The following is a 72,089-nucleotide window of genomic DNA, read 5'->3' as shown; positions in this document are numbered from 1 at the left end:
TTTCACTTATTTTTATAATACTTACTTGATACATGTTGCAACATATGCAACGAGAACTTCAGTTGTTTTTCTTCACAAATTCCTGGTACATAGAAGATGTGCAAACTGAATAAATTTGTAGCAAAAATATAAATATTATATTAATAACTGTCAATTTATTGCAAATAAAGATTGAAAACAATCATGTGATACGTCCAAGTAATTAAGCACCCTAATATAAATGAATTATACATATATAAACTTTGAATTGCATTTGGAATGATTTGTCATGTCAATTATGTTCAGGCATACCTAGTCTTTAGCTCAAGAGGAGATAAAATGTCAGGATTGATAAAATTATTTGAAGCTAAACATGTTGCAATTGATAGTTGCCCTGTTTTTTTGAAATGTAACTAAACATTGTGAGAATTGTATATGGAGGAATAGGGCTGTATGTCGCCTAAAACAGAGTAACTTACTTTTTTGTCAATTGAATGGTTGGATTTTTATCTATTAGAAAGTAAATAGTGTTTGAAATTTAAAATACAATTTCTTACCCATGAATTTTGTGACGTCATGGCTATAAATACAATGATTGGTTTTATCTTCATTGCCTAAAAACTGAGCTTCTCTAAAGAGGTGTGCGAAGTTCTCTCAAACTGTGACATTTATTAGATCATTCATGTGGCAAACATAATTTGTGAAAACAACAGAAATAATGTCTATATAGAAAAAAAAAAATTGAAGTTGATTAATATGATTGATAGACGTAAATAACAACAAAAATTAGTATGATTACCCATAGTCACAAAATTACTAAAAAATATAGGTAGATTATAACTTTACAGGAAATGAAGTTAAAGTTCAAGATTTGAGACAGCACAACCTTGAATCTATCCATTCAAGAACTATATAAGTTGCAAAATCTAGCTAAATCAAAGAGGTGCTCACCACTAATCTGCTTGCAGGTGTTTCCTCCTCTCAACCTCCCCAGAGGAACATGTGAACCTGGTATCTACAACAATAATATTTTTAAAAGATACCACAACCAATTACAGGACTTACATAGGAATAATTCTCATCAAAGCAAATAAGTAATTTATTGAAATTGACCTACTGCAAATGCATGAAGAAAAATACTTTCTATAAATTCAAAAGTTCAATAAATAACTAAAAACTTATTATGATGTATAATTGAGTGGAATAACTTGATTTAGAGTGACATTTATTTGTTTGAATATTTATAGCATGCATCAGCCAAAAAATAATTATAGCAGCTACAAAACTTTCACCAAATTAAGCAGATCCAATGTAGATCAAGCCAATCAAAATTCTCTTTCATTTAATAAGTAAAATAAAAAATTCTTGATCTAAAGAAAATAAAACATGCAAAATCAAGGGAAATAGTAGCTAAAATTTAAAATTTGGCACTGAAAAATAAAATTGTTAAATATATCCCAAACATTGTCTTGATTGCCAGATTCTCCAAACTCCACATTTGTACACCAGTATAATGAGAATCATCTTGATTGCAAATGATCAATGATAAAGTAGACAAATCATATTATATCAGGGGATAAGCAATCAAATCACAAATTAATTAAGTAATGTGAATCACAAAATGATTTCTCAAATAACCAAAATGGTTAGGAGTTATATAGCTGCTAGAGTTGAAATAAAGAGATTTTCCTGTGATCCCTTAAATAAGTGCTGTAATAACATTTGCCTAAATAAGATGCCCACTTTTGACGAAAAATTTCATACAACCATTGACAACAATAAGAAATATTCTTTTATCTATTTTCATTTTCAAGTGTCAGCATGATAGTCTTTACATAAAAATGACAAGAAGGTGCAAATTATTATGGCAAGGAAAAAAACACTATAACAAATGAAATGAGGTTATTCCCATTATAAAACAATAATATAGAATTCATCTCGTTGATTGCAAGGGAAAAGGTCTCATGTCTAATAGATAAAAATTAGATTGCCCAACAAACTTTTATTTCTATTTGGCTTTAAAGAAAATGAAGGGAAAAGGAAATTGCAAAATAATTATAAAAAAGAGGCTGAACTATGTTGTTATTATCAATTTGTTTATTCTCATGTTCAACCGTGGCGTCTTCAAAGTCTTTCAGTCTTTTATTTTTGGGGAAAACTTTCATAGTCTTATTTTGTAATATGCCATACCAGACTTATCTGCATCATTGTTTATGTGATAGGAAAATATCGGACTCTCAGATGAAGATTTTGTCTCCTACATAAACAAAGGGTGTGAGGTTGGCGCTTCCATTGTAGGAGGTTGTTGTGGAACTACTCCGGATTCTATCAGAGCCATATACAGGACACTTTCGCATAAATTGGCTGATGTACAGATTTAGTAATTAATTATAGAAGCTGGATATTATATATGCAACCGGGATGCTGAGGTGCCTTAACTTTAAGTTTCTACTTCTTTCCCTGTTTTAGTCTAAAGAGAATACCTGCCACAAGCTTTGCCTAATATTTGGTCTGAATTGCTTCTATATTATAGCTGCTAAGATTTTGGTTTCCGAAAGGGCATGCAGCTTCTATTAGTTTCTTGATCTAAAGAAAATAAAACATGCAAAATCAAAGGAAATAGTTAGCTGAAATTGAAATTTTTGCATTGAAAATTAAAATTGTTAAATATACCTCAAACATAATCTTGATTGCCAAATTCTCCAAACACCACATATGTAAACCACTATATGAGAATCATCTTGATTGCAAATGATCAATGATAAAGTAGACACATCATATTATAAGGGGATATGCAATCAAATTATGGATTAATTAAGTAATGCGAATCACAAAATGATTTCTCAAATATCCAAAATATTTAGGAGTTATATAGCTGCAATGATTACAGAGAAAAAGTCAACACTTTTAAATCTTTCATAGCACTAATATCAAAAGAATAAAGAACATTAAAATTCTCAAAATAGTTAATTATATGTGTTTCACGTATCTTTTGTCCAATTCTCTCTGACTAATAATATTGCTCAATAAATAATAGAAAAGACTTAGCATAGGAAGATTCATAAGCCATGAAATTTTTTCCATCCCTCCAACAACCATGTAGGTACAGAAAAATTCTAAATACTTCATTCATTCAAATTTTGAAATGTCTTGATGCCTAATGATCTTCTAAAAGTATACTTAGTTAAATATCTCTCTCTGTGATGACACCCGGAATTTATTTCTGCTCCCTAGGATTTACAACCACTAGGGCACCAACATTGTGTTCAGTCACGTGAAAAGAAATGAACTAAATAAGCATGCATATAAATTAGTCAATGACAATATTAAGATTTTATGAAAATCATAAAGATGCCCACCGATTTCACAGCATTGTGCACAGTGTCATCTTTAATGCACCAAAGCTAAAAGCCATCTACACCTTTACCTTTTGCTTTCAAAATGTTAGCAATGGTGGTACTCTCAAAGCCATGCTCTTCCATGAGTAGATGAAACAGATTAGAAGCGGGAAAAATAATTGGTCGCATTATTGGATTGACCACCCGAATGTGTTGCAAGACCGCGTTTTTTACGGTATTTCCATGCAAAAAAAGTTTGAACTGCCCCTTGCATTCTACCAGCTGTTACAATTGATTTGTTACAATTGGCGCATGGATGACAAAGCACTGACATCAAAACCCAGAAGCTAAATCAGAAAAAAAATTCACATACATTCGTCTAATACCAAGCATCCAAACTTTTAAAGCTTTATTCAAAAGTACAAAACAAAAAAAGACCTCACCTCTACATTGCATGTTCTCATCAACATGCAAAAGTAAATCAAAGAGCAAAGATTCAAATTGCAATTGTGGACATGTTTTCGATTGCGTTACATTTATCGCGATTGCGGATGTAATGGATATCATCGCAATCATTACGATTATCGTGGTCGTCATGAATTTATTTTTAAATTTGCACAACTTATTATAAAACATAGTAATTATAATTATAATCATAAAATTTTTTTTTCATGATTTTTAAAGTAATTAATGACACATTTTCTTATTTTATTTATATAAAAAAATTATTTACAATTTTTTAATATTATAGTAAAATATTCACATTTAAAAAATTAACAACATACAAATATTAAAACAACAAAATCATTAATAAAATCCTAATAAAAATAGAAATAAAAAATCAAATTAATATTAATCATTTAATATTTTATTTTTTTCATCTAAAATATGATATAATATACCTTTCAAATTTATATTAAACTCTTTCATGTCAAATTTTTCAATCAAAGTTAATTCTCAAAATTTTTCAATTTTATCCAATTATTTCTCCCTAAAATTTTGCCCCTAAATTAATAATATATATATATATATATTTTAGTTTGGTCAAGCATTGGCTGGTGCCTACCAAACTCTCCACTTCACTCAAATATTTCTTTCAAAATTCCCCTGCATCCTCTAAATCTTTCCACTCAAACTTCTTTCATGTTTTTCCCAATCTTTGCTTTCCACGAATCATCCACCAACCATGGCAGCCAACCAATCTCCAAGCTTCCACCTTAATCCAACTTTCCACCCAATGACTCATTTGATTCCTTTTTGGATCCAACTAGCATAGTCCGAAACCCATGTCCACAGAGTGCTCATAAATGAACTTTTGAAAATTTAAAGTTTCAAGCAAAATCTTTCTAAAGTCTAAGTTTTTTTAAGCCCTATACAATACAAATTTGCATACGAACAGGGAAGAAAAGGTAAATTTATGTGTTTTATTATTATTTGATTTCAACAAAATTTTCTTGATTTTTTATTGAGCCTGATTTTTTACTAAGTCATTATAAATCTATAATTTCTTTTTTGTGTTTGGGGCTTTATTTTGTTAAAGTTTGAAATTTTAATGCTTAAAGATGAAAAAAAAAATTTCATGAAAAAAAAATGGAAATAGAGCCAATTGTGTCCTGCTATTGTCGCTATTAGCCATTACGATGTTTTTTTCGACCACAATGAATCGCTAAAGATGTAAATTTTTTTCACACCCAATATCGGTTGAATAACGGTGATGGTGGGTATAGATTCCACTAAATAGCGGCCGCTATACTGTTATTGCACCGCTATTTGAATCCTAGGTCAAGAGCTAAAAAATTGAATTGGTTTCATCTTGTAAAAACAAAAGCAGAAAAATGAGGTTTTTCTTATGTCTTTTTTATTTGGCTTCATCAGCTTAAAATACAAAGAACCAAAGCCATATTTTTAAAACTGTAGAAGCTTTGAAAAACCCGAATAAGGCTCCACAGTGTAATAGATAACAATGGTTAAAAAAAAAAAACCCACTCTTTCTCCTTCCTTTGTTTCTCTCTCTCTATATTCCTCCATGTGACTCAAACAAATAAAAAATCTCAAAATAAAATAAAATGGAACAATATGAAAAAAATCATTCCGATTGATGCAGGCATTCAAACTTTAGAAGAAACTTCTTCTTCTTCTTCCTGTTCTATCACTTTTCTTCTCTTTCAATAGTCTAGAGTTTTCTTAAAGTTTTATCAATTTTTTTAATTTCAAAATTACTCCTAAATTACTTTTTAAGACAAATATAAGCTGGCCCTTAATTAAGAGAAGGGGACAACTTTTATATTATGTGTATATAATACTTTAATAATTTATATATCCAACATTTTTCCATGTACATAATCATCTCGATTTCTCTTCCTTGACAGTTATATATGTCAACAAAAAATTTTATTCCATGATTTAAAAAGGGTCCACTTTAATTAATTTGGTTGAAAATTTATACTATTCCATTTTTATACGAGATTCAGGTGATGAAATTAACAAAATAAACTTCAAAGTGAAAACGTTTCTTTCTTTAATTAATATAAATTGAATTGAATTCTTTTATTACCTTTTAATCGATGTAAACAGACTATATCCAAATCCATATATATAATCTACTATAGGGATATGAATGATCCTGTCTTAGTTACTAGATTAAATAAAAAAATAATTTTTTAAAAAAATACTAAAAATAGTATTTATAATTTTACAAAAACATTAAAATAATGGAAATATTGATATTTTAAAAAATCTAATTACTTTTATTTAATTATTGATATTATCCTTAAAATTTGAAATAAAGTATTTTTTACTTTGTCATATAATGAAAAATAAAACTAAATGAAAAATTTTAATGAAATATTCGTTAGTTTAGATGGTATATTTTATTTTCATCACTAAAATTGCATAAAAAAGTACAGTAGGATAGTGAAATTAGAGTAAATTTCAAGTATAATCACCCAACTTTGGTCATTTTTTTAACTAGGTCACTAAATTTCAATTTGTCACATTCAAATCATTAAAGTTTGCTAAATATCTCAAATTTAATCACTTAAATCAATATCATCCAAACAACTAACAGAAAAATGTTGTGACTGGTATGTAAGCTGCCAAATCAGAACATGTTTTAAGCCAATGTCATTTTTTTTTTTTCTCTACTGCTAATCGCTCTATTTGTACAATATGATCCTAAAAAGAATAGCCAAAAAATAAAAGCCATGTTTTGTTTTTTTTTTCTTTGGGTTTGTGTAGATTTGTAAATTGTATCCTTATGTTTTTGCTTCAAACCATCCCCAAATCAATCTCCGCAATGATCTCAACCACCGGCGATGACGTCGGTACATGACATCAAACGTTTCTTGTAAAAGGCAAATATAATGATAAAATCTTGCTGGCTCCCTTTTTGTTATGCAAGATTTTTCTTGAAGAAATCGCACTCCTAAGTTTAGGTATAGTTTCTGGTAAATAGTAGTTTGTATTATTTCCTTTTTCCTTCTTATTATGCTTTGTATGGCTATATATTGGTAAATTGTTCTAGTAAAATTTCTCATGGGAGCTTGACTCTTGCAAAAAAATCTAAGGCCCTCAGGCCCATGTGCCACAAACTTGTTCTTTGTTTCATTCGGGGATTTTTTTTTTCTTTGGGGCTTTACTAAACGAAGTGTAGATTTTATGGCGAATGCAAATGGAGTGATATTTAGTATTTAAAGGAAATTTGTCAGGTTTAAGTGATATTTATTTTGGTTTGATCATAGACGTAGGTGTCTTATATCTGTGATATAATTGTTTAATTTGATTTGTTATTATGGAGCCCACTCCAATCCAAAGCCATGTTTCATTTTGTAAGACCCGAGCTCGGAGTCTGGTCAAATGGAGGGGTTATCCAACTGATCAGATAAAAAAAAAAAGACAAAAAAAATTGAAATAATTGGCTAACATGGATTTTGGCTTACGTGTTAATTGATATTGTAGTCTACATAGTGTAAATACTGGATTTTGTTCGGTCTACTATTTTCATTTCTAATAATAATTTTAATAATAATAATAATAATATTGATTTAATTAAAATTAATTAATAAAAACAAAAAATAAAAATAAAAAAAAGAGAAAAGAAAATCGGGATGGCAGTGGTGCCTTGCACGGCACTATTGGCCACCTACCCTACTGTCATAACCATCCCTAGTCCCATCAGAATCCTTGCACCTTACCGACCCCAACTGCATAAAACCATTACCCATACCTTGCCAAGCGCATGCTTTACCTGCCATCACCATTCCTAGCCCTATAAAGCACCCAACATTTCCCCTTTTAGCTTTTCTCGAACTCTCAGACACAGAAGCACCAAAACTCAAACACCTAAAACTCCAAAAGCTTTCCCACACTCCCACCAGACTCACCCACTAGAAGACCGCAAACAGTCCCCAAACAGCCAAACAAAAAAACAAAAACAAAAACAAGTAGTCCTTTTTGTAGGGAGGAATCTCAGCTCCAAAGCTCTCCTGCAACAAAAAAAAAAACAAAATGTCATTTTGAGTTTTTTTTTTTTAAAAAAAGAAAACAAAATCTTCAAAGCCCGATTTGTTCATATCAGGACTGTTTCTGACAAAAAAGACATCGAATTTGAAAAGAGAAAGCCAATAAGAGCTTCTGGAAGAGTTTTTCTATTTTTTGATCATCGACAACCGTCGTCGACGGTGAACCTCAGCTACGGCCGACGCGGTGGCACGACGTCAAACTCCGGCTAAGGTCAGAGAGAATCCCTAAGCTCTGTAACTTTTTTTTTTTTTAGAAAAAGAGGAAAATGATCTAAAAAAAAAAGTTGGCTTTTTATATAAAAAAGAAAAGCTCAAAATGACGTCGTTTGGACCAAGAAGGATCCCTACATGCTCGTGACCCAACTCGAGATCCGTGCAACTGATTCGTTAACCCAATTTTTCCAACAGCTTTGAATCGGTTCAATCAGACAGGACCGAATCGGTTCAATCGAACTGCGCACCAAACCGACTCTTTTTCAGTCCAACCAAACCGTCGTTGATCGATCCGATTCAAGTAAAATTTTTTTTTATTTTTGTTATTTTAAATTTTACTATTAATGTTTATACATGATAAAATGTTTAATGTGTTAAAATAAATTTTGTTGTCTTTTATAATGGTAATAATAAAAATAAACCATGAATTCAAACTTTTGAACAATAAATAAAATAAATAAAAAAACTAAAAATGCTTAAAAAAATAATAATAAATAATAAGAATAGAATATTTTTATTTTTCCTACCTAGATGTTGGAGGAAATAAAAATATACCCCAAAATATAATTCGGCCTAGATGTTGGGGAATTATAAAATTTTTTTTTTAAAATTAAAAAATTTTAAAATAAGTATAATAATAATAATAATTTTTTATGAAAAGAAAATATATGAAATTTTTAATTAATTTTCAAAAATTATAAAAATAGAACTTACTTCAAAAATTCGCCTAGATGTTGGAGATTTTTAGATATGTTCGTGTTTTCGTTAAACCCTAAAATCTAAACCCTAAACCCTTCAAACCCTAAATTCAAACCCTAAAGTTAAACTCTAAACCCTAAAGTTAAACTCTAAACCCTTTAAACCCTAAAAATCCAAACCCCAAACCTGCAAACCCTAAAATTAAATCCCAAATCTCCAAACTCTACCATTTGAAACTCGAAAGCCTAACCCTAAAATCCAAAATCCCAAACCCTAAAATCCAAAGTTTTAAAATCCAAAATTTTAAAAACTTCAAATTTGGTATGCAGTCCCGAATCATTACCAAAAAATTATTCAAACTTTAAAATCTCGACCTAAGCCTTTACTCAAAACCATTTTGAAACTCTAAGGATACGTGTAAAAATCTCAAGTAGAGTAATTTGTTTCCGAATGCTGCCTAAATGATAGGGTACTTAGGAAACTTTATTCCATTAAGTTTTTCAGGTGAATCCTTAATCCAAAAAAGGCTAATAACTAATTAATAATAAAAGTATAATAATAAAATGAGATCTTAAATATAAATAATCACACCTAAGCTCTGTCTAGATGTTAGAGAGTTAAGGTGGTCTCATTATATTTAAGAATCCAATTTCAAATTTGCATTCCATCATCATACATAGCATCAATTGGCTTGCATACATTTATTTGTTATTGCTTGCACTTATTTGCACTTCTCTGTCTTTAATTTCTACTTGTTACTTGATAATATCATCATTTACTTTTTCATACAAAATGTTTTCTTATTTAATTTACTTACTTTCAAAAATGGGCAATTTTAAAACAAAATAAATATAACATTTTGAAGGAAATAATTTTTGGTACTTTGCCTAGATGTTGGAGAGTTACCAACAATTATCTTTTGCAAAAGATGTTATTTTTATTTTCAAGGGATGTCGTGGTAAATATCAGTCAAAAGTATTATCTTTAAAATTCTGCCTAGATGTTGGAGAATTTTAAAATAATTCTTTAACTTAGAGATTTTCTCGATAGTCCTAATAAAGAATTTTGATAAAATTAATTTAAAAAATATAAAAGAGAATTTATATTATTAAATATCAAATCAAAACCATTTCATCCAATATTGAAAATAATGCATGATTAAATGGTACCAATTTATGGGCGTTGTGGGGGTGCTAATCCTTCCCCACATGTAACTTACTCCCGAATACAATTTAGTTTTCTAGACCAAAATTTGTCTTTTTGATAAATTTTAAACCCACTTTTATAGTTTTATTAAAATGACAAACTTTTGGGTGACCAATTACACCTTAAAAAAGATTAGTGAAGACTCCCTTTTTGTTTTTCTCTATTGTAAACTTCTTTATGTTTGGCAGTCCCAAAACTGTTACGACAGCTTGGCAATTCCACTGGGGACTTTTGAGAGTCAAGCTAAAATTTTAACTATACGCTATTAATAGTTCTTGAATTTAATTGGTTTTGTTGATATTGAATTTAATTCCCTTTATTTTAATTTTTCAAAATATATATTCATACAAGTTAATAAATAAAATAAATTGTATGTTAGTTATTACTTTATTTTGATTCTATGTTTATGATTGATTTATGTTATTTTGACTAATACAATACTTTGCACACACTTTGTATATTCACTCGATGCATGAGCTCTAGACTCGGGCTCCATCCCTTTTAAGAGGAAATGAAGTAGCTACACTCTCATGAGGTGATAACCTCCGTATTTGCTAGTGAAACACTTACACTCAAATTGAACCTTTTCCATTCATAGCCTGTAATGGTTGAGGATCGGGGTGCCTTACTAATCTAGTGTGGACGTCAGTGAGAAACAATTTGAGAACCTTTAGATGAACAAATCCTCACTCAGCATATGGTGAACCTTAGTGGATCAGCCTTCGATGGAGCATTGCCTTTTGTTAAAATAAGAGAAAAGAATTTTCTTGAAGATTTTTTTTGACACATATTTCATTCTTTTGGTAGTTATCCAAAATTTACATTTTCATGAAATATTTTAGAATAAAATGATTTTTTTTAAACATTTGCCAACAAGCAAAAAGCAAAAAAAAAAAAAAAAAAGAGGCAAAAAAAAAAACATTTTCAAAGATTAAAGGTTTTTCTTAAATTTTTTTTTTATTGGCCAAATAAAGATTAATCTTCAAGTCCTAGTTATTTTGTGTGAAAAATTTTTTCTTTTTCTTTTTTCGAATATTGTTTCATCTTTCACACTTTCATTTGATCTTTGATGTACCCATATCCCATTCTCATGATAATAAGATAATACATGCATTGCATCTTATCCATGTCAATGTATAGTACATGCATCTCATGTTATGCACATGTTGATAAATGATACATGCCTTTCATACGCATTTTAATGGGTAGTGCACACATTCCATTTCATTACATATTTAAAGGTAGTATCAAGTTCACTAGGTTGGCATAACACAAGCATTGCATTCCATGTAAAAATATAACGTGCACTTGATAGGTTCATGCATTCCATATAAGTATGTTACATTAGTCATAGGTATACATCTCATCATTCATGTAAGTAAGTCATTGCATTTCATGCATATGATTCATGAATAGTAAGGTCATATGGAGTATACATTGCATTTCATATCTCACCATCCCTATAACATAACATTACATTCATTGCATATATGTTCATGGTTAACAAAAATTTTCATTTAGGTCCTTGTATGTATAGAAATTCATTGTCATAGGCATATATGCATTCCATGACATTCTTCAGTCATCATATTCATGTGTTCATAAACATAGTTTGTGTTATGTAAGTTAGAAATTATTTTTATGGCATTCATTCAGTAAGGGTAGTAATCTAGAATTTTTAGTCTAAGTCTCGGAATAAAAGGTCTATCTTAGTGGAAATTAGAGTGGCAAAAATGAGAGATCAACTGAAAGCAAAGATTAGTGCTTGAGAGTTGAATCAAAAGAAATTTTGGCTCGAGCTTCAGAAGATGAAACAATAGATGGCTCAATTGATAGAAATGGTTAAAGGTAGCGATGGAGTTGAGTTTGTTATTCCTCAAGGATCGTTGTCACTTTCATCAAGTCAAGATCAATCAGCTCTTGTTAGTTTCAGTACTTTTTTAGAGCATACTAAGGCATTGGGTGATTTGAACAATGATCAAAGTTTGGGTGAACTCAAGAGAGGAATAGGTAAACTAGCCATGCAAATGACTGAGCTCAAAGTTTGATTTCCAAGAATGAGTTATGTGGCTTCAAACAACCTTCACCAATTGTCCCGAGTCCAAATCGGCACCTAAGTCCTTCTTATGACTATTTCCAACCTCATTTCCAAGCACCTAGGATTAGGCCTTCAAATTTCATGCAACTTTCAAAAATTTCACACCTGAATCCATCACCTCATATTTCACAATCACTTGTTCAGCATGCTATCCTATCACCACTTTCTCAGCCTAACCTTGGACCCAGAGTTTCTCAATTCACTTTAAGACCAACTATACCACCATCTTTTTAGCAAAACAAACAAATCATAGGATAAAAAAACTTTAGCAACACTAAAGGAAAAGCCCTTATTGATCCAATACCCATGTCTTATACAGAGTTATACTCACTGCTCCTAGAAAACTACCTCATTGCCCTTATCCCTGCTAAACCTTGCAAACCACATTTCCTTAAATGGTAAACCCTAATGCCCGATGTGAATACATTTTGGTATCATGGGCCATTCTCTGGAAAACTGCACAACTGTGAAACATAAGGTGTAAGGACTGATGAAAGCCGAATATCTAGGTTTTGACATTAAAATGAAGCCAGTTATTGATAAAAAACCTTTCATTGATCCATACCAAGATAGTAGGCAGTGTTGCAGGCAATAGTAAGGTTGGCCATGATGATGAATAAAATGTAAACGTTTTTAAAGAAAAAGGTTATCCTTTCCAACAATCTTAGTCAATTATTTTTGGATTTCTTAGGCAAGATGAGAGGGAGTGAGAGCAGGTCTAGCACTTTTTGGCCCTAGCCCTGGCATGGTTCATGATGTGTAAACTTGATACTTTTAAGAATGAATGGACACTTCTTTTGACTTGAATTTTCTATGAATTGATGCCTCTGTCTATTTTTAATAATTATATGTCTAAAGAAGCCTATGAAAAAGTGATGGTTGTGAGTATGTATTCAACATAATTCTGAGGTGAAAGAAATGTCTGCAAGAGGGAATTTGAGCTTGTCCTTAACAATAATAAAATTTGACTTACACATCATACATCGTCTATTTAAATTCATTATTTTTCATGCTAGCTAAGGAAAAATATGATGATTGTGAATATACTTTTGTTAAACCTTCAAAGCCAAAAGATTTTTGATAATAAAATTCATGTCATGCATTTTTTACTTTTGATAATTAATAAAAGGTGTAAGGATAACTATCCTAGGAAATGAGATCAGTTAAGTCTGTGCACTTATACTACTTGAGTCGATACCAGAATCATGGAAAATAAAGATGTAAGTCAGATGGATAGAATAGAAAAGACCTAATGAGAGATCAAAGAAACAGTTATAGGAATACAACAGAACATAGACAAATAGTTGGCAAAATTAAATGAGATGTTAGCAAAATTGACAAAAAAAAAAAAGAAATTGTTGAAACACACATGACAGGGAGGAAATAGCTGTTGGGATACCATTGTATCTAGCTGGATTCATATATGTTCAAGACCCCCATATGCCGCAAGCATTTTTAGCAACCCATCAACCTTATACTGGCATTTCTATTAAGTTGCCTCCAATTTAGACAAATGTCAATCTCGAGCCTACTCATTATGACTCCATTGCTATGCCTAATATGGATCCTAAAGAATTAAAGAAATTGAAAAGGGTGTCAAATCCATCAAGAGATATGATGATGAAGGATAAATATGATCTGTTGAAAGAGAGACTGAAAGCAGTTGAAAGCCATGATATGTATGAGAGTGTTGATGCTAATGAGCTTACCCTAGTGCCTAATCTTGTTATTCCATCAAAATTCAAAGCCTCAGATTTCGAAAAGTATGATGGAATGAAATTCCCTTTAACACACATCACCATGTTCTGTCGAATGATGATAGGTTACACTCATAATGATAAGTTGTTAATCCATTACTTTCAAGATAGTCTCACTAGGTCTGCAACAAGATAATATGCTCAATTGGACCGAAATAAGATTTGCTCTTAGAATGATTTGGCTAGAGCCTTCGTAGTACAATATAAGCATGTTGAAGATATGGTGCTGATAGGATGTTATTGCAGAACATGAAGAAAAGGTTAGCTAAATCTTTTAAAAAATATGCATATAGATGGAGAGACATAGCAACCCAAGTACAACTACCCTTGTCAGAGAAAAAAATTATTGTTCTATTTGTCAATTCCTTGGACACTCTCTATCATAAAAAAATGATCGAGAATGTCTCAAAAAAAATTTTTGACATAGTGATTTCTGGCAAAATTATAGAAAATGCAGTCAAGAATGGCAAGATTAAGTTGAAAGATGCAATAGATGCAGTACATCAGAAAGTAATGAAGGGGAATTACAAGCAGTCACAATGGAAGGGCATCTACCCGATAGCTTCATCTCGTTTGATACATATCCTTTTCATCAACCTTATCACCTTGTCACAAGTAATATCTCTCATAACCCATATCCTTGCCAACCAAAGCAGTATTTGGGCTTTCAGCAAATTCCCATCCTCAAATGGCCATTCATGATCTTGTTGCTATATTTGAACCCACCATCTGACCAATAAAAAATCAAAAAAGGCCAAAGAATGATCAAGAGAAATTGTCCATCCCTATTTTTCACCTTTTGCCTTTACTAATAAAAGGTTAGTATCTCACTTCTATGCCTCTAAAAACAACACCAAATCCATTGGCAAAGGGTTATGATCCCAATGCCAATGTGATTATCATATGGGGGCAATCGATCATTCAATTGAAAAATACAGACAGCTGAAAGAAAAGGTTAAAGATTTAATCAACAGTGGTATTTGAACAATACCAGTTGACTCCATTCAATTGCCAAATGCAAGGAGTTGAGATGAAAAAGAAAGTCTCGAGTTCAAAAAAATGAAGATAAGATTTTTTTAAAAATATTTTCACTGTTTATGTATGACATGTGCATGGTGTCCTTATGAGTTATCTAACTTCTTTGAAAGAATTGAATACTTTGGACCTTTTATGAAATTTTTTTTATGCATTTGTTTGAATAAAAGTCCTACATAAGTAATTTTCAAGATAAAATAAACAAAATAAAAATAAATAAAAAAAAGAAAAAAAGTTTTCTTTGTAATAAAGATGGAAGGATTCTTGAAGGAAATTGTGATTACTATTAGGAAAAAGCCCAACAAATACCCTCACACCTTTTTGAATACTTTCATCACTTAAGTGACTTGACTCATCAATCATAATCTCTCAGGGAATGTGAGTTTGAATTCATACTTTAAAGAGCCAATAATCTTTTCTTTGGTAAAGAACAAAAAAGGTAATTTTGAAAATTCATTTTGAATTTTTAAACAAGCAGATACTCTTTCAAACTTTTAATTAGTAATTCAATGTGTGTCAAAATTTTGCTATAACCATAGACACAAAAAAGCTTGAACCTTTTTTCTTAAGTAATCCTTGTTTCATGTCTTAAGGCACATTGATTAAAAATAGAGTCCCTTTTTGCCTAAGACAATTTATTTCATACCTTTATACTTTTTCTCTTTCTTTCACCAAAAAAAAAAAAAACAAAAATTTAAGCTTAAAGAGCCTTTTTGAACTATGTGATCGATCCTATATAACTTGATCGGCATTAGAACCTTGAGCGAAAAACAAGATGAGGCATCACAAAAAAAAAAAATTAAAATGAAAAAAAACTTTTTTTTATCTCATTCTTCAATAATTCGCTCTTCGAATCAAGTGATCATGTTTGAAATGATGAATGGTCATCTTTTTCTATCTTTATCATATATAAAAATTATCTACTTGCTACCTATTTAAGCCTATTAATTAATTTTTTTCTTGAATAAACCCTAACCGAGGATATTTTCTACATTGGAGGGCAAAAAAAGGATACTTTCAAGAAACAAAGTTCAATGGAAGTGTTTAAATATTAAAAGGGTCTAAATGCCCCTTGGAGGTGAAAGTCCGAGGTAAAAAGGGAATAAGACTTCAATTGAAATCCTAACAAGTCAAGAGAGTGAACAGCTAAAGATGAAGTTAGGCATTTTTCAAGGAAGAACAAAAAACCTTGGAGATAAGAATCTAAACCTTCAGTTAGAATTTCAAGAAAAAAACAAAATCATAAAATCATAAAACAAAAAAGAGAGAAAATATGTACCTTTAAAATGAGAATTTAGGGCAAAAAAATGTGAATAAAGTTGCCGAAACTAAAGCTAGATATATTTTTTTAAAAAACAAAGAGAGAGAAAAGCAAAGAAAGAAAGCCAGAGAATGCTTTTCAGGATCCTTGGCCTAATTACCCTAAATAATATATTTTGAGCCTGTTTATCCATTCTTTCAGAACCTTAAACCTTGATCTACATTACATACCCTGAAAAGTCCATTCTGATCAAATATGGATACTTGGATTGAAAAGCAATATCTTTGAAAATTTGTACATACTTGTTGGTGTTTGGTAAGATTTCACCAAGTTCTCCATAGATAGAAAATATAGCTCTAAGGTGAAAATCCCAAAAGGGTAGTTTAAAGCTAAAGTTATTTTTTGAGGCCCCAAAATGAATTTTAGAGTTCCAAGGTTCTATCCGGAATAAAAGAATCTCAATACAAAGCCTTTTGAAAAACCAATACCCATTAAAGACCTTTCATTTCAAAAAAAAAAAAAAAACCAGCCTTGTCCTTTTCCTAAATCTTATTTGGAAAGTAATGGCTAGTTTTGACTCACATTAAAGTATCACGTTTTCAATAAAAGAAAAGTGTTTTAAAAAAAAATTACTTCTTTTGTGAGCCCAAGAGAAATCCTTACAACCCTCATCGAGTTTTCCATGAGATATGCCCATAAGTGAAAAGAGGAATTGTCAATTACCCCCCATTCACAAGTATTCCAAATAGTAGTCATCAATTTCCAAGGGATTTAGAAGTCTTGAGTTTTAAATTTTTTCATTGACTGCAAAGATACTTTATGTGGGCAAATTTTTTAATAACTTTTAAAAATTTTAGAGATTATTTGAGATTTTGTACATAATACGAGATTATTTTTAATGAAAATTAAACATTGAAAATTTGAACAAAGATTTTTTTTTTTAAAGAGAGGGGTAGAAAGAGTTTTTGCATTTACATCGCTTGCATCATAAGAAAGACATTTGACCTACAAATAACAAACCAAAAAAAAAAAAAAACATTTGTAGTTGCATCACTTGCCTGTGCATCATTAAAGGGACATTTGCATTTGCATCACTAGCATCTCCATCTGTATAACACATTTGCATTTGCATATGTATAATACATTTGCATTTGCACTGTAAGAAAAATTTGCATTTACATTATGGCATCTGCACCCTAAGAAAATGTATGTGTAAGGGCATTTACATGAAAACAACATTGTCGCTTGCGTTGTGAAAAGGTCAAATATATTTGCATCAAGCATTTACATCCTTGCATTTATGTTGACATTTCTATTGACATCGACATTTTCATTAGCATCATTTGATGAGAATAGACATTTGTATCATGATTGCATTTATCAACTTTGTAAGTATTAAAAATAAAAAAAGGGGAAAAATATGAAGAGGCAAGTTTTTTAAGATTTCAAACCTCTGTTTAAGAGAAACCTTCTTCAAACAAGATCTTTAGAGTCTAAAAAATCTCTGATCAGGCAAAAACCATGTTTAAAAAGATTTTTAAAATTTCAAAGTTCCATTGCCTCTAATTGAGAAGATAAATAAAGATTTTGAAATATTTAAGAACTCCGGGCAAAAAATTTTCAAAATTTTAAAATTTCATTACCTCTGATTAAGATCAGCATTTAAAAATTTTGAGATTTGTAAGACCTTTGGGCATAATCTCCAAGACTTTCGGGCAAAAGATTTTTAAATTTTCAAAGTTCACAGACCTCTGATTAGATGAGCATTCAAAGATGTTGATTTCTAAGACTTTCGGGCATAATTTTGATTCGTGGTGTTGTCCCAATTGATTTTTTATTTTTCAACTTACGATGTTGTCCTGATCGATTCTGTAAGACCTTTGGGCATAATTTCGATTCGCGATGTTGTCTCGATCGATTTTTTTATTTTTTTGACTTACGATTCAGTCCCTATCATCATTAATCTCTGACTCGTGGTTTAATCTCAATCATTTCTATAGTTTCCTAACTTGCAGTTTAATGCCAGTCACTTTTATTTTTTGGACTTGCGATTCAGTCCTAGTCTTTGTTAATCTCTGACTCGTGGTTTAATCTCGATCATTTCTATAGTTTCCTGACCTGCAGTTTAATCCCAGTCATTTTTATTTTTTTGACTTACGGTTCAGTCTCAATCATCGTTAATCTTTGACTCGTGGTTTAATCTCGGTCATTTCTATGTTCCTGACTTACGGTTTAATCCTAGTGGCTTTTATTTTTTTAACTTGCGAATCAATCTCGATTGTCATTAATCTTTGACTCATGGTTTAATCCCGATCATTTCTATAGTTTCTTGACTTGCGATTTAATCCTAATTGCTTTTATTTTTTTGACTTACAGTTCAGTCCAAGTGGTCGTTAATTTCTAACTTATGGTTTAATCCTGGTCATTTCTATATTCTTGACTTATAGTTTAATCCCAGTCACTTTTATTTTTTTGACTTGCGGTTCAATTCCAATCTTCGTTATCTCTGACTCATGATTTAATTTTGATCCTTTCTATTTTTCTGACTCGTGGTTTAATCCTAGTTCTTTTTATTTTTTTGGCTTGCGGTTCAGTCCCATTCGTCGTTAATCTCCGACTAGTGGTTCAATTTCGATCATTTCTATTTTCCTAACTCGTAGTTTAATCCCAATCGCTTTTATATTTCTGACTTACGGTTCAATCCCAATCATCGTTAATCTCCGACTAGTGGTTTAATCTCAGTCATTTCTGTTTTCCTGACTTGTAGTTTAATCCCAGTCACTTTTATTTTTTTGACTTGTGGTTCAATCCCAGTCGTTTTTATTTTCTAACTCACATTTTAATCCCAATTATTTTATCTCTATCATTATTTTTTTTATTTTGCGATATCACCTAAATTGTTCTTTTCCACTTAATTTGCAGTTCAACTCTGATTTTTTTTATAACAAAAAAAAACCAAAAGTTTGTAGGAAACTCATTGAGTTAGCTTTAGACAAAATCATTGTCTTTGTCTTTGCACTATTCTTGATTCTCAGTAATATGCAAATAGTGGTAGCTATAGACACCAAATTTTATCCGGTCTACCATTTTCATTTCTAATAATAATTTTAATAATAACAATATTGGTTTAATTAAAATTAATTAATATAAATATAAATATAAATATAAAATAAAAAAAAAAGAAAAAAAAATCGGGATGGCAGTGGTGCATTACACGGCACCACTGGCCACCCACCTTACCGTCATAACCATCCCTAGTCCCATCAGAATCCTTACACCTCACTGACCTTAACTGCCCAGAACCACCACCCACACCTTGCCAAGTGCATGCTATACCTGCCATCACCATTCCCAACCTTATAAAGCACCCAACCTTTCCCCTTTCAGCCTCTCTCGAACTTTCAGACACAGAAGCATCAAAACTCAAACACCCAAAAACCTAAAAGCTTTCCTACACTCCTACTAGACTTACCCACCAAAAAACCACAAACAGTCCCCAAACACCCAAATAGAAAAATAAAAACAAAAACAAACAGTCCTTCTCATAGGGAGGAACCTTAGCACCAAAGCTTTCCTGCAACAAAAAAAAAAAGAGTGCCAGGTTGAGTTTTAGACAAAAAAAAGAAAATAGAATCTTCAAAGCCCGATTTGTCCATATCAAGACTATTTTTAAAAAAAAAAGATGTCAAATTTGAAAAGAGGAAGCCAAGGAGAGCTTTTGAAGAGTTTTTCTATTTTTCGGTCATCGACGACCATTGGTAACAATCACCGATGGGGAACCTCAGCGATGGCCGACTCAGTGGCACGACGTCGGACTCTGGCAATGGCCAGAGAGAATTCCTAAGCTCTGAAACCTTTTTTTTAGAAAAGGAAGAAAATGATTTAAAAAAAATTGGCTTTTATATTAAAAAAAAAAGCTTAAAATGATGTTGTTTGGACCGAGAAGGATCCGTGCGTGCCCATTACTCTACTCGGGATCCGTGCAACTGATCCACTGACCTAGCTCCTTCAATAGCTCTGAACCAATTGAATCAGACTAGACTGAATCACTCCTCAGCCAGCTCAATCGAACTGCACACCAAACTGACCCTTTTTGGTCAACCGAACTGCTGTTGACTGGACCGTTGACCAGTCCGATTTAGGTAAAATTTTTTTCTTTTATTTTTGTTATTTTAAATTTTACTATTAATGTTTATACATGATAAAATGTTTAAATGTGTTAAAATAAATTTTGTTGTCTTTTATAATGGTAATAATAAAAATAAACCATGAATTCAAACTTTTGAACAACAAATAAAAATAAAAAAAAAACTAAAAATGCTTTAAAAAATAATAATAAATAATAAGAATAGAATATTTTTATTTTCCCTACTTAGATGTTGAAGGGAATAAAAACATACCCCAAAATATAATTCCACCTAGATGTTGGGGAATTATAAAAAAAATTTTTTTAAATTAAAAAAATTAAAAAAAGTGTAATAATAATAATAATTTTTTATGAAAAGAAAATATATGAAATTTTTAATTAATTTTTAAAAATTTTAAAAATCGAACTTGCTTTGAAAATTCGCCTAGATGTTGAAAATTTTTTGAGATGTTCGTGTTCTCGTTAAACCTTAAAATCTAAACCCTAAACCCTCAAAACCTTAAATTTAAACCCTAAACCTCTAAACCCTAAATTTAAACTCTAAACCCTTTAAACCCTAAAAATCCAAACCCCAAACCTCTAAATCCTAAAATTAAATCTCAAATCTCCAAACCCTAAAATTTGAAACTCGAAACCTTAACCCTAAAATCCAAAATCCCAAACCCTAAAATCCAAAGTATTAAAATCCAAAATTCTAAAAACTTCAAATTTGGTATCATTACCAAAAAATTATTCAAACTTTAAAACCTCAACCTAAGCCTTTACTCCAAAACCATTATCAAACTCTAAGGATACGTGTGAAAATCTCAAGTGAAAATCTCAAGTGTTGCCTAAATGATGGGTATTTAGGAAACTTTATTCCATTAAGTTTTTCAAGTGAATCCTTAATCCAAAAGGGGCTAATAACTAATTAACAATAAAAGTATAATAATAAAATGGGGTTTTAAATATAAATAGTCGCACCTAAGCTCTGCCTAGATGTTGGAGAGTCAAGGTGGTCTCATTATATTTAAGAATCCAATTTCAAATTTTAATTCTATCATCATACACAGCATCTATTGGCTTACATACATTTATTTATTATTGTTTGCACTTGTTTGCACTAATCTGTCTTTAATTTCTACTTGTTACCTGATAATACCATCATTTACTTTTTCGTACAAAATGTTTTCTTATTTAATTTATTTATTTTCAAAAATGTGCAATTTTAAAATAAAATAAAAATAACATTCCGAAAGAAATAATTTTTGGTACTCTGCCTAGATGTTGGAGAGTCACCAACAATTATCTATTTCAAAAGATGTTATTTTTATTTTCAGGGGATGTCGTGGCAAATATCAGTCAAAAGTATTATCTTTAAAGTTTTGCCTAAATGTTGGAGAATTTTAAAATAATTCTTTAACTTATAGATTTTCTCGATATTCCTAAATAAAGAATTTTGAAAAAATTAATTTAAAAAAATATAAAAGAGAATTTATATTATTAAATATCAAATCAAAACCATTTCATCCAATATTTATAGGCATTGTAGGGGTGCTAATCTTTTCCCACAAGTAACCGACTCCCGAATCCAACTTGATTTTCGTATACTGAAATTTATCTTTTTGATAAACTTTAAACCCATTTTTATAGTTTTATTAAAAAGATAAACTTTTGGTGACTAATTACACCCTAAAAAAGATTAGTGGTGACTCCCTTTTTATTTTTCTCTATTTTAAAATTCTTTACATCTAGCGGTCACAAAACCATTACAGTAGCTTGGTGACTCTACTGGGGATTTTTTATAGTCAAGCCAAAATTTTAATTATGTGCTATTAATAGTTCTTGGATTGAATTGGTTTTATCTAATATTGAATTTAATTCCCTTTATTTTAATTTTTCAAAATATATATAAATACAAGTTAATAAATAAAAGAAATTGTAAGTTATTACTTTATTTTGATTCTGTGTTTATGATTTATTTATGTTATTTTGACTAATACATTACTTTACACACACTTTGCATATTCACTCGCATGCATGTGCTTTAAACCCCGGCTCCATCCCTTTTAAGAGAAAATGAAGTATCTACACTCTCGTGAGGTGATAACCTCCGCATTTGCTAGCGAAACACTTCAATTCAAATTGAACCCTTTTCCATTCATAGTCTATAATGGTTGAGGATCGGGGTGCCTTACTAGTCTAGTGTAGACGTCAGTGAGGAACAATTTGAGAACCTTTAGATGAACAAATCCTCACTCAGCATATAGTGAGCCTCGTGGATCAGCCTTCGATAAAGCATTACCCTTTTGTAAAAATAAGGGAAAAATATTTTCTTGAAGATTTTTTTTTTACACATATTTCATTCATTTGGTAGTTATCCAAAATTTATATTTTCATGAAATATTTTAGAATAAAATGATTTTTTTTAACATTATCCAACAAGCAAAAAGAAAAAAAAAGGGCAAAAAAAAAAAAACATTTTCAAAGATTAAAGGTTTTTCTTAAATTTTTTTATTAGCTAAATAAAGATTAATCTTCAAGTCCTAGTTATTTTATGTGAAAAAAAATTTTTTTCTCGAATATTGTTTCATCTTTCACACTTTCATTTGATCTTTGATGTACCTATATCCCATTCTCATGATAATAAGATAATACATGCATTGCATTTTATCCACGTCAATGTATAGTCCATGCATCCCATGTTATGCACATATTGATAAATGATACATGCCTCCCACACGTATCGTATTGGGTAGTGCACACATTCCATTTCATTACATATTTAAAGGTAGTATCCGTTTCACTAGGTTGGCATAACACAAGCATTGCATTCCATGTAAAAATATAATGTGCACTTGATAGGTTCATGCATTCCATACAAGTTTGTTACATTACTCATAGGTTTACATCTCATCATTCATGTATGTCATTACATTTCACGCATATGATTCATGAATAGCAAGGTCATGTGGAGTATACATTGCGTTTCAAATCTTACCATCCCTGTAACATAACATTACATTCCTTACATATACGTTTATGGTTAACAAAATTTTTCATTTAGGTCCTTATATGTATAAAAATTCATTGTCATAGGCATATATGTTTTTCATGACATTCTTCAGTCATTATATTCATGTGTTCATGAACACATTTTGCATCATGTAAGTTAGAAATTATTTTTATGGCATTCATTCAGTAAGGGTAGTAATCTAGAATTTTTGGTCTAAGTCTTGAAATAAGATGTCTGTTTTAGTGGGAATTAGAGTGGCAAAAATGAGAGATCAATTGAAAGCAAGGATTAGTGCTTTTGAGTTGAATCAAGAGTAATTTTTGCTTGAGCTTCGAGAGATGAAACAACTAATGGCTCAATTGATAGAAATGGTTAAAGGTAGCGATGGAGTTGAGTTTGTTATTCCTCAAGGATCATTGTCACTTTCATCAAGTCAAGATCAATCAGCTCCTATTAGTTCCAGTACTTTTCCACAGCATACTAAGGCATTGGGTGATTTGAATAGTGACCAAGATTTGGGTGAACTCAAGAAAGGAATAAGGGAACTAGCTATGCAAATTATTGAGCTTAAAATTTTAATTTCCAAGAATGAGTCACCTGGCTTCAAACAACCTTTACCAACTATCCTAAGTCCAGACCGGCACCCAAGTCCTTCTTATGACTATTTCCAACCTCATTTCCAAGCACCTAGGATTAGGCCTTCAAATTTCATGCAACCTTCGAGAATTTCACACCTGAATCCATCACCTTATATTTCACAATCGCTTGTTTAGCATGCTATCCTATCACTACTTTTTCAGCCTAATCTTTAACCCAAAGTTTCTTAATTCACTTTAAGACTAACTATATCACCATGTTTTCAGCAAAACAAAAAAACCATAGGACAGAAAACCTTTGGCAACACCAAAGGAAAAGCCCATATTGATCCAATGCCAATGTCCTACACAGTGTTATACTTGCTGCTCCTAGAAAAGTACCTCATTACCCCTATCATTGCTAAACCTCATAAACCACCTTTCCTCAAATGGTAAACCTTAATGCTCGATGTGAATACCATTTTGGTATCATTGGCCATTCTCTAAAAGACTGCACAGCTTTGAAACATAGTGTGCAAGGACTGATGAAAGTCAGATATTTGGGTTTTAACGTTAAAATGAAATCAGTTATTCATAAGAACCTTTCATTGATCCATGCCTAGATAGCAGACAGTGCTATAGGCAACATTAAGGTTGACCATGATGATGAATAAAATGTAAAAGCTTTTAAAGAAAAAAGGTTATCGTCTCCAACAATCTTAGTCAACTGCTTTGGATTTCTTAGGCAAGATGAGGAGGAGTGAGAGCAAGTCTATTATTTTTTGGCCCTAGCCCTAGCATGGTTCATAATATGTAGACTTGATACTTTTGAGAATGAATGGACACTTCTTTTGACCTAAATTTTCTATGAATTGATACCTCTGTCCATTTTTAATAATTGTATGTTTAAAGGAGCCTATGAAAAAGTGATGGTTGTGAGTATGTCTTCACCAAAATTTTAAGGTGGAAAAAATGTCTGCAAGAGGGAATATGAGCTTGTCCTTAACAATAATAAAATTTGACTTGCACATCATGCATCATTTATTTGAATTCATTACTTTTCATGCTAGCTAAGGACAAAAATGATGATTGTAAATATAATTTTGTTAAACCTTCAAAGCCAAAATATTTTTGATAATAAAATTCATGTAATGTATTTTTCACTTTTGATAATTAATAAAAAGTGCAAGGATAGCTATCCTAGGAAATGAGATTAGTTAAGTCTGTGCAGTTATACTACTTGAGTCGATACCAGAATCATGAAAAATGAAGATGTAAGTTGGATGGACAAAGTAGAAAAGACCCAAAAAGAGATCAAGGAAATAGTTATAGAAATGTAACGAAACGTTGATAGACAATTGGCAGAATTAAAATAGATGCTAGCAAAATTGACAAAAGAAAAAGAAATTATTGAAACATACAAGACAATGAAGGAAACAGCTATTGAGATACCATGGTATCCAGCTGGGTTCACATATGTTCAAGATGCCCATATGCTGCAAGTATTTCTAACAACTCATCAACCTTATACTGACATTTTTACCAAGTTGCCTTCAGTTCAAACAAATGGCAATCTCAAGCCTACTCATTATGACTCCATTGCTATGCCTAATATGGATGATCCTAAAAAATTAAAAAAATTGAAAAAAGTGTCAGATCCATCAAAAGATATGATAATGAAGGATAAATATGATCTGTTAGAAGAGAGATTGAAAGCAGTTGAAGGCCATGATATGTATGGGAGTGTTGATGCTAATGAGCTTATTTTAATGCCTGATCTTGTTATTTCATCAAAATTCAAAGCCTTAGATTTTGATAAGTATAATGGAATGAAATGCCCTTTAACACATATCACCATTTTCTGTCGAAAGATGATAGGTCACACTCATGATGATAAGTTGTTAATCTGTTACTTTTAAGATAGTCTCACTCGGTCTGCAGTACGTTCAGTTGGATCGAAAAAAAATTTACTCTTGAAATGACTTGGCTAGGGCCTTCGTAGCATAATATAAGCATGTTAAAGATACGGTACCAGATAGGATGTTCTTGCAGAATGTGAAGGAAAGGTCAACTAAAAATTTTAAAGAATATGCAGATAGATGGATAGACATAGCAACCCAAGTATAACCACCATTGTCAGAGAAAAAAATTGTTGTTCTGTTTGTCAATTCATTGGACACTCTTTATCATGAAAGAATGATCGAGAATGTCTTCAAAAGCTTTTTTGAGATGGTGATTTTTGGCAAAATTATAAAGAATGCAGTCAAGAATGGCAAGATTAAGTTAAAAGATGCAATAGATGTTGAAAAGGGCAGTACATTAGAAAGTAATGAAAGGGAAGTGCAAGCAGTCATAATGGAGAGGCATCTACTTGATAGCTTTATCCTATTTAATCCATATCTTTTTCATCAACCTCATCACCTTGTCACAAGCAATATCTCTCATAACCCATATCTTTGCCAACCAAGCTAGTATTTAGGCTTTTCAGCAAATTCCCATCCTTAAATGGCCATTCATGATCTTGTTCCTACATTTGAACCCACAATCTGACCAACAAAGAATCGAAAGAGGCCAAGGAATGATCAAGAGAAATTGCCCATCCTTATTTCTCACTTTTTGCCTTTACTAATAAAAGGTCAGTATCTCACTTCTATGCCTTTAAAAGTAACACCAAATCCATTGGCAATGGGTTATGATCCCAATGGCAAGTGTGATTATCATATGGGGGTAATCAATCATTTAACTGAAAAATACAGACAGCTGAAAGAAAAGGTTGAAGATTTAATCAACAATGGTATTTGAACAATACCAGTTGACTCCATTCAATTGCTAAATGTGAGGAGTTGAGATGTAAACGGAAGTCTCGAGTTCAAAAAAATAAAGATAGGATTTTTTTAAAAATCTTTTCACTATTTATGTATGACATGTGCATGGTGTCCTTAGAAGTTATCTAACTTCATTGAAAAAATTGAACGCTTTGGACCTTTTATGAAAATTTCTTTTTATGCATTTGCTTGAATAAAAAGTCCCATATAAATAATTTTCAAGATAAAAAAAAAAAGAAAGAAAGAGGAAAAGTTTTCATTGTAATAAAGATGGAAGAAATTGTGATACTATTTGGAAAAAACCCATCAAATACCCTTACACCTTTTTGAATACTTTCATCACTCAAGTGACTTGACTGATCAACCATAATTTCTCAGGGAATGTGAGTTTGAATTCATACTTTAAAAGGTAGATAATCTTTTCTTGGGCAAAGAACAAAAGAAGTTAATTTTGAAAATTCGTTTTGAATTTTTAAAAAATCATATATTCTTTCAAAATTTTAATTGGTAATTCAATGTGTGTCAAAATTTTGCTATGACCATAGACACAAAAATGCTTGAAACTTTTCTCTTAAGTAGCCCTTGTTTCATGTCTTAAGGCACATTGATTAAAAACGAAGTCCCTTTTTGCCTAAGACAATTTGTTTCATACCTTTATACTTTTTTTCTTTCTTTCACAAAAAAAAAAAATTGAGCCCAATGAGCCTTTTTGAACTATGCGATCAATCTTATACAACTTAATCGTCATTAGAACCTTGAGTGGAAAACAGGATGGGATATCACAAAAAACAAATAAAACAAAAAAAAGTAAAATGAAAAAAAAATCTCTTTTTTCTCACTCTTCAATAATTCACTCTTCGAATCAAGTGATCATGTTTGAAATGATGAATGGCCATCTTTTTCTATCCTTCTCATATATAAAAATTATCCACTTACTACCCATTTAAGCTTATTAATTAATTTTTTTAAAAAATAAACCCTAGCCAAGGATCATTTTTTACATTAGAGGGTAAAATAAAGATACCTTTAAGAAACAAACTTCAATGGAAGTGTTTAATTATTGAAAAGGTCTGACATGCCCCTTGAAGGTGAAAGTTTGAGGCAAAAAGGGAATAAGACTTCAATTGAAATCCTAACAATTTAAGAGAGTGAACAACTAAAGATGAAGTTAGGCATTTCTAATGAAGAACAAAAAGACTTGGAGATAAGGATCTGAAGCTTCAGTTAGAATTTCAAAAAAAAAATAAATAAAAAATAAAAAAATATATATATGTACCTTGAATATGAGAATTCAGGGCAAATAAATGTGAATAAAGTTGCTGAAACTAAAGTCAGATGTTTTTTCTTTTTAAAAAAGAGAAAAAAGCAAAAAAAGAAAGTTAGAGAATGCATTTTAGTATCCTTGGCCTAATTACCCTGAATAAAATATTTTAAGCCTTTTTATCCATTCTTTCAGAATCTTGAACCTTGATCTGCATTACATACCCTGAAAAGTCCATTCTAATCAAATGTGGATACTTGGATTGAAAAGCAATATCTTTGAAATTTCGTACATACTTGTTGGTATTTGGCAAGATTCACCAAGTTCTTCATTAATAGAAAATATAGCTCTAAGGTGAAAACTCCAAAAGGGTAGTTTAGAGCTAAAGTCATTTTTTGAGGCCCCAAAATGAATGTTAGAGTTCCAAGGTTCTATCCAGAATAAAAGAATATCAATAAAGCCTTTTGAAAGACCAATACCCATTAAAGACCTTCTATTTGAAAAAAAAAAAAAACCAGCCTTGTACTCTTCCTAAATCTTATTTAGAAAGTAATGGCTAGTTTTGACTCACATTGAAGTATCACTTTTCAATAAAAGAAAAGTATTTTAAAAAAAATTATCTCTTTTGTGAGCCCAAGAGAAATCTTTGCAACCCTTGTCGAGTTTTTCATGAGATATGCCCACCAGTGAAAAGAGGAATTGTTAATTACCCCTAATTCACAAGTATTCCAAATAGTAGTCATCAATTTTCAAAAGATTCGAAAGTCTTGAGTTTTAAATTTTTTCATTGACTGTAAAGATACTTTATGTTGCGCAAATTTTTGATCACTTTTAAAAATTTTAAAGATTATTTGAGATTTTGTACATAATACGAAATCATTTTTTATGAAAATTAAACATTGAAAATTTGAACAAAGATTTTTTTTTAAAAAAAGAGAGGGGTAGAAAGAGTTTTTGCATTTGCATCACTTGCATCATTAGAAAGACATTTGACCTATGAACAAAAAAATAAAAAAATGATTTGTAGTTGCATCACTTGCTTATGCATCATTAAAGGGACATTTGCATTTGCATCAATAGCATCTGCATCACAAAAAAGATATTTGCATTTGCACCATAAGAAAAATTTGCATTTGCATCATGGCATCTGCACCCTAAGAAAATGTATGTGTAGAGGCATTTACATGAAAAACAACATTGTCGTTTGCATTGTAAAAAAGTCAAATATATTTGCATCAAGCATTCACATCCTTGCATTTTTATTGACATTTGTATTCACATCGACATTTCCATTAGCATCATTTGATGAGAATAGACATTTGTATCATGATTGCATTTATCAACTTTGTAAGTATTAAAAACAAAGAAAAAGGAAAAAATATGAGGGGGTAAGTTTTTTAAGATTTCAAAGCCTCTGTTTGAGAGGAACCAATTTCAATCAAGATTTCAAAGCCTCTGTTTAGGAGGAACCTTCTTTAAACAATACGTTTAGAGTCTCAAAAATCTCTGATCAGGCGAAAGGCATGTTTAAAAAGATTTTTAAATTTTCAAAGTTCCATTGCCTTTGATCGGAAAGATAAATAAAGATTTTGAAATTTTTAAAAACTTCGGGAAAAAGATTTTCAAAATTTTAAAGTTTTATTGCCTCTTATTAAGATGAGCATTCAAAGATTTTGAGATTTGTAAGACCTCCAAGCATAATCTCTAAAACCTTTGGGCATAACTTTCAAGACTTTCAGGCAAAAGATTTTTAAATTTTCAAAGTTCACAGACCTTTAACTATATGAGCATTCAAAGATGTTGATTTCTAAGACTTCCGGGTATAATTTTGATTCGCGGTGTTGTCTCGATCGATTCTGTAAGACCTCTGGGCATGATTTATAAGACCTCTGGGCATGATTTATAAGACCTCTAGGCATAATTTTGATTTGCTGTATTATCTCGATCAATTTTTTTATTTTTTTGACTTGCTATTCAGTCCCAATCATCGTTAATCTCTGACTCGTAGTTTAATCTCGATCATTTCTATAGTTTCCTGACTTGCAGTTTAATCTCAGTCACTTTTATTTTTCGAACTTATGGTTCAATCCCAATCATCATTAATCTCTAACTAGTTGTTCAATCCCGGTCATTTTTGTTTTCCTGACTTGCGGTTTAATTCCAATCATTTTTATTTTTTTGACTTACGGTTCAACCTTAGTCATCATTAATCTCTAACTAGTGGTTCAATCCCGATCATTTCTGTTTTCCTAACCTGTGGTTTAATTTCAATCATTTTTATTTTTTTGACTTACGTTTCAACCCCAATCATCGTTAATCTTTGACTCGTGGTTTAATCCCGATCATTTCTATCTTCCTGACTTACGGTTTAATCCCAGTCGATTTTATTTTTTTGACTTACAGTTCAGTCCCGGTCATCGTTAATCTTTGACTTGTGGTTTAATCTTAACTATTTCTATAGTTTCTTGACTTACGGTTTGATCCTAGTCACTTTTATTTTTTGAACTTGCGATTTAGTCCCAATCGTCATTAATCTCTGACTTGTGGTTTAATCCCGATCATTTTTATAGTTTCTTGTCTTACAGTTTAATCCTAGTCGTTTTTTTTTTTTTTTACTTACAGTTTAGTTACAATCGTTGTTAATCTCTGACTCGTGATTTAATCCCTATCATTTCTATGTTCCTGACTTACGGTTTAATCCTAGTCGCTTTTATTTTTCTAACTTGTGGTTCAATCTCGATTGTCGTTAATTTTTGACTCGTGGTTTAATCCTGATTATTTATATAGTTTCTAGCTTACGATTTAATCCCAGTCGCTTTTATTTTTTTGACTTACAGTTCAGTCCCAGTTGTCGTTAATCTCTGACTCATGGTTTAATTCCGATCATTTTTATGTTCCTAACTTATAGTTTAATATTAGTCACTTTTATTTTTTTTACTTACGATTCAATCTGATCTTCGTTAATCTCTGACTCATGATTTAATTATGATCATTTCTATTTTCCTGACTCACGGTTTAATCACAATCGCTTTTATTTTTTTGAATTGCGGTTCAGTTCCTGTCGTCGTTAATCTCTTACTAGTGGTTCAATCCTGGTCATTTTTGTTTTCCTGACTTGTAATTTAATCCATTCGCTTTTATTTTTCTGACTTGCGATTCAATCCCAGTTATCGTTAATCTTCGAGTAATTGTTCAATCCCGATCATTTTTGCTTTATTGACTTGTAATTTAATCCTGTTGCTTTTATTTTTCTAACTTGTGGTTCAATCCTAGTTGTCTTTATTTTCTAACTCACATTTTAATCCCAATCATTTTATCTCTATCATTATTTTTTTTATTTCGCAATATCACCTTAATTGTTCTTTTCCACTTAATTTGCAGTTAAACCCTAATTTTTTTTATAACAAAAAAAAAACAAAACTTTTTAGGAAACTCATCGAGTTAGCTTTGGACAAAATCATTGTCTTTATCTTTGCCCTATTCCTGATTCTCAATAATATGTAAAGAGTGGTAGCTGTAGACACTAGATTTTGTCCAATCTACCATTTTCACTTATAATAATAATTTTAATAATAATAATATTGGTTTAATTAAAATTAATTAATAAAAATAAAAAGAAAAAAAAACTGGGATGGCAGTGGTGCCTTGCACAGCACCATTGGCCACCCACCCTACGCCATAATCATCCCCAATCCCATCAGAATCCCTGCACCTCACCAGCCCTAACTGTCTAGAACCACCACCCACAACTTGCCAAGTGCATGCTCTACCTATTATCACCATTTTCAGCCCTATAAAGCACCCGACCTTTCCCCTTTTAGCCTTTCTCGAACTCTCAAACACAAAAGCACCAAAACTCAAACACCTAGAAACCCAAAAGCTTTCTCACACTCCTACTAGACTCATCCACTAGAAGATCGCAAACAGTCCCCAAACACCCAAACAGGAAAAAAAAAAACAAAAACAAATAATCCTTCCCGCAATGAGGAACCTCAGTGCCAAAGCTCTCCAACAACAAAGAAAAAGAGAGTGTTAATTTGAGTTTTCAAAAAAAAAAAAAGAAAATAAAATCTTCAAAGCCCGATTTGTCCATATCGGGACTGTTTTCGACAAAAATGACATCGGATTTGAAAAAAAGAAGCCGATGAGAGCTTCAGGAAGAGTTTTTCTATTTTTTGGTCACTGGCGGCCACTGGCAACCACTGTCAACGGTGAACCTTAGCGACGACCAATGCGGTGGCATGATGTCGGACTCCGGGCAAGGCCAGAGAGAATCGTTAAGCTCTGGAACTTTTTTTTTCTTTTGAGAAAAGGAGAAAAATGATCTAAAAAAAAGTTTGCTTTTATAAAAAAAAAAAAGAAAGCTCAAAACGACATCATCTAGACCAGGAAGTATTTGCGCATGCCCGTGACCTGACCCAAGATCGTGTAGCAACCCGCTGACTCGGCTCCTCTAACAGCTCTGAACCGATTCAATTAGACTAGGCCAAATTGTTCTTCAGCCGGTTCAATCGAATCGTGCACCAAATCGACCATTTTTCAGTTCAACCGAATTGTCGTTGATCGATCTGATTCAGGTAAATTTTTTTTTATTTATGTTATTTTAAATTTTACTATTAATGTTTATACATGATAAAATGTTTAAATGTGTTAAAATAAATTTTGTTGTCTTTTATAATGGTAATAACAAAAATAAACCATGAATTCAAACTTTTGAACAATAAATAAAATAAATAAAAAAAATAAAAATGCTTAAAAAATAATAATAAATAATAAGAATATAATATTTTATTTTTTCTGCCTAGATGTTGTAAGGAATAAAAACATACCCAAAAAATAATTTCGCCTAAATGTTGGAAAATTATAAAAAAAATTTTAAATTAAAAAAAATTAAAAAAAGTATAATAATAATAATTTTTTATGAAAAGAAAATATATGAAAATTTTAATTAATTTTCAAAAATTATAAAAATCGAACTTGCTTCGAAAATCTGCCTAGATGTTGAAAATTTTTAAAGATGTTTGTGTTTTCATTAAACCCTAAAATTTAAACCCTAAACCCTAAATTCAAACCCTAAACCTCTAAACAATAAAATTAAACTCTAAACCTTTTAAACCCTAAAAATCTAAACCCCAAACCGCCAAACCCTAAAATTAAATCCCAAATCTCCTAACCCCAAAATCTGAAACTCGAAACCCTAACCGTAAAATCCAAAATCCCAAACCCTAAAATCCAAAGTCTTAAAATCCACAATTCTAAAAACTTCAAATTTGGTACGTATTCCCGAATCATTACTGAAAAATTATTCAAACTTTAAAACTTCGACCTAAACCTTTATCAAAACCATTTCGAAACTCTAAGGATACGTGTGAAAATCTCAAGTGGAGTAATTTATTCCCGAATGCTGCCTAAATGATAGGGTATTTAGGAAACTTTATTCCATTAAGTTTTTCAAGTGAATCTTTAATCCAAAAGGGGCTAATAACTAATTAATAATAAAATGGGATCTTAAATATAAATAGTCACACCTAAGCTATACCTAGATGTTGGAGAGTCAAGGTGATCTCATTATATTTAAGAATCCAATTTCAAATTTGCATTCCATCATCATACACAGCATCTATTGGTTTACATACATTTATTTGTTATTGTTTGCACTTGTTTGCACTCCTCTATCTTTAATTTCTACTTATTACCTGATAATATCATCATTTACTTTTTCGTACAAAATGTTTTCTTATTTAATTTACTTACTTTCAAAAATGTGCAATTTTAGAACAAAACAAAAATAACATTTCAAAGGAAATAATTTTTGGTACTCTGTCTAGATGTTGGAGAGTCACTAACAATTATCTTTTGCAAATGATGTTATTTTTATTTTCAAGGGATGTCGTGGTAAATATCAGTCAAAAGTATTATCTTTAAAGTTCTGCCTAGATATTTGAGAATTTTAAAATAATTCTTTAACTTTGAGATTTTTTCGATATTTCTAAATAAAGAATTTTAATAAAATTAATTTAAAAAATATAAAAGAGAATTTATATTATTAAATATCAAATCAAAACTATTTCATCCAACATTGAAAATAGTGCATGATTAAATGGTACCAATTTATGGGCATTGTGGGAGTGTTAATCCTTTCCAACACGTAATCGACTCTTGAATCTAACTTGATTTTCATAGACCGAAATTTATTTTCTTGATAAACTTTAAATCCGCTTTTATAATTTTATTAAAAAGATAAACTTTTGGGTGATCAATTACTTCTTAAAAAAGATTAGTGACGACTCCTTTTTTATTTCTCTATTTTAAAATTTTTAGGTTTGATAGTCCGAAAACGTTACGACACATAGTTGCTATATCATTTTACTATTAATAATTTAAATCGAATCTGTTAGAGTAATTATATTTCATACGTTTAATAAATTTTAGTGATTTAAATAAGACAAATTATAAAAACCTAGTTGGAAAAGTAACCAAAACTGAGTGACTAATCTTGAAATTTACTCTAAAATTATATATAAAAAATGTAGAATGATAAATACGGAGCCTCTAGCAAATGGTAAACTCTTTTCCCTATGTAAATTGATTTTCATAAATTTCTATGATATCTTCTTCCTACATTTTAGATGCTCATCGGTCACCACTCCAGTCTTCACGTAAGATCTTACTCGATTTAAAGCATAGGAGCTTTCGTCTTTTTTACTTTCTTCTTTTTTCTCTTAAGAGAAAAAGAAATTATATATAATGAATTCGATCTATAAGATTGAAGAAAAAGAAAATATTCTTTCCCTTAATTCAGTGCTGAAGGGTGATGCTGAAATTATAGGTACAACTTTTGTTATTTCCCGATGAAGATTAGGTTAGATTTCTAGTAGCTTTTCATCTCAAATATGGAACCCTTCGTTGCTTCATTCTAAAGATTCAATTAGGTGTAAGAAACAGCCAACAGGCCTTTTTTTTTTTTTTTTTCCTTTTTCCTGAGGAAAACAATTGTCTAAAGCCTCTTATTGCAAATTTCAGCTTTCGCGTATCTATACTGAAGCATCGGCTGTCTGCATGTCTTAGCTGCCTGCGGCTCTCTCTCTCTCTCTCTCTCTCTCTCTCTCTCTCTCTCCCAGCAGCTCCAAATTGCAAAGCTTTTAACCATTCTTTTCTCAGCCTTAATAGTAATAACATTCTTCGAAAAGCTAGAAAAATATAATTTCTTTCTTTTTACTTTTAGCTAGTTGCAGACAAGAACCACGTGTAGGGGGTGCCACCATCTGTTTTTTTTTAAGCAAATTCCAGCCTTTTTCAAATATGAGAAAATCGCATGGCATTTTAGCAAGCGGCTAAAATGGCTTTTGATGGAATAAAATTCAAAGGCAATAAAAATCGGATTGACTTTTACTTAAAGAAATTTTGCATCAACAAAAAATAATAATTTTCCATTCTCTCTCTCTCTCTCTCTCTCTCTATATATATATATATATATATATATATATGCTCTATTTTCTTCGGTACTTTTATTGTGTAGGGATCCAATTAAACGATAATGACATTACCAATTGACATGTACATCATAATTTGCTATATATGCAAGGATATACCGTTCCACAAAATCTAGACTACATGATAATTCATATGGATTCTTGTAAAATCAACGTTTAATTTTCAACATTTATAATTTTTTTAAAAAAATTTTAGGCTATAGGATTGCCTGCCTATAGAAATTTTATTTTTAAACCGATTCCATAATATAATGCAAACAAATACCAAATTAAGAAATATAGGAAGCTTGCTGATCGTTACGACACAACAGTAATCTCTAGGTACTGTATGTACAAACAGGAACTGAAATTCCTTCCTGAAATCGTCAACCGAACACTTAAATCTTTAGGCTTATGAAATTTATTGGCGTTATTAATTGATGAAATTAATGAAGATTACAGGGAGAAAAAAAATTAGTAATTCTTACGTGACGAAGGGCTTGAGGAGCAGTCAAATCGGCAGCGAGACAGAAGCAACATGGGTGGCTTTTAATTTGTTTCATTTGTTATGGAAACAATGTGGAACGTTAACAGCTACCGTACCCACTTGCAAATCCCCTGTCCCTTTCATTACACAAAAATATAGTATATAGCAATAAGAGAGAAAAAGGGGAAAGAAAACTTAGAAAAGATGTGCAAAATGCATTGTTTTCTGCATCAATTAAGTTGGTGTTCATAAAAGTCAAGTTGCAAGTTGCAAGTTGCAATTTGCAAAAGCTGTGTTGATTCTTTCTCTCCTCAAATATATCATTTTTATTGCCGATTATTCAAAAACCTATCCGTGCATGGATACAAGCACACGGAAAATTCTAAAACTAGGATTTCTTTTAATAATCAACAGTTGAATATTGTGTTGATTCTTCAATCTTCACCCTTTTTTCTTGTAAACATGTTATATGATGGAATCTCTCAACACTTTACAGCAAAGTTTTGTGACAATTTTAGCACTTTACAATGAAAATTATTTCATTAATCCGATAAATATTTGGCGGTATTTCCAAGATATATACAAATAAAAACAATCAAATCGATTTGCTGATGGTAATTAGCAAAATGATCCTTGCCCAACTGGGGTAAAAAATATAGAAGGAGAAGATAATTATTAGGCGCTAGGGTTGATTGAAATACCTAATGCTCTTTCTATGTTTTCAAAAGATAATTAGAAAAGAGAAGGGCAAACAAAGAAGGTAATCTAGAGATAGTTCACAAGGATTACTACAACTTTTTTGACTGTGAAACAAAGAAGAAAATAAAGGAAACACATTCATAATTACATATAGAGACAGATAAACAGAAAAGTTAACCAAAATCTTCACAAAAGAAAACGGTGAAGAAATCAGCAAGAAAACAAATTTAACGTTTAACGAGTTCAACTTCATCAAGGCCTCTATTTGATCTATGAATTCCTGATGTGAGCTTCGATCTTTGTTATAGCTAGCAGATACTCCATCGTTGTCATTGATCGATCCCATATCAAGAAAAAAAAATTAAGAGAATTACTACCTTTTTTTAAAACGATTTTAAGAGGATCGTAATTTTTCTCTTCTAGCCATATTTTCAACCATGTGAGCCAAAGATTGAAGGTTGCAACGTACGATGGTATCAACAAAAATGCACGTATCCTCTCTAGTGTTACCAGGCGGTATATCAACGACGAAAGATTCGACGACAACTGTCCCTTTACCATTTGGAGAAACGTGTAGCGTAGTGACAGACCTGTAATTGTTCAACCGATGATCGCCTCCAATCACGCTAAAGCTAAGCACGTGACGTTCATCGTCAAGAATCTCAAGCCTCTCCGTGCTGGAAGCGGCGGGGAGGCCGGACACCACGTGGACCTCACGGAGGGTGCCCACGTTGCCATCGCCGACTATGACATGGCAGCTCTTGAGGAAGTGTTTGTAAGCTTGAGGTTTATCAAAGCGTCGAACCACCGACCAAACGGTTTCAACGGGGGCTTCGATGGCTTGAACCACGGCTGAACAACACTGGTTAGGCCCCAGGGTGTGGATATGGTTCGTGGAGACTGTGTCAGGCAGCGAGTCGCCACAAGGTAGAGGGAAAAACCTTGTCAGGGTGGTGGTTGTGGTGGTGGGTTGAGTTTGCATTTGGTGGCAGCTGCCAATGGAGGCGGTGGAGGTGGCGGTGAGGGGTCCGTGGAGCTGGAACGAGGATGTCACGGTGGCGAAGTGGATGAATGTGCGTTTGGGTTACAGGCCATGTCAGACTTTATGCGTAGGGGAGAGGCTAAATATAAACGAGAAGATTAAAAGGAAGTGTTTTAATTATATAAAAAAAGATCCACTTGGAATAGTGTTTAGGATTTCTTTGAGGAACAGTTTTAAGAACAAGAAGAAAGAGAAAGAGAAGCAGCTTACGTTGGACACTGCAAGTGGATCGCCAAGTTGCAGCTCCTTTTGGACTTAGTTTGGGTTGATTATCCAATTATTTTATCCAAAAGATTGAATCAATTTTCTTGTTTTTCTAATAAAATAATTAAAAGTTGGGGTTTTTGTCATGTTGAAGGTTGCTATTAACTTTTGAAGTTTACTAAGACTCTCTCCTCTCAAATTATTTATTATGTATTAATTTCTATGAAATTTTAAAAAAAAATTACTTTAATATATTTAATACTAAATTTTAATTTTTTAAAAATTAAAATTCTATGATATTTAACGTCAAAAAATATAAAAAATCATAAAAAATAAGAATTTTAGATATTAAAAAAAGGACATAATTTTGAACATAAAAAAAAATTAACAAAGAAAATGGAATAGAGAAATTATAAGATTATATGTCATTTTATTATTTTGGTCTACGTATACAATTTATATATTTTTATTTATATAAATATATCAAGATATCTTATTTTAATTTTTTAATAAATAAAATATTTTATTAATTTGTCTACAAAACAGAAATGTACTGTTCCATCAAAATTGTGTTAATCAATGTGGTTAGAATATACAAATAATTATAAATAAAAATAAAGTCTTGTTAAATTATGATAATGTTGTCGTCGTCATTATCAACTAGCCTACAAAATTAATTAATATATATTCTTCGTTTTCATTTTCTTTTTGAATTTGGTTAAAGAGTGTCTTTAAAACATCTTTATAAAATTAATTAAAATATTATTTATAATATAATTTTTTAAACAAATGTGACAATCGACAGCTAATATTATGAATTTCAATATATTAAATTTTTTTTTCTTAATATAATAATTTTAAAGAGTGACTTTAAGACACACCTCAGCATAATTTTTTTTTTTAACGAATGAGACAATTAATTTGGTTTTATTATCTTCTTAATAAAATATTTTCTTTTGGCTTTCGAAAAAAATAATTAACTAGTTTTTTTAGAAAGATGGTAATTTAAGTTATTATTATGGGTGTCTAAGTCTTTACTTTGCAACAGATTTAAATTTTACAATAATGACGGTGGCTGTTACTCTTCTTTGCTGGAATACAATAAGCAGTTAACAGAAGTACGTCCCGTTTAGGTAGAAAACAAACATTAGAGCACAAATTTCAACAACAATCTAGAAAGTAGGAAACCTATCTATTCATCACCACATTATTATGATAATAGTATGTGGTTTTCATTTATAAAAATGAAAGAAAGCATACGCTAATATTTATATATTGCATTATTTCTTTGTCTAATTAATTTCTTAAATGAACATTTGAAAAAAAAAAAAGCCATAAAACATAATAAAGGGGGTTAGTTCAATAACATCATCCATCAAGTTGGTTCTATTTTATTACCCACATTTAACTTTAATCATCTATATCTCTCTTTCTCTTTCTCTCTCAAAAAGCTCAAGAAAAAAAAGCGCCAAAGTCTCTACCATTTATTTTTCAACTTTTGACATGATTCCCTTTGGTCATCTCTTCCCTTTTTTTTTTTTTTCCCTTTTATTCCATTTTTTTTCTTCTGCTCCAACCAAGTTTCACCAACTTGGTTGTTGTTTAGTTTGAAAATTTTAACCCAATCTATCATTTTGTGCTTTAATAAGGAAAAACAAAACAATTTTTTTCATGTCTAGTCCAAGTCTGTATCAAATCATACCCCTAGTTAGATTAAGACTCTTAATTAAATATTTATATCTAAAACAATTTTAGGTGCATCAAGGGAGCTTAACTAAGTTGATATCTATACTATTTGTCATAACGTCTAGATCCAAAAACCTACTTATTAGACAAAAAAAAATCACCACCAATATTTTTTATTTAGGTATGATTGGCTAATTATGTAAATCTATCATTTTTAAAGTTATCTTAAATGTAAACTAAGGGTCTTTAAAAAGAATAAATTCTGGTATATCTCAACAAAACTAAAATTCGAGAGTTGATTATGTGCAGTGAAGTATTTGCACTCCATTACACCCAAAATTTGCAGTAAGATAGCTATATGTTATCTTTTCTAAGCCTTATTAAAGATGGATTTTATCATACAAATAAATCAATTCCAATCCTTTTATTATTTATACAACATTGTCATACAAAAATTCTATAAAAAAAAAAAGGTCAAATCATGCAATCATGCAATAATAAGAAATATCATGCTAATATACCAATCATATAAAAAAATCATGTAAGGATACCATGTAATAAATAAAAAGTCATCATCCAATAAATCATGCCAAAGATCAAACAAAAAATATAATGAACCATGCAAAAATATATCATGCAATAATATAAAATATCATGCAAAAATCAAACATAAATATAATAAATCATATAAAAATAATCATGCAAAAATATATCATGCAATAATATAAAACATTATTTAATAATTATCATGCAAAAATTAAACACAAATACAATAAATCACGCAAAGATAAGCATACAATAATAATGCAAATATATTAATCATGCAATTAAATTAGGCAATATTAAATCAAACTGCTGCAAATATATATTAAAACATGCAATTAATTAGACTCATGCAAAAATAAATATCATGTAAAAAAAAATAAATAAAAACATCATAAATAATCTTACCAATTTTTTTCTTCATTCTTTAAATTGTTCACTCAATTAGAATAATAAATAATAAAAAGCAAAATAATAAAAAAAATTAAAATTAAAAAAACCAAAAAAAGAAAAAGAAAATCAAAATAAAAAAAATAAAAGGAAAAACAAAAGAAGAAACCTACGCTGCAAGTCAGGTCTCCAAACGGGTCAGCGCAGCTAGTCGGGTATGCAGATCCAGGACAATTCCAAAACAATGTCGTTTGGTCTCAGTATAAAAGCCAAAATTTTCCTTTTCTTTTAGATTTCACCTTTATTGTTTCTCTTGCTTTTTCTTTGGCTTCTCTCTAAAAGTTCAACCGAAAAACTTAACCAATTCCAGAAATTGATCTACAAACCTAGATTCTAGTGCTGAAAAATTCAACCAGCATCGAAAATTCAAACCATTTTTTAGAAAATTCTAGAACCCACTATAAAATTTATTTGATCAAAGTAAAATTGCCAAAAACTTTAAATTCCATAGAAAAATTTAATTCCAAACCTAGAAATTCTCAAAATTCAAACCCAAACCCAAAAAAACAAAAAAAAAACTCAAAAAAATTAAAAAATTCAACCAAAATTTCAATAAAATCTAGAAAGCGAAAAAACAAACTCAAAAGGGAACAAGAAATCCATAATCCAAAATCCAAAATCAATTCTAATTCAAGAACAATCCCATATATTTAAACAAACCCAAAATTTCCTAAAAAAAAAATAGAATTCAAAATCATTCAAAACCTAGAACAAAAACTAAATTCTAGACAAATCTCAGAAAACCCAAACTCAGAATGATTCCCAAAAACCACCAAAAAATCAACCTAGAACCCATAACTAAGAATAGAAAACGCAAAATTTTTTAATGCTCAAATTGAATGCCAATTTGCTTATTGTTTGCTTAATTATTGCTTGTTGCTTCTATTTGCCTATTGCTTATTATTTATGTGCTTTTGATTGCTTGAGCGAGCCTCTTCTTGCTTTCTTGTTTGTGTCCTAAGATTGTTGATTGGAAGTCCTTTTATAGGGATAAATCCCATGTCAATTTGAACAAATTTTAATTCCACCATATCTAGGAAAAATCTCCATGATTTGATTTTTCTGTAATCTTTCTTTTTTCCATAGATTAGGATTCAAGATTTTCCTTAGGCAATTGATCTTTATGTTCCAAAATTTGAAATCAAATCTAAGACCAAATCTATAAAGTTTCCCTAAGTTTTTTCTTTTCTTTGTATTTTGATTTTTTTTACTTCTTTTTTTAACTTTGAACTTTGATTAAAACAATATTAAACCAAAAATATTAAAATTTAAATTTAAATTTAAAGATCAAAATTCAAATAAAAAATTAAAATCAAAGTTAAAATTAAAATAAAAATCAACACTTTTTTAGGCTTTCGATCTTTTGGGCCCAAAATTTTTGTATTAAGGTCTAATTCACAATTGAAACCCATTTCAATTTTGAAAAATTTTTTGGAAAAAATAGGTTGTCTACATCTATATCTCTTTGTACATTTTCTATAAAACAAGAATTGTACAAAAACAAAATACATCCATTTGTTTGGGTCAAGAAAAATAAAAAATATCACAAATGCTTTTCTTAACAGAGGCTTTGAAACTTTAAATAAAATGCTCTACTACAACTGAGGCTTCAAACTTTAAATAAAATCTCCCCTACAACTGAGGCTTAAAACTTTAAATAAAGTACTTTTCTATCAAGGCTTCAACTTTTTGAAAAATAAACTACTCCTCCGCCGAGGCTTCAATTTTTTAAAAATAAAGTATTCCTCCACCAAGACTTCAACTTTTGAAAAATAAAGTACTCCTCTACCGAGCTTCGACTTTTGAAAAATAAAGTGGATATATGAGATTTTCAATATCATGCCTTGAGGTTTTATAGATCATTTTTACTTTCGAAAAAGCTTTTCTTTAATAGAGGCATTGAAACTTTAAAAAAGTCATACCTTAATGTGATTTCTTTCATTTCAATGGATTATCATTGATGTCTTTTCTCAAAATCATCTCAACATATACTTTTTTTTCCTATTTTCTAAGCATATGCAATAGGTGCATGCAATGTATGAAAAATTTTCCAAAATTCTAATTTCAATTTCAAAATTCAAACTTTGGTTGTTCCTATTTTTCAATCATGCACAATGAATACAATGAATGATGATGAATGCAATGTTCTTAATGGATTCAATGAATGCAATGCATGAAATGCAATGAATGAATGAGATGCATAATTCAATGTCATGAATCTTTAATTGTGGCAAATGGTTCTCAAGACTTTTCTTTATGTTTTCTCCTTTTTTTTCAACTTTCTATGATGTTCCTCTTCAGATACTTTAGAATTAGCTAGCAAATGTATCAACTGATTTGTGGCCACAAATTAGTTTCATCATTTGATCTCAGCATTTGAAATGTATCTTTTCCATTTATAAGCCATAATGAGCAACATCCTTTTAAACTTCCTTCATCCTTCTCATTTCATTTTCGATATGCCACAATCATTTTTGAATTTTTCAAAATAATTAAAGAATCTTTCATATAAGCATTTGTTCATTCATCATCACTCAAATTTAATGACAGATGTGATCCATCACATTTCTTAGGAAATAAAATGGTGAAAACAAGTAAAATAAGAGAAAAGATATTTAATATAAGAACAAATTTTAAAAAGTAAATCATTAAGATAAACATTGGGAAAGATTTACAATATCTAAGATAATGAATATTCAGACAATTATAACTAAATTAATTATGAATTCTTTTTCAAAAGCTCATTTCATATCCTTGATCATTGAGCTTATCAATCTAGGCATTATCTATATCTTCTGGAGTTTTCATTAAAGCTATTTTCCAAATCTTTATTTTTACTTAAATCGCCCTTTTTAGGTTTTTAGTTTAGGTCTTCTTTTTTCCTTTCTTTTTTTTTTTTCATTTTTTTAATTCTATTCAATTTTTTTTTTTGCTTTTTTTTGCTCATTTTTTTATTCTCATTTCCTTTCCCTTTAATCTACCAATGACATTTTAATCAAAATCCTAAACAATTCTATTATAAGTCTGCCTTAATTCAATTCATGATTATCAAATTCGAGTATTTCCATTTGATTAAATGGACTTTTATTGGATGTAACATAGCTAAAGTGAAGGGTTATAAAAAAATAGATAAAATAGGCCCAAAATGTACTTAAAGGTTATGAACTAAAGGATCATTTCTCATAATTTGGAACATATTGGCATTTTGCTTCATTTTTCATCAATTCTTTCTTTCTTTCTTTCTTTTTCTTTTTCTTCACATTTGTTCTTTCATTTTGCATTTTTCATCATATTTTAATAAAGATCTAAGCACAAAAGAGTTTGGCCCTTAAGTCATTAGGGACCTTTATTTTTTTTAAACTTTTGCCCTCCATTATGGAGGGTGGTCATTGGTTTGGGTTTTTTGAAAAAGAGTTTCAATAAGCTCAAATAGGATACACTACAAGAAAAATCCCCTTTGGAACTTTTCGTCGATAATACTTTAGTGACAGTTTTACCAATGAAAATTTTTCATTAGTGCTAGCTATGTTGATAATACTATTCCATCGGTAATGCTTAAAATTCATTGGTAATTATCAATGAAAATTCCATTAACAAAAATCCATCAATAATTACTTACGGATTTATTAGCAATGGTTTTACCTATGAAATTTTTCATTGATAATTAGCTACAAAAATTTTCATCGATAAATCCATCTGTAATAGATTTTTTTTATCGGTAAATTCATTGGTAATAATAAAATTCCATCGGTAATAAAAAATATATTGATAATAATTAAAATTAGATCAATAATAAAAAAATTCATTGATAATAATTAAAATTTTATCCATAATAGTAAAATTCTATCAGTAAATCCATTAGTAATAACCATGAAGATAGTCATAAAAGAATTTTTCTTATTGGTAAATCTATCGGTAACAATAAAAATTTCATCGATAATAGTAAAATTTTATTGATAAAAGTATAAATTCTGAAATAATTTAAATAAAAAGATTTATAATCATTCAAAAAACATGTAATTATTTTCAAACCATATAAATTACAATTTAAATATTAGTAATTATTTAAATATGCTATTATTATTAATTAAAATATCAAATCCAGATAACATTCATTAAATACATCATTTAACATTCATCAAACATCCATCAAATATCCATATCATCATATAATATTAGTTCATAAAACATCCATAACATTTATCCATCTAGTATCTCATACAAATCCAACAGAAAATGTCGTTGTGTTGCTGTTGCACCTCTTTATCCAAAATCTTTGGTGCTATCATCTAGTTTGGGATATTATGATGGTGGAGTCTGTTTAGACCCTATCAATTGCATCATCCACTCAATGAATGACCTAAGCTCAGCTCTCCACTCAATCCTCAACTCATCAATTCATTCTTCTATCTTAGGTTGATGAGTTTGAAGAGGCATAGATGATGGACCACAAATAGAGTTAGATGATACTATTATAGCAGTAGACTAAGTTAAGTGAAGGAGGCCCTTAGATTTATTTGATAATCCAAAGCCATACACATGAGTGCATGTAACTTCAACCCCTCCAATAGCTTCAATCCATGTTTATGGATCAAAATTTGGATGATTGGAACAGTTTTCACCATATTTTTGAGATAATGCAGTAGCATAGTTTTCTTATAAAAAGTTTAAAACAATAATCATTACTATAGGATTTGTATAATTCACTAAATTATCACAACTTCAAACAATTCACAATTTCAAGCGTAATTTTCACATTTGGCAAGTACATTGTGTTTCAATATACACCAAACTATCTATTTCAATATAGGATTTCCTATAATGTCTTTGCTTTCAATTACTTCATTATATACTTCATCAACAATCAAAATACACAAATAGAATCATAAATGAAAATATGCAATAATTTTCACATTTTACAAATGTGATCTCATGTAGCTAATACACAGAAACCTTTCACAAATAAGTAGTTATCATAATATTATGTTAACATATATAGTTCATCAATAATGACAATACATAACCATCATTACAATGCAAAAAATGCAATACTTGATCAACAATCAAAATACACAATCGTCATCGTAATATACAACCAGAAGCACAAAACAGATTACGCAATAGTTTTCACTGTTTCACAAAGTCTTTGCATCATAAAGCACACAAGTTATCATCTATTTCAATAAAATAAGAAAGTAATTTCATAATTATTTAGTCATTTGAAAGTTATTTATACTGATAATTTTGGACTTGTTGTCAATGAAGTTACTACATCTTCTTGAACATTTGTAAATGCGATTGAAAAGTTCATAAAAGTGGGCTCTCATTACAACTCAAGTGACTACATTTATTTAGACAAATTCAATGAAACATGTAAAAATACAATTTATATAATTTATTAACATTCGATGATAAAAATTACTTATGAAATAAGATAGTACCATTTTTTTTTTATGAATAAGAAAAGGAATCAAGCCACCAGTGTGCTTTGAAATACTTCATTTTTTTTTGTGTTCGATGATTTTGTTTAGCTTTGGCGGAGATATTTTGCCATTGGGGAGTGCTCCATTCATTATCAATAAAAACATCCCAAATTAGAGTTGTGATTTACCTCTATTCCATACCTTTGCACTTTATGATGTTATCAACTCCAAGCTCTTTCATTGCCTAGCCTCTCTCATCGAACAATAAATCTTTCAATTGATTCTTCATAATATTATTCTAGGCTTATTGAATAAGATCATTATTTGACTCAACCTATTGACATTTTTTCTATCATAATAAATAGGAATACAATAAGTCATTGACAATAATTTGAACTTTTAATTCAAATGAAATAAAAATATATATAAATCTATTTACTCCTTTAAATTTATCAAACATCATGGACTTAACTAATGTAAGTACTTTACTTTATGTCGGCTAAGGATTAGTATAATTCATTTGAATTATTCTTGAAATTGTTGAGCTAACTAACGATTGCTCAAAACAACTACCAACATTCATTTGTTAGTAAGATTAGTTTAACTAAATAAATTCATTAACAAACAAATAACAATAAGAAAATAATTAATACCTATCTCCAAGCAGAGTAATCCACACTCGCTCATCTGGTTTGAAGGAGTTGATAATTCTTTATTTGTCTCCTAGTCCTCTACCTAGTTGTCTTCCTTTCTTTTTCTCCAACTGGTGGATCATTGGCTAATTCTAGATTAATGTACTGCTCTATCGATGAATTACCCATCATCGATGTTGGAAGTGACCAGTATGGTCAATCAAACTATATCAAAGGTGAACCTAACTAGTATGCTATATCAGTTTTGATGATGACCCGATACATACATCACTTCTATTGAACCACCTCGATGGATAGTACTTTTTGTATGTATAATATTACTTTAGTAATGTAAGATTAAATGAAATTTGTAACTCATTTATTTTATTTCAGATAAAAAAAAGCAATAAAGTATTATATTTACTTGGGATATATTGTGAACATCAAATAAACATTATATATAGCATTAAAAGTCACATTGTATACATCAATCGCAATTAGAAGAAGCAAACTCATGTGTTTCATAATCATCATTATCATTATCATCATCATCATCATCATCATCATCTTCATCTTCTTTTTCTTATTTTTCAACTCGAATCGCTTCTGCTAAATCTATCTTTTCATATTCACCGACCATAATAAGTTTAGGATTATCAAGTTCTTCTAAGATAGTAATATTTTTTTGGAATAAAAACTTCAACTTTTTGGAATATGCCTTCATTTAAATCAATTATCTGTTCTTCATGTCCATGGATAATACTTACTCGATATGTACTCCTAGCCTTTGTTTTGAAGACCACCCACTAATCATTTCGATCTCTTTTTTTAGAAAGATAGCTTGTATAGGAAACTTGATGTACTTGCTAAGCTAAAACAAATGGTTCATTACTAGCAAGCATTGAATTATATTTAATTTCAACAAGACCATGACAAAGATCTACCCTTATCATCTTCTTTGTGTCAAACTAATGACATTTAAAAAGTATAACCTTATTCCCTACTTCAAAGTACTTTAATTTAATGATATCTTACAAGATACCATAAAAGTCATATTCATAATCATTGTAATAACTTCCTTTCACACATACACCATAATTCATCATCTTTCAAGTTTGGCCATAGTTAATCGTATAAAACTTAAAACCATTGACAAAGTAACCTTTGAAGCACCTAACCACGTGTGTTAACTCAACTATACGATGATCAATATTGCCATTTTGCTTATCAACTTATCAAATCGTAAAATAAAAAATTTGATCATTATTATTAAAATACAATAGCATTATATCTTATATTATTCATATATGCTAATATGTGTTAAACCTTCATAAATTGTCTAAACCATTGCAGAAATTTAGCATCATGTTCTTTCTCCAATTCTGCATCACTTATATTCATAAAGTCTTTTCTCATTGTTTCATCAAATATCCTATCATTATTAATTACGAATCAGAAAAATTTTGAACTTACTAGAAATAAATTATAAACTTCTTATATTACTAACTCAATACAAGGATTTATCTATTCACAATTCAACAAAACATATAAGTGTGTCTTACTATGCTTATCCACTGATAGCTATTGAGAGTTATCTTATAGACTAAATGCTCGACATGATGAATAAAAATTGAAAAACGTTCATTGGAATCCATCACTCTTCCACCATCATTACGTGGAACTTGATTCAATCTTATTGACACATTTAGATCAAAATAGAACAAGCAAAAAGTGAAAATCTCTTTGATAACATGTGTCTCACATTAGATGCTTTAACAAATGCTTGATTGGTGCATTTTTTCTCAAGATGATGAACAAAACCACTCATCATGATATCATAACACATATGTTATTGAAGGAAAATTAAATTAATCAACGTTAATGTCTAACAACTTAAATATATTACCTTTCAAAAGGATACATCTAACGATATTGAATAGGTCCACCAATTTTTGCCTCCTTAGGCAAGTAAATAGGCAAATACTCCATTGAATTAAAGAAACCTAGAGGAAAAATCTTTTCTAATTTACATATTGCTTCATCTATCTTTGTTTCTAACACTTTCATAGGATTTACATGTATTTTCATGGAACATAGATCTTTGAAAAAATGAGATAGCTTAGTAATTATATCCCAAATAGAAATAGGCACCAAATCACGCAATGTAATTTAAAGTAAAAGTTGTATGAAGACATGAAAATTATGACTTTTCATCCTATAAAACTTGTAACCAGCTTTGTTTATGCATCGAGCAATGTCAAATGCAAAACACTAGGAAGTTTTAATTCTTTAAACCATGCACAAACATCTCTTATCTACTTTTTGCTTAAAGTGTCTGAAGCTTTAGGCATGGAAATTTTCCCATTCACTTCAATCAATTCCAACTCTAGTCACTTATAATACACCTTAAAATCTAGTCTTGCCTTTATATTATCTTTGGTTTTACCTTTAACATCCATCATTGTGTTAAATATATTGTCAAAGACATTACACTCAATATATATAACATCAAGATTATGCCAAATCATATTGGTTGACCAATAGGGTAACTCCCAAAATATACTTTTCTTCATTTAATCATGACTTTTCCCAAAATCATTACTACATTTCATGCCAAATGTGATGTTAGGAAAGCTATTTAACCAAGCTAAAATTTCATCACCTAATAATGGAACAATAAGGGAGTCACACTTTTAAAATTTATCTTAACTCTTTTTTAAAATTTATCCTTTTGCCTTTGAAAAATATGATCAAGTGACAAAAACTAATGATGAAAATTGAAAAAGCAAAGCTTTTTACTATGAGCTAATCGAAATGACTTTCCTTAGCTCATACAATAAGGACATGATAAGTTTCCATTAGTGTTCCATCCAGACAACAAAGCATTAATTGTCTACCAATGAGTTACCTTCAAACGAAAGTTTTTTTTTCTATAAGCATTATATATCACAACATTGTTCAACTATAATATTTGTAACTCATCTATTAAAGGTCTCAAGAAAACATCTATATTTTGATCCAGACTATGTTTTCCTAGAATTATCATATTCAAGAAGATATATTCTCACTTCATACATAACCATGGTGACAAATTGTATACCACTATCATTATTGGCCAACAAAAGTATGGTTTTGCACTTGTACCAAACAGACAAAAACCATTAGCACGTAATCCTAATAGTACATTTCTCATTCCAAGTGTAAATGATTTATGTATGTGATTGAAATGTTTCCAAGCATCACTGTCAACAAGATGTCGAAGCACACCATCATGACTTTGGTTATAGGCATGCCATTTCATAAATTTAGTAATTTTAGTTATCATATAAAGTTTTTGAAATCTTTGTATCAATGGCATATAACATAAGATTTATAAGGAATTTTTTTTATCTCACCACTAGACTTATTCCTTATATATCGAGGATGAGAACAAGCAAAACAATATGTCAATCACATGAAATTTCTTATAACCAAGTCCTAGTTTCATTTTTTTTTTTTTCATTTTGTAGAAAGTTTTAGGTAATTTATCAATCATTAGTAACATATCATTCACCATGCTCAGCAGACAGTCAAAACATAACTCAGTAATGTTAAACCTGATTTACAATTTAAAAGTTGAGACATAACAAAAAGGATTATGTATTTCATATAGCCTAACCACAACGGTTCATTTGTGTCATTCAACAAAGAGTAAAAGCTTGCCGTGTCTACACTTGGCTCTTCTTTAGATGGTTCTCTTACCTCATTGGCATCCATACCGAGTTCTCTTATTGGTCCACCCTAAAATTAGGATATACAACATCCATAACCATTCTACTATAGGAATTTTCTATTCTTATTTCTTTTATCGATTCAAAGGTATCTTTGTTTATTGAAGAAACTTGTCGTACTTCTAACTCCCCATATGAGACCCAACTTGTATAACCTATTGTAAACCCCTTATAATAAAGGTGCTTACATATAGCATCTACTTTTAAAAACCCTTTATTCTCACATTTGGCACAAGAACACCTAATCTTCCCATTACTAATAAAGTTTGGTTGAGAATTAGCAAATCCAATAACTTCATCCACACCACTACAGAAGTATTAAGTAATGTATCCATTAACATCTCAATGAGTACATCCAAGAGCAATCTTTGTTCATTATTAAACCTTAATTGAATTGAAATATGAGCAATTAAAGTCACGTAGAGTGTTAAAACTTTTTATTGATTGACTATATGAGCTATTATTGCTATACTAAACAAAATTATCTAAATGATAATATAAGGTAATTATTGGTCTACTTTAACAAATAATCCATCAATAGCACAAATGATCTTGCAAAAATTTATCATACATACTACAAGATAACACATTCACAGAAAAATATTATTGGTTTTAATGTTAGGATTTTACCTTTGATTTTAGCCTAATTAGTGTAATTACGTCGGTTTTACAAAGAATTTATTTGATTGAGACACTTCTACATACGAAATTTGTTCTATTTTTTAAGTAGTTGAAATGGAAAAATTAAGCAAGTTAATATGATGAAAATGAATAAAAAATCATATTCATTATAGACTATACATCCATTTAAACTATCGAGTAGAACAATAATATAAAGAAGAATAAAATAAAATAATTTAATTTATTTATATTAAGTTTGATCAATAAAATCAAACTAAAATATTTCAATAATTAGTAATATATAAATTTCACTAAACTATCAAATATACAAACTACTTCAAAACAAATATTAATCTTAATAATATATAACTTACTCAAAATGATCATTGGCTATTAGTAATATATAAATTATGACCCCAATTAAATATAAATAATTTTTATTTCTATAATTTTTATTAAAATCTAGAAAATATTAAATATAAAACTTCCATAAAAATACATATAAATCTTAATACACATCAAACCCAAATTAACCACCATTAAATCTTACACATCTAAAAGTTAATAAATATATAATTTACTTATATTAAGTTTGATTGATACAATCAAACTACAATATTTCAATAATTAGTGATATATAAATTTCACTAAATTATCAAATATATAAACTATTTCAAAACAAATATAAATCTTAATAATATATAACTTCAAAATGAGATTGCTATTAGTAATATATAAATTATAATCTCAAATCAATATAAATAATTTTAATTTCTATAATTATTATTAAAATCTAGAAAATGTTCAATATAAAACATCCATACAAATATATATAAATATTAATACACATCAAACCTAAATTAACCAATCCTAAATCTTACACATCTAAAAGTTAAGAAATATATAACAAAACCCAACAAATATCAACAAAACTTTCACAAATAAAAAATAAATAACTCAACAAATTAAAAAAAAAAAAGCCTTAAAACCAAAACTAAAAATAAATCCAAACAAAAATTAACAATACTCAACATTAATACTCAACAAAAAATCCAATAAAAATATATCACCAACAAATTTTAACTAATATATAACCAAAACCTAAACAAATTTCAACAAACATAAAACCAACAAAAACTCAACAAATTGCTAAGCAAAATCCAAATAAATTTCATCAAATAATTAGCTAATAAAAACTCAACATATTGGTAACCAAAACCTAAACAAATTTCAACAAATTTATAACAAAAAATTAAACCCTAAACTCAACAAAAAAACTCAACAAAAAAATTAAAATAAACTCAGTAAAAAAAACTCATCAAAACTAGCTAAGGGACAAGGTCATAGTGTCGGTGACAAGGTAGAGCCCGAGAGAAAGGGAAGAAGAGATAAGGTGGCAACGATAGGGAAAGAGGGAAAGGGAAAGGGGGAGAATGGGAATAGGGAAGAGGAAGGGGATAATTAGAGATTTGATAATTTGCGGACAAAGTTAAGGGATCAATGGTAGGGGATTTTAAAATTTTTTATTTTAGCACCGGTTTTACAAACATAATTTTCACTAGTAATAAAAAAATTTTGACTTTTACCAATGGTCTTAAATATGAAATTTTTATCAGTAGTGTCCAAAATTTTTTTTTTTAATTTTTTTAGCCATAAATTTTTTTGTCGGTAATGTCAAAAATTTTTTGTGAATTTTTTTAAGTGATAGATTTTTTTATTGGTAATTATTAGCTATGAATTTTTTTGTCGATAAATCCATAGGTAAAATTGATGGCAATTCACGCCAAACTTTCAGTGACAGATTATTTTCAAATTTTGTTTTGTCGGTAATCCATTGGCATTTTATCGATAAAGGTCTTTTAAAAATTTTATTGGTATTTCGTCGATAATTTGTCTGTAATTAGTGATGAAAAAAATTTTGTCAGTAAAAATTCATTGGTAATAACTATTTTTTTGATAATGGTGGCAACTCTTCGTGTGAAAGGTAGAAAAAAATGACCATTTCTCATTTTAAACATGAATACTCTCCATAAAGAATATTTATTGACTAAGAGCAAACTTGTGAATGAATCATCACAAAGCCACATACTGCATTAGTTTCATTTTCCAATAAGTGAAACCTCATCATTCCAGATTTAACTTATTTGTCTCTTTTTACTTCAATAATTCCCATAGATTAAGATTCTTAATTTATCAAATGTGAATAATACTTTCAAAATTAAATCTTAAATTATTATCATGATTATCTAAACATTCATTATTTGAAATTTGAGGATGAGTGAAATATGAAAGACATATATAAAGGCAATAAAATAAAGGAGGAAATATTATGAAAATACATTTGTCATTTTATTAAAATGGTGAAAGATAAATAAAAGACTAACATAAAAGACTTTCAAATGTTCATAAAGACTTGCATTATTTCCTAAAGTTCTTAAGGTGACAGGCATTCTTTAAAATTATGCCCCTGTATAGTTAGGTAAAAGGTTTTTAATGACACTTGGCCCTACTTCTTGATCAAAATTCACCAATCCAGCTTCGACCAAACATTGTATTTTATACTTCAATGCTGTGTAATTTTTTATAGAATGGCCAACAATCCTAGGGTGATAATCACAAGTAGTATTAGCACCATATTACTTGGGGTAAAAAGGCATCATGGGTTTTAAATAAATTGGTGCAACCAACTATTTCTCAATGAGTTAAGAAAGAACCTTAGTATATGTTATAGGAATTGGATCTATGAGAGCTTTTCCTTTTTTCATCTAGTTCTTAGGTTGAACAACTGGTTGATTTATACATGTATATTTGGGTGGCTGCATGGATGGTTGATGAAAACTTGGGGAGATGTTGTTTATGGTTGGATAATAAGGTTGGATAATAAGGTTGGTACATCAGGTAAGAAAAATATAGGGTGAAGTTTCCAACTTTTTACCTCTCATAGATTATAGCTTAAGCATGTCATTCTTTTTTCTTTGATATAGCCCTTTTTTTTTTTTTGTATGAGTTGCATCACCACCTTCAAGCTTACCATTCTTGATAAAATTCTTAATGATTTCCTAAAAAATTACCATATTAGCAAAGTTCTAGGTAGCATTGCTAATCATCCTCTCATGGTAAGGAGCTTGAAGAGTATTGATAAATAAGACTGTTGTCTTATTTCTAGTCAATGGAGGTTAAACTTGGAGAACAACATCCCTCAATTTTTTAGTATATTCTTTGAAGCTTTCAGTATCTTTTTTTTTTTCAAACTTCGTAAGGATGAACAGTTTGGTGCCATGTTTATGATGTGCTTGTATTGGGCAATGAAAGGTCTTGCTAATTTTTTTTCAACCACGGATGTGAGTCCTATCCAGTTGTAGATACCATCTAGTAGATAAATTAGTGAAACTATCTTGAAAAACATTTAGTAGTTTTTTATTATGTGTGTATGTAACCATTTTACGACAATACATTGTTACATGTGTGATAGGGCATTTGGTTTCATCATATTTTTCAAATTTAGGCACCTTGAACTTTGATGAAATCATGACATCAAGAACTAGGCATAATCCAATAGCATCTATTGACCCCTAAAAATTTATTCCTTCAATGGCTCTAAGCCTTTCTTCAATGATATCCATCTTTTGAGATCCAAAGCTTTCTTTAGTTTCTGTAAGGCTTATTTTCAATTTTTTTTTCTTTTTTGATTCATCAAGATTTGGAACTTATGTAGGATCAAATGTCTTAATGTCAAGAACAAGAGTAATAGGAGCAGAACAATAGTTGTTGGCATGTTAGCATACATATAAAGATAACTTGCTATAAATGGCATTTGGGATTAGGTTCCTTGAGATGATTGTGTAATGTATGGGCTAAAGCCAAAAGGATACAATAAGTCATTTCATTTTGGACTACTATTTTTTCCATTACTTTCTTCCTTTTATTCATATTCTTTAGTAACTTGGTAATAGTTTCGAGTTGTCCTTTCAATTTTTCTTGTGGATTTTCAACCTTTTGCAAGTAAAGAGTATTGTAGTGCCTGAGATTGTTTAAAGATAAAGTTATCCTTGAACCTTGATTTACCACAATCAGGGTGCATTTTTAGAGAGATGTTTATTAAACCATCCAATTATGTATGCAAATGAATGCATGAATGCAATAAGAAGGATTTACCATATAACAATTGTTAACAAGAAAAATCTTTACTAAATTAAAGTTATTTCTAGCTAAATCCAATATCACATCCATGAAAATGTCTAAGGTTCATTGTGGAAAGCAATCCTTAAGTTATTGATATTGACTTTGCACTTTATTAGGGAAATCTAGCAGTTCTTGGTCATTTGCTCCCATTGGTGGAACCCTTGTCTTTCATTCTTCAACCTTTTTTACCATATCCTTGGGTTTGTGAGTAGCTATAGTGATTTGGTCAAGCAGGTACTCCAACTAGTCATGCTTTCTTACATATGCCTCATTTGCTTGCTCACATTCTTCATTCACAGCCTCTATTTGTGTTTCAATTTAATGACAACCCTATTTAGCATTTGAATGTACTTTTATGCCTTACACAGTGCCTTATCACTTTCTTACACCTTTACTTGCAATTATCTTTTTTTTTTTAGAAGTTGGGCCAACTCATAAGTGGTGGATGGCTATGTGGTGTGAATATTAGTGAACAAATTCTTCCATTCATCATTTTCTTGTTTGAGAGCTTGAACTTTCTTTTTAAGTATTTTGTTTACAAGCTTCAACTTTTTGGGCTTCCTTTTCAAACCAATAGAGAATTTTGCTAGGCTCACAATAGATATAATTAAGATTTTTTTTGTTAAAATTGTTCTGTGGCAATCACTTTTTATGATAAATCTAATGATACATGCATACACATAAAGTAAAGAAAAGGGTTAGTAAACATAATATATACAAAGAACAATATAACATAATATATACAAGGAACAATATAAATTTACAAGTAGAATAGTAATAACTGTCTCATTTTGAGTTTTATTTAGGATTTTCTAACACAAGGGAAGGCATGACGTTAACTTAGGTTCAGATCCTTAGGCTTTATTTATATGTTGGGTTCAAAGGCTTGACAGTTTAAAGGTTCCTAAATTATTTCTTACATTATCGTCTATTATAAACTACTAAGGCACTCCAATCTTCACCTATAACAAGCTACTAGAAAAAAAGGTTCAATTTGATTAGGGATATTTCGCTAGCTATATCAGAGGTTAACACCCTACAGAGCATAGATACTTTACATTTCCCTAAATAGACAAAATTCGGGTCTAGAGCTTATGTATGAATGCAAATGTGGTGTGTGCAAAAAAACATGCCAACCCAAATAATTAAATCAAAAGCTGCAAAATAAATGGATAAATTAGTAAAAAAATCATAAATTACAAAATAAACGAAAAGGTTAGTGCACATAATCACAAATAATCACAAAATAAAAACCATCAAAGCAAGGCTTAAGATAACATCTAACTAACTAATGGCTTGACTCTCTAAGTCCCTATAAGAGTCACCAAACTGTCATAATGTTTAGGTCCAAGAACCTACCCATATGACACAAAAAAATATGGAGTCATCGCTAATCTTTTTATCTAAGTATGATTAGCCACCTATATGAATCTATCTTTTTTAAGGTTATCTAAGTGTAAACTTAGTATCCCTAAAAAGAATAAGTTTTGGTCTACATCAATAAAACTAAAGTTCGGGAGTCGATTATATTCAGGGAAGGTATTAGCACCCTATTATGCCTAAAATTGATACCAAATTATCTATATGTTATCTTATCTAAGCATTATCAAAGATAGTTTTTATCATGCAAATAAATCAATTCCATTCCCTTTATTTATTTATACAACATTACATACAAAAATTTTATCAAAATATTGGAAGTCCTTTCATAAGGATAAATCCCACTTCAATTTGGACAAATTTTAATTCCACCAAATTTAAAAAAAAAATCTCCATAATTTGATTTTTCTATAATCTTTCCTTTTCCATAGATTGGGGCTCAAGATTTTCCTTAGCCAATTAATTTTTATGTTCCAAAATCTAAAATCAAATCTAAGACCAAATCTACAAAGTTTCCCCATGTTTTTTCTTTTCTTTGTTTTCTTATTTTTTTTTTACTTTTTTTTTTAACTTTGACTTATAACCAAAACAAGATTAAACCAAAAATATTAAAATTAAAATTTAAAGATCAACATCCAAATGAAAATATAAAATCAGAGTTAAAATTAAAATAAAAATCAACACCTTTTTGGGCTTTCGATCTTTTAGGCCCAAAAGTTTTGTATTAAAGTCCAATTCATGGTCAAAGCTAATTTCAATTCCAAAAAAGTTTTTTTGGACAAAATGGAGTTTCTACACTATTACTTTTGTTTATAACGAAGGCCACAAATTTTTTTTTTGCCAATAAAAGAGATCACAAATTAGGGATATAAAAAAAGAATTATAGGTGCTAAGGTTTAAACATAAGACTTGTTACCATTAATTTGTTAACACTTTGATTTTAAGACTTGTTAGAAATAATTTTCAAAATATGAATGTTTGATTATTAAATATGTTACTTAATTAATGAAATAAGAAACTTAAATTAAAACAAAAATGGAAAAGATTTGGAAGCTAGACGGAGCTAGATTTTAAATTTTAGTTAGGGCATTCGAATGCCTTTAAAAGGCATTTACATGCTAGCTTTCTGTTTGAACATTCTAACTTGGGAATTTGAATGCTCTAACATAGGCATTTAAAAGCTAACTTTTTGTTTACATTTTGAAAGAAAAAATACAAAGGGACATTTGGATGCCCTCCCAAATGCTCTAGAATGAAAGCCATGAGTTTTCATAAAAATTGAAAGATTTCTTATGGATAAAAGTATAATCTTTCATACAATGGTTATTCACATTAATAATTACAATTACCTCTGTAATTATTCAGACAGGTGCATTTTGATCAAAGGAAGTGTTTGTTGATTGAAACAATTCAATTAAAGGGTCACAACCTTTGAATTCAACCTCTATAAATAGAGCTGTCTAGAACACACTATACATTCCAAAAACTCAAAAAGTGTCTATCTTCTTTCTCCCATTCTTTTTCAAAACAAGGCTAGTTACTTTGTCAAAGTTTGTTGTAGAAAGCCTTGCTCAAAGCAAGTTATTTTACATCTCACATCAAAGGTATTTAGTGGTTTGTATACACAAGTGCAAAATGTTTACAAATAAAGTTTTATTGTATCTTAAAGATATTTCAATTATCCCTTTTACATACCGTAACTAATAAGGATGAAATAAGTCTTAAAGAAAGTAATATTTATAATACACCTGTAAGCCAATTTCGATTCTCTATCAAAGGCTTCGTTTGGTTCAACATAATCGATTCCTAGAAGAATTTCGGTTTCTACATATCAAGTTTTTACTACATCTATTCGTATAACATTATGTTTTTACTACATCTGTTCGTATAACATTATTTTGAGTAACATGACCAAGCTCAGATTGACAATTTCTAATGTTTATTAAAAAAAACACTATTTTGATCAAAAGCTTGAAACAATTGATTATTATCTTCATCATAAACGAAGGTTTATGAAAGGATTTTAAAAGAGACACTATATCATTTTTTTTAAAAAAAAAGGAGATATTATATCTCACCCAAAAGAGAAAAAACAAAAAGAGAAAAGAGCATACCTAAACCTAACTCAAGAAGACAAATAATCGAATCAGCTAAAAAATATTACTACGACTAGATAAGCTAATTATCAAACACTAGTAGCCAAAATGACTGGCAAGGTCTATACAATAAAGTTGGATATGTCAAAATGCCTGGTCAAGGAAACGAATCTGGTAGTGTCTAATCGAGGTAGGAAAGAGAGGTAAAAGTTTTTAATTTTCAGGTTGGAATGTTTCTTAACTATTATTATTTTATGAGTAATTGTTCATTGTTGAGGTCATGGTTTACATGATTAAACAAAAAGGGTTTGTAACATTGCTGGTTTCAGGTCGACATTCCCACCCATGTTTTTTGACATTTTAACAAATCTTAATCTCTTTCTCTCTAATTAATTAGTGCTGAAGGATAACCTTTTTCGTGACTTGTGTAGTCAAAAATTAAATTTAATAATTTTAAATACAACACAATTACATAATGCTTAAACAATAAGAGAAATATAAAAGGAATATAATTTAAAATTTTAATAAAAAATTATATAAATTTGATAAAAAATAAAAAATATTTTTTGTATTTAATGTATTAATATGAATTATGATATAATAAATTTTATATTTTATACATATTTAATATAAAATAAATATGATTATAAAAAGTTTTTGTTTTGACACAAAGGAGTGAGTATTCTGCTTTGATGAACAGTTTTTTCCCACTGTCGACACCAAATTTTGCTTGTAGAATTCGTCTGTGCTTTCATGGGTGCATTCTCAAAGGAAAGTTTTATTTGAGCCCAAATTCTTATTCACCCATAATTAAGCACAAAATTGTCATCAAAGGATACGAGCTCAGTTTTCAACGGTTCTGCTAAGATCTAATGCGTTAGTGCTTAAATGATCCAGGTCAACTCTCTATTAAAAGTTTTTTTATTCAAGAAATCACTCGTCCTAATACTACTCTTACTCAAGAATATTGCTTTTAGATGTCATGCGGCAAACATGTGAAGGCAGTTTTAGATAAGGGCCGATAAACATGTATCATATACAAATCTTTAAGGTAGCATTTAGTTTAAGGATTTATAAATTTTGAGAGAGAAAATGATTTAGAAAGAAAGTGATATTAAAGGGGAATATGTAATTTTTGAATTTTGTTGATTTAGAAAATGTAAAATTTTTGTATTTAGTTCACAAAAATGTAAGATTATCTAATAAAATTTTTTATTATATTATTCTTGATAACAGATAAATAATACGTGACATTTATAATATTAATATGTGAATAAAATGTAACACGTGAATAACACGTTATATTTGTTAAAACTAAATAATTTGAAAATTAATTTTTTATATTTTCAACAAATATAATCTTATAATTCTAATTACTATATTAACATTATTGTCACTATACAGAGAAAACAAATAGATCGATCTTTATTTTACATTTTATTAAATAAATATATTTTAAATTTTATATATAATAATATTAAATGAAGATATTTTACCTTTTATTTTTATTTTTTCATATTTTCAAAAAAAGGTTGCATTTTATTTTAGAAAAATCGTATTTTCAATAAAAATTATGTTTTTATCTAAGAAACACCATCTTTATCAATTCTAAAAAATATATTTTTTATGTTTTCAACAAAGATTGTATTTTTAACTCAGAAATATTTTCTTTTCAACAAAAACTATGTTTTAGCTTAGAAATGTTGCTTTTATTGAATTTTGAAAACTATAGTTTTCATGTTTTCAACAAAGATAACATTTTTTATCTTAGAAATGTTATCTTTATTGAATTTTGAAAAATATATTTTTTATGTTTTTAAGAAATACTATTTTTTATTTTAGAAATATTATATTTTCAGTAAAGATTGTGTCTTTTAATATTAGAAACATTATTTTTGTTGAATTCTGAAAATTATATATTTTTCATATTTACTACAAAAATAGCGTTTTTATTTTAGATATGTTGTCTTTTCAAAAAGGATAGCATTTTTTTATCTTAAAAATGTCGTTTTTGTTAAATTCTGAAAAAAAAAATTGTTTTCATATTTTTAACAAAGGCTATCTTTTTAAATAACATTTTTGTTGAATTATGAAAAATAAATTTTTCATTTTTTCAATAAAAATCATGTTTTTAATCATAACTTTTGTGAAAACTTCAATAACACTATGTTAAAAACAAGATCTTTGTTTAAAATATATTGAGAAAAATTTTATTTTCATAATATTTTATAAAAAAATTATTATGTTTCTAAGATAAATAACTTTATTTTTATAATTTGCAAATGGAATTAAGTGAAGACAAATGAAGAAAACACTTTCCCTCTGAAATCTTAAAAAATCTCAAAAAGAAGAGTGTTTTTTATTCCCCTACTTTCTTACTACTTGATACTATTGGAAATCTTAAAAAACCCTAATAATCATATTCTCGTCAACTAAATTAAATAATCAAATTACAAAAAATAAGATCTTAAGAGAGAAAATTATTTTTCTCTGAACCAAATGTCTCCTAAATGGAATCACTTTAAAATATATATGAGAAAATGGGGGAAATTTTGAACAACTAGGAAGATTATGTTATTTTAAAAGGTGAAGTTAGCTGTAAAAAGCACAATGATAATGGTCCACTGCTAGAATATATTACAAGCAAGCTAAAGAAAAAACTATCCTAGAATAGATGAATACAAACTAAAGAGGAAGATCACCAGATTAACCCTTAAGCCTTTTCAAATTAGTCACACACTTGCATTCATTATGTTTATGGATGGTTGGTAATTTCTTGGATGCTCGCAAACTTAATTTTATTTTAAGGGCCTTAAGTGTTGACCTTTAATGGTCACCACTCAATTTTCTACCATTCAAGGTAAGTTCCTTAGTGAGAAGGAGGACATAAATAGACTTGTTTATGGGTCGAGTCTAAACTTATAGGATATTAATAAATTTTAAATTTGTTTAGGTCATATTAGGCTTCTTAAATCTAGTCATAAATAAAAAAAGGTTAAAGGGTCAAAAATATCTTTGAATTGTAATTTAATAATCATTTAAGCCTTTAACATTTTATTACAATTACTTAAGTTCTTAGTTTTCTATCTTGACTCAATTGAACCATTAAACAGACGAAATCTAGTCATGTGACAAAACTAAATAAATCTATTCCCAAACTAAAATCAATTGAATCTTTAATGAGAGAGAGACAGAGAAAATAGAGAATAAAAGAGAGAGAGCAAGAAAAAAAAGTTTATTTTATTTCTTTTTCATATATTTTAATTGTACCACTTGGCAAACTTTCATCTATTTATTGATATTACATGAAATTTATCTTAGTTGACAAAAAATTAATGATGTTAACTTTTTCATCCAAATAGGAGTCTAATTGGATGCAAATAAATGTTAAAAGGGTTGATTGATTATAATAAAAATTAAGGGCTTGAATGACCTTTTAATTATAGTTCAATGGTTTTTTTTTTTTTTTTCATATCTTTTAGCCTAAAAGTAAACTATTGAAGCATGTCTATATTTTATTTTTTTCAAATAAAAATAAAATAAACTTTATAATAATTATTTTTATGACAAAATAAATAATCAACAAAATAAAGCCTAACAAATGACTTGATTAATTTAATTGATATTTAAGTGAGATTAGATATATGTAAATATTGGGTTTTAATATAGAGTTCATATTTGATGAACTATCAGTGTATAGACTCTATACTGTTAGTGAATCAGATGATGCTACTTCATTAATAAGTAAATATCAACCTTTAAAATAAAAGAGTTTATATTTAATATACTGTCAGTGTATAAATTTTATATACTGTTAGTAAATCAGATGATGACAACTCATTAATTAAGTGAATTAGATGATAATACCTCATTAATGAGTAAATTTTTTTAAAACTTTTAATTTGTGTATATTTATTTTAAAGGTTCATATTTGTTTATTAATGAAATGTCATCATTTGATTCACTAACAGTGTATAGAATCTATACACTGACAGTGTATAAAATATAAGCTCTAAAAAATAAATGTATAAAAAGTTAACACATTTTAAAAAATTTATTCATTAATGAGGTGGTATCATCTAACTCACATTATTAATTAGGTAACATCATCTAATTTACTAACAATACATAGATCTATACATTAACAGTGCATCAAATATATACTCATTAATATATAAAAATATATTATTTAATTATTTATTTATCTTTATGTCCTGTAATATATTATTTAATAAAATATTAGGTCCTACAATCCCCCTTCTAAAAAGTTTCAAGTTAATCACATCAAATTTGGACAACTCTTTCAAGCAAAAAGAAGAGGGTTTAAAATGTATAAAAAAACCTATAAATTACAATTAAAAAAATCATTTAAGTCATTTTTTTATTATAATCAATCAATTCTTTTGATATTTATTTGCATTAAATTAAACTTTTATATGGATATAAACTTTAACATTGTTAATTTTTTTGTCTAACCCAGATAAAATTTCATGTGATATCAATAAAATAAATGAAAGTTTGCCCCATGACACTATTAATATATGTAAAAATTAAATAAAATAATTTTTTTCTTTTTTTCTTTTCTATTTTCTATGTCTCTCTCATTAAGATCTCTCTAAATATTTAATTGACTATAATTCGGAGATTAATCGATTAAATTTTATCTTGTGGTTAAATTTCATCCATTTAAAAATTCAATTGAGTCGAAATATAATATTAATAGCTTGAGTGATTGTAACAAAATATTAAGAATTTAAATAATTATTGAAATAAAGATAAAAGTGCATTTTTCACACTTTAGATATATATATATATATATATATATAAAGAGAGAGAGAGAGAGAGAGAGAGAGAGAGAGAGAGGACAAGTCATGTATTTCACATCTTTTTTGCATTGGTTTTTGACAAGTGACAAATTCTTAGGTTATGACAAAACAATAAAAATTAATTTTCCAGTTGGTAATAAATTATCTATAACCAAATTCTATCGTGTCTTTCGTTGTTCTTACTTGAACCAACAAAATAGAATATAAACAACTCAGTATAATTAGGTTTAGTTTGACGGTTACTTCTAGTTTTTTTGTTATTATTTTGTTACCAACAGAAAAGAAATGGGATCCTAACAAGAAGAATTTGTCTTCCCTGCATTCCAGGTAGCATAAATGAAACTGCAAAACCAATTCAATATAACATTTAGACAATTCTTTCCAACCAAAACCACCCGACCAATCGATATCCTGTTCTGTCCTTATCAATTTGTCAAATATTGCTTTTGCAACTAAGATTTTTTGTTTCTTCTAATTAATTGTATGTTCTTGTATTTGCTTATATTCAAACATGATTCATAGGAATATGTAAATTAATAGAGTGATACTGGAGAGTCTCATATTGCCTGACCTGAAAGTTTTTGGTTTAAGGCAGAAATATGGGTTCCACTACGGTAAATAACACACTCATTCACCCGCAGGTTTGCGTTTTATTGAATAAGAACATGCACTTCAATGGCATGTTTTTGAGCGGTAACCCTTTGGACTACATCGTTCCTGTCTTTATGCTTCAAGTCATCTTGTCTGTCCTGATCTCTCGGGCGATCCACGTTACTCTCAGGCCATTAAAACAATCTAAACTTGTCTGCAATATCTTGGTAAGTTATAGTTCTGTTATGTTATTAGTCTTATCAGTATTTATGAGGGTTTTTTTTTTTTAATTTCTTCCATCAAGTTTCGGTGTTCTTGAATAATAATATGTAGTTTTAAATATCTATACTTAAAACAAGCAATTTCATAAGATGTCAAGCATATCCTCTATTCCTCTGAACAGGGCTTTTACTAGTTTGTTTCAGATTAATGTTTCTCTGCTTTGTCCTTAATACAAGTATGAAACTTGAAAGTTATCGTTATCAATTTTGTTCATTTCAAATATAATCTTAATAGTTTTTTGGGGAATATTTTCCCTCTGGCTAGGTAGATTTGGTGGCGGAACTCTTCTGCCATTTCAGACTACCAGTCTAACTAGTTGCTGACTCGTGAGAATTATTGGAAAACAACTACTAGTACTTGGAATGTTTAAGCTTGAAAATGAATCGAAGAACTGGTTATGGAATTTGATATGCATTTTGATATCGATACTTCTGCCTATAGCTTTAGAGAAAAAGATAAATTGAATGAAAATCTAGCATAATACAGGGATTTGTTTTCCAGGCTGGACTTATCCTAGGACCTTCCGTCCTTGGGCGCAGCAAATTATACATGGAGAAAATGTTTGCACCAAAAGAGATGGTAGTGACTGCCACTATGTCAAACATGGCTACTACCTTATTCATCTTCCTTATATGTATCAAAATGGATGCAGCTATGCTCTCCAGAACAGCAAAGGAGACTTGGAGAATTGGCCTGTCTTGCATGATCATTCCTTTTCTATTCACTGTAGCGTGCACATTATCGCTAGACCATTTCCTCCCTGGAATTAGGGGCGGCAAAGCCTTCCCCATTCAATTCAGTATAGTTTCGTCGCTAAGTTATTTCATTGTTATTGCTCATGCCCTGGATGAACTTAATCTTTTAAGTTCTGAGTTGGGACAACTTTCCATATCAATCACGATGCTCAACGAAATTGTTTCAGGCTTTCTTGTAATGGTTGGAGTTGCTTTAGGGCAGAAAGATAAAAAGGATATGCTTTATGCCATCCTTTCTCTGTGTGGATTGGCAGCATTCGTAATCTTTGTTATACGACCAGTGTTACATTGGATTATTAAGAGAACACCAAAGGGGAAACCAGTGCATGAATGTTATGTTATAGCAATTTTACTTTGGACATTGTTATTGGGAGTGGCCACTGATGCTGTAGGTGCATCCTTCAGTCCTGCAGCTATGATTATGGGCTTTGTCATACCAGATGGACCACCTCTGGGTGCAACAATAACAGAAAAATGTGAACTTTTCATCTCAGAGTTTTTTCTGCCTTTGTTCTTTGTTCGCATCGGTTATTTTACCAATTTGTCAGCAATACAGGATTGGAAGGAGTTGATAGCCTTTGGAGCAGTCATCGCCGTAGGGTACTTAGGGAGGATAGTAGGAAGTATCTTGGTTTCATTGCCTTTCAACATGAGGAAAAGCACTGCGATCTTGCTAAGCCTTATTTTGAGTTTACAAGGTATAGTTGAACTACTTCAAGGCATTCGATGGAAACATCAAAAGGTCAGATTTTGGGCTGTACCCTTTTTATCTACATGTTTAGCTATATTTGTGAATTATTATATGGTAATAATTAAATTCTGGCTAGTATTGTGCAGCTTTTAGATGACCAGAATTTTGCAACTTTGGTGATGAGCATTATTATCTTGAATGCGATTATAACACCCACAATAGAAATCTACTACAAGCCTGAGGTAAAGGGTTTTGAGTTGCCTGACTCTGTCACACAACGCGCTAGGTCGCTTGAAATGACTTCAAGCATTGGAGAATTACGGGTCATTACCTGCGTTCAAGAGGAAGACAACGTCCCAAGCATCATTAGCCTCCTTGAAGCATTGAACCCCAAGGAAGTAAGCCCAATCTGTGCCTATGTTATCCATCTTGTTGCACTGGCTAGCCAAACTGTTCCAACTTTAGCCCCTTACAAGAATCACAAAAGAATGTTTAGCAAGCCCAATGGCTCAGATAACATCATGCGAGCATTTCTAAACTACGCGGAACACTCACGGGGTCCAGTTCAAGTTCAGCCCTTCAGAATGATTTCCCCCTTTAAGTACATGCATCAACCAATATGCAGGCTTGCTGAAATGATACGTACACCTCTAATTATAGTTCCCTTTTTCAAAAGCCAAGATGTCCATAGCACCGATGGCACCTTGCGGATTTTCAACAATAACATCCAAGCATTTGCAAAGTGCACGGTTGGGATTCTGGTGGATAGAGGGTTGCGCACCCATTTCAGTTTAACTAGCTTCTCTTATAACGTGGCAGTGATCTTTCTTGGTGGAGCTGACGATCGCGAGGCATTAGTTTTTGCAGCTCGCATGTCAAGGCATCCATCTGTTGCAATCACGTTATTGAGGATTCACTTGAGAGGAAATAGAACATTGGAATTTGAAATTGAGAGGGAGCTAGATGAGTCCTTGCTCAGAGACTTCAAGGCTATGAACGATAGCAATGCTTGTGTTGTTTGTCATGAGTTGGTGGCACATAACAGTGAGGAAGTTATGCAGGCACTTCGATTTTTAGCAAATACCTATGATCTTGTAGTTGTGGGAAAGCGGCATGGAATTGCTCAGTTCGAAGAAGGATTGATCAGTTGGACACAGTATCCGGAGCTTGGGGTTATTGGAGATGCGATAGCTGCACCAGATTTCTACGGGGGAATGATGTCGGCATTAGTGTTACAACATCATAGTGAAGAAAACCAGAGCGTGTCCGTGACATGTAGCCACTTTTCATGCTAATGACTATGTACACACAATAACTGTATGATACGATATGGACGACATGACAATTTTAAAAAATGAGAACATGGACATAGCCCGTAACAATAAATTTTTTTTTTTATTTTTATATATAAATATTCAATGTAAATATAAATATTGATACTGTTTGTGTCGAGAGAAGCTGTCAAGGGTACTCCTGGAAAGATAGAAGAGAAAGATGGTTAGAGACAAAAATGGGAAGTATTATTCTCTGCATTTGCACTCTAATGCGCAAGTCAAAACAGGTGAGGTCAAAAGTAGAGTATTAAAAAGGATTAGGTGTAGCATGAATTAGCTTTAAGGGTGCCTGGACCTTCATATTTATAGATAAGCGATATGAGACCATTAAGGGACAATAACGAAATGCTAAGCTGATGTGGCAATTGGTGTGTCAAATCGACCTGATATGTCAGGTTGGTACAAATATCGAAATTACCCATAGTTGTCTACTAAAGGTTTCAAATAGAAAAAAAAAGATCACTATACCTCTTTTACCGCTAAATGCCCTCAACATTCTATCTTCCTCAAACAATCTAAGTATTAAACTGCTGGGTGTACGCTCGACATACTCCACGTAGGGCAGATAGGTAAAAGGAGATTATATGAAATTTGATTCTTCAAAGCTAACATCATAGGGGTCGGCATTGGGGGACAATTAGCCTTGAGCCATGGTGCGACCTTGTGGGGGTCTGATCTTACGCGTATGTCTTAGGTTAAGTGCATAGCTAGCTTGAAGGTTGCCAAAGTGTTAATTATTGGGGATGATTCGAGATTAGTGTTAGAGTTCGTCTGGTCAACGTAGGACTTATGTTCAATAGTTTGAATTTGAGTCTTTACTTTGAACTTTAATGACAAACTAGGAGTCCTATCTATCCCTAAGAGATGTTCAGTCTAGTCGATCTGACAACATTAAATGAAGAGAAAGGTAGTTTAAGGAGGAAATTTTAAAGAGGGAAAAAGAAAAGACATATTCCCATCTTCGTTCTAACATGTGGCGTGGTCTATGCCATTCATGTAATATGTGGCGTGTCTATATAAATGGTTGTTGGGGCTTTCATTTTTCACTTTTTTGTTATTTTTGCTCTCAGTCTGATCTAAACTTTTTGATCTTAAAGCTTTCCTACCTTAAAGTTGTTTTTTCTCTATTTTCTTTAGTTTGTACTTTCAACTATGTCTTATAATTTAAGTTTTGGGTAGGCCAGGAGTTTTAGGGTAGAACCTAAGGAGGTCAGCTTAGGTAGGATGAAGACAACCTAATTCTACCAGTCATCAAAGGTTATGATTGTTAGAGGATAACCTTTTGGTTCAATCCAATGTGTAAAGAAAGGAAGCAACAAAACAAGGACAATGCTCGGATAAAAGGAGAACAGGTCTTAAGCACAGAGGAACTATGTGTTTAGATAGATTTTGACCTATAAAATCCACATTTTTTCCCCTATCTCTTAGGTCAGTCCATCTTCTATGGTCGACCTTCATTCATCTTTCGTTGTTCCCCCTTCTAGGTTAAGTCTCATCAACTTTATTCTACTTCTGCTCTTTCACTAATTGATGCTCCCATCGTCACTTCTATTCCACTTTGGTCAATTCTTATTAAGATTATTTGTTCACTTGAAGGGTCTCCACTTCATCCTTCTTCCCTCGAAGTTGTGTTGCTCTCGACCATAGTTCAACCTCAGAATCTTGCTCCTACTCAGGAGTCAGAGTCTTCTGGCAATGAAGATTTTGATGATGAAAAATGTTTTGACAAGGAACAAGGGGAAGAGAAAACCACTGCTAGGGAAAGTGATAATGAGGAGGTGATCCTATAGAGCAGGATAAATTGGTCGAGGTTTTTGTATATACTCTTTGTGACTTTGGTATGATCTCCAAGGATGTGATGAAGGAACTAAAGAGCAGGGCTAATCCTAAAAACTGTCCTAATATATGTTTAGTTCATCACGTCCGCACTCTAGAGACAACATTTCTTTTTTCTCAAAGAAAGGTATAGTATATTAATGTCAAACTCCTTAGATCAGATCACTGATAGACTGTAGCCATATCAGCTTTATTTATATTGGCATTCATTCGTGGCCAGTCTGAGGCCTCCATTTCATTCTTTGTTTGTTTTAATTTTTAATTCTTACAATTTATCCATCACTCATCTCACTCTCAAATTTATACGGTACATAGTATATTTCATATTCTTTGTCAACATTTGAACATTTTTTCCACTCTCCCTTTATTTCAAAAATTTTTTCCCTTAACAAACACCCTAGCGATAATAGGTGGTGTTACATAACAACTCAGTTGAATAAAAAATTATTTGCCAATTACCCATCCTCAATAAAAAAACAAAAACTAATCTTTTTTTACCTTAAGAAACAAAAGATAAATAAAGATGGTGGGTCAAAGGTCGACACTGTTGTCGACGTTGAGGCATAGGAGATAATAAATAGGCCTGACATCTTTGTGGATGCACCGATGCCTATTTTCACCTTAGATCTATTAGATTAGGACAAAATACTAGAGTATACCCATAGGAAAAGCTCATTATTGATGCCCACGAACTGACCTCTCCAAAAGTAATAAATGGGACGAAGTACTGGGATATGTATGAGATAACCTTGTAGGATTTTATTTTAACCTAGTTTTTATTTAACTTTTAGCTCGATCTTGCAAAGATGTTTGCCAATGAAGACTTCAACTTTACCGTATACCAGCATGCACCTAGGCCCAAAAAAAGGTACAAAAAGATCAACTTTGGGCCTTATTTTATGAAGGGACAAAGTTATTAACCCCTTAGCTCAGCGTTCTCCAGTAACCTGAAAGATGGAGTCTACGATTGGCCAAGATCATTCCTCAGCACAAGCACTTCTTCCTATCAAAAAATTAAAGGTAGAGGTCTTATCTACCACTTTAAAGAATCTTGAAGCTAGGATGTTAATGTCTAGCTCAAAGAAGATCTGTATGAGGTTGGAGTTTGCTTCCACCGATGACCTCATTGAAATCTTTGATATGGTAAAAAGGTTCTACAAGGTCATGGTCCCCCTTGGTATGTGCTATCTGACTTCAGCTTAATTTTTTTTTTACTTAAAATCTGAGTTCTTCCTATGCATTCTAACAGAAGCTCCCACCTCAGCCCTTGAACAACACCAACTAGGCCCTCCACTATGGTTGCCTCACTATGGCCCACTTCTTGAAGGAAAAAAAAGATGTAGCTATCATGATCGAGGAGCATAAAAGAGCTCAGACGTTCTAAACAATGTTAGGTCTAGCCTTAGTGCATCCCATAAAAAGAAGGTTGAATAGAGAAAAAAAATTATGAGCTAATATCAAAGTTAGAGGTCGTCCTGATTAGGAAAGCCTCAACCAATTCTTTAAGGGAATAGATAGAGCTCAAGCTCAATGATACTCAGACTAAGATAATAAGGTTGATGTCTAAGTTAGAGGCTAAAAAGAGAGAAAAAAATATCTAAAAAAAAAAAGCTATTAAGGAGTTCAAGACTACCAGCGAATTCCTCTAGCTAAAAGTGGAGTTTTTTAAAAAAAATGTGCTCAGTGCCTTTCAACTGGCCAAGGATAAGGTACATTTTAGATTTTTTAACCTCAATCTCAACCTTTCTAATATTGATATCAATAATATTAGATCGAGGTCTCCTCTAAATTGGGTCGAAAAGAGTATAAAGAAAAAAAGGAAAATGATGACGAGGCTATAGTTACCAAGCTCGAGATAGCTTTAGGTTTCAAGCATGACATGGGAAAAGCTAGGAAGGCTAAAGTTGTTGTTATTGCTCTTATTGATGAGGGTGCCGCTACTGCTTCTACTGACATTGTTGATGCATGATTCATTTTCCTTTTTAACTTGTTTAACTTTTGTAAAATATTTTGTTTTAGAATTACTGATGTATGATGTTAGTTTTTGTGATGACTTTAGATAGGAATGATCAACTGACGAATCATTTGTTAACAACTTTAACAATAGAAAATAAGATATAAATTTTTTCTTTGTTCAGCTTAAGCTTCAGTTATAATTTTTTTCCTTATTTGTAAGTTTAAGCTCGATTAATCACAATAATTTTTTCTTTATTTGCACAAGTCTAAGCTCGGTGTTTGATTTGGCCAAGGTTGATTACGTAAAGCTTGATTTACTTGGTCACTTGAATTAAATTAACTGAAAAATCTATTCAAGTTTCAAGTTAAATTTTGTTAGATCGATTGATAATAGACCTTTAAGTTATTTGTATTCCAAGTCCTTGGGATGATGTTACCATTCATATCCTATAGTTAGTAAGTCATGTCATGGATGATCTCTTTAACTATATATGGTCATTCCTAGGTCAAGGTTAATTTACCACCTTGGTCATCTACTCCTTTCACTTTTTTAAGGACCAAGTTATCTTTCTCGATGTGTTTACGTCAGACCTTTTTGTTATAATAGCTAAATACCTTTTGCTGGTAAGCTGCTATCCATGTCAATGTTATATCTTTCTGACCTTCGAAGAGGTCTAGGTCAACACTTAATGCTTTTTCATTTTCTTTTTCTGACCCTAATTCGACCCTTAAACTCGAAAGACTAATCTCAACAGGTACCACAACCTCTGTTCTAAATGCTAAATGAAATGGGTTTTCACCTATTGGTACCTTAATGGTCATCTTTAGAACCCATAACACTTTTGATAGTTTATCGATCCACTTCCCTTTTGCTACATCCAGTCTCTTATTTAAGGTTTTTAATATTGTCTTGTTCACTACTTCAGTTTGTCCATTGGATTGAGTGTTGGCAACTGATGTGAATCTCAAGTCGATGTAAAGGTTTGAATGCTATTTCTTGAACCTTAAGTTTTCAAATTGTTTGCCATTGTCTATTATTATGGATCGAGGTAAGATAAATCTACTCACTATATTCTTTTACATAAAGTTTTCCACTTGGGTCTCTATGGTAGTGGCTAAGGCCTCAACTTGAAGCCATTTTGTGAAATAATCTACTACTATTAAGATAAATCTCTTTAACTTGTGGCCAGGGTGAATGGTCTGAAGATATCCATTCTTTAGT

At 30.3% G+C, this 72,089-nt stretch overlaps 1 protein-coding gene and 1 pseudogene across 1 annotated transcript; one reads left to right on the top strand and one right to left on the bottom strand.

Annotated features, from left to right (window-relative positions):
- Nucleotides 1-36,687: 36,687 nt before the first annotated feature.
- LOC111294799 (abscisic acid receptor PYL4 pseudogene) lies at nt 36,688-37,927 on the bottom strand (annotated as a pseudogene).
- A 26,094-nt stretch (nt 37,928-64,021) lies between these two features.
- On the top strand, nt 64,022-68,865 carry LOC111294798 (cation/H(+) antiporter 15-like). Its single transcript, XM_022888158.2, has 5 exons — nt 64,022-64,240; nt 64,797-65,792; nt 65,888-67,005; nt 67,200-67,302; nt 68,560-68,865. Exons 1-5 carry the CDS (start codon nt 64,022-64,024, stop codon nt 68,863-68,865), a joined length of 2,742 nt encoding a protein of 913 aa, XP_022743893.1.
- Nucleotides 68,866-72,089: the final 3,224 nt, after the last annotated feature.

Source organism: Durio zibethinus, chromosome 14 (assembly GCF_047325235.1).
Source record: "Durio zibethinus cultivar Kanyao isolate XHJ-2024 chromosome 14, ASM4732523v1, whole genome shotgun sequence".
In the NCBI taxonomy this organism is placed as follows: Eukaryota; Viridiplantae; Streptophyta; class Magnoliopsida; order Malvales; family Malvaceae; genus Durio; species Durio zibethinus.
The sequence above is the reverse complement of the archived record's forward strand: the minus strand, read 5'-3'. Positions and strand labels throughout refer to the sequence as shown.

What these genes read in the sequence shown, in the direction of transcription:
- LOC111294798 (XM_022888158.2), top strand. Translation starts at nt 64,022, where the DNA reads ATGGGTTCCACTACGGTAAATAACACACTCATTCACCCGCAGGTTTGC. An exon ending in TTCGATGGAAACATCAAAAG is followed by an intron (nt 65,793 to 65,887) that starts GTCAGATTTTGG and finishes AGTATTGTGCAG; the next exon opens with CTTTTAGATGACCAGAATTT. An exon ending in TAATGCGCAAGTCAAAACAG is followed by an intron (nt 67,303 to 68,559) that starts GTGAGGTCAAAA and finishes TCCCCCTTCTAG; the next exon opens with GTTAAGTCTCATCAACTTTA.